The sequence below is a fragment of the Schistocerca serialis genome, chromosome 8 (assembly GCF_023864345.2).
Source record: "Schistocerca serialis cubense isolate TAMUIC-IGC-003099 chromosome 8, iqSchSeri2.2, whole genome shotgun sequence".
In the NCBI taxonomy this organism is placed as follows: domain Eukaryota; kingdom Metazoa; phylum Arthropoda; class Insecta; order Orthoptera; family Acrididae; genus Schistocerca; species Schistocerca serialis.
Genome location: NC_064645.1, coordinates 40,881,031 through 40,953,119, shown reverse-complemented (window position 1 = coordinate 40,953,119; position 72,089 = coordinate 40,881,031).

Below are 72,089 nucleotides of genomic sequence, written 5' to 3'. Positions count from 1 at the left end.
GCCCGCCGTCTTGGATAACGGTACTTGGGGTGACGCCCGCCGTCTTGGATAACGGTACTTTGCGGCCACGTCCTTGTTGCCCCACTACTTGCAGTTACTCATTCTGAAACACTAAATTTTGAAAGGAACGTTAAATGTAATTACTGGTTAAGTAAAAGTTTGTTATGCAAAAAAAAAGAGAAGAAAAAATCTGTGAGTAACCTCAGTGTAACTTAATGCAAGATTTAGAAAACGGCAAGCAATTTATTTTTGATTATTGAAAGATTGAACTGAATTACCTTTAAGCCAATGAGCAATCGGTTTCACTTTTCAAATAACAACAATCAAATAAATATCAAGCCAGCAGAAGTCACTCACTAAGGTTAATACAGAATAAATGAAATTGCTCTCTCTTAATTTATATTGTATCTGTAGTTACTAGTTTTGCCAGCAAAATTTACTTTACTGTAAGTAGCCTCTGTTAAGCAATACGAGAATGAAGAGTTACTGAGGCAGAAAATGTAGACTGAAACTGGTCAGTACGAAATACACGAAACTAGCAGCAAATATTTAACCAGTTTTCATATTCTTATGACACTTGATGATTGCATTGAATGGAAAGGGACCCCGCATGGTAATAATGTCTGAAGACAATACAACACAGATGCCCTAGAAATTTTAACTTTCGCAAGTTATTATTCAAGTTATTCATACTCTGTGAATGAAATGTTGCTGGGTGAAGCTTTTACATTACAATGTTTGTCAGTTAACAGTCTTACGATATTGTAGCTGTGCGGACGACAAGAATGTAGCCGACGACAATGCTGAGCTGCCGTTGTTGTTGCTGCTGCTGCTGCTTGATGAGAGGAACCCCGAGTCGTCTCCAGAGCCACGGATAAATATGGGACAGGCAACAGTTGAAACTGCAGCTTCCTCCGCCTGTCCACTCCTGCCGGGCTCTCAATAATCATAGGTTAACGAGTCCGGGATATCTATACTGGCGCGAGTATAGGTGCACACCGGGTCCGCCGGAGCGCCCAACAAACACCTTTCACGACACAAGCTGCTCTGCCTCCCATCTGCACGCAACGCGACAAAGATTCTCCATACGCAAAGGTAAACATCGGCACAAGTATTATCATTTCGTCGTTGCTATTGATACATTTCAATAAAGTTCCCTTGGCTATTACCCAGCAATTTACAATATTTCTATTATAATTACAATCAATTATATACAGTCAAATTTGTATTTAATACGTAATCGAAGTACTAATGTATTTAGTTTCTGTAGTACAGCGTATACCTTCAGAATCAAGAGTATAGTGCAAGTTATCGACGAAAATTAAACGGCGAAAATTTTGAATGTTGCAGGAGGTACTTTGCGTGCATTTTCAGTGTTATACCCTGTATGAGATGTGTGTATAATGATTATTAGCCAGTACACGCATGGTCATATGGTGCCGTAGACATGCAAGAAGATGGAGTAACACCGAAATCCATTGCAAATAAATTAAGACAGCTGAAGGTGGTATTCCGATACCTAAGGAACCACATTTAGGCGTCAACTGCTAGATGTCTCACGCGTACATCTGAAGGAGTATTTCATATATATATATATATATATATATATATATATATATATATATATATATATATATATGTATATATGAGGGAATCCCATCATTCCCAGAGTGACAGGTAGGTATGGCAACTCGCCAGACAATGATGTGACCGCCCAACATTCACCAAGCTTTTCTATGTACAGAAAGGACCTCCACTTGCTTTGCCTGTAAGTTAGGAGGATAATTCCCCGTGGATGATACTGAGGCGAAGAAGATTTACTACTCATCAGGACACAGTGGTTGCGAATGCTGAGAGATATCGTTAAACCAACCATTAACCCGGAAAGGAATCCTTTTACATTGAAAATTTTTTTGGGTAATACGTCTTTTTTTTAGTGTGTGGCAAAGGCATTGCCCAACCGTAAGGGAAGCTGCTAAGAAGTAATTCAGCTGACTGCTTGTAGAATCCTATCTGGCTAATCAAATGTAAAGAAACGACCACGGTGAATAAAGTGCTCGGAATACAGCTGCATCCAGTAACTGACCTCTGCTGATATTGCGTCCGAGCCGACTTCGTAACCGTAATATTCTTCACTGATGACAGCTTCTTCCGAATTGCAGTTATTATATTTTTTAATGATGTCAGAGTCTGTGTTACTCGATACATATATCTCGCTTAACTAGTGGAATGGTGGTACGAAGGTAAGTTCACCCAAGATTTTCAACAATTCTGAAGAAATTTCGTCTACTACAGCTGCCTTCTTTTGATTTATGTCTTTCAGTGCTCTTCAGCAGCTGCTGTTGTTATAACGTCAAAAAAAGGAGACTGAAAACTATTCACGTGACGATCAATACTACCACTGAAATGGGTAGTTTCACGTTCGAGAAGTTGTCAGATACTGTCCTACGCCTTCTATTGTTCATCAGCGGGACAACCTCATGGCCGTCTGCACGTTCCCCTGACGCTGCGGCATCCCGTCACACCGGTAAGCTCTGCGGACTGCAGAAAAGGTATTTGGTTGGTGCATAAGTTCAAACATATCACAGACTTTTGTCATCAATAATACATTCTCCTTCTTTGTTTACAACAGTCTGCCAACGCTGGTGTACGTTTTCTATTCCGCGACTGTGGAAATCACATGATTTTTAGGAGAAGAAATCGTCTAGCCATGTTCATAGGGCATTTTCATTGCAAAGGGAAGTTAATTCAAGGTTGTATCTGTGTATGGCGACGCAAGATCAGCTGAACAAGGTGGTTGGGGAAGGACTTCCCAACACAACTCCCGTATACTGTCTTCTGTCAGTCCAGCAAAATGCGGGTGGTCGTTATCGTGGAGTAGCATCACTCCACGCGGTCTTCCTGCTTGTCGTTCTTGGATTGCGTGTGGAAGACGTCACGGTTGTTGAAAATGAACGTCAGCAGTCATGGTTACACTTCGTGGAAGCAATTCGTAGCGCACCAGATGCCTAACATTGTCTTTTGTGGATGATTGCAGGTCGTTGCTGCTTTGTTTGGGCTCAAACATTCCTTTCGTTTCCCTGTGTTAGCATAAAAACTCCATTTCTCGTCACCAGTAGCGGTACAGGGTAGTAATCATCGGTGTTGTTCACGGGCCAAGCAGTGGTGTACGCTGATTTTGTGGTTTTGGCTTAGAGCATGCCGCACCCGTACAACTGATGTTTGAGCCTTTCCCATTGCACGTAAATTCGTACTGTAGTGACATAATTACAGTTCATCACATTTACCAGCTCTCAAGTACACTCGTATGGATCATTGTGGGTTCACGAGTGTGAACGACTTTCATCAAACACCGAAATTATTAACGTCAACACGATCCTCCTTAACACGAGAAAACCATTTGCTTAGAGTGCTCTGTCCAGTAGTATTATCCCCACACACGGTGCACATGTTTCTGGGAGCCTCCGCTGCTGTCGCCCCTCGAATGAACTCAGACCGCGAAAAATGTCGGAAATGTTCCAATTTCTCCTGTTTGTACTCCATTTTGTAGCGTCGACAGCTCCACTCACTATCTTCAAACAACAAAATTTCAACACGTATACTCAAAAAGCAACAGTGAACTACAAATAAAAATTGAGAATCGATAAATAAACCCATAGCAACCCGAATACAAGCTTGCAAAACAAAAACGCTATGAACTTCTGCACCAGCCTAATAGATACATGTTTTCAAGTGAACCTAGGGTTTTCAGAGCTAAATTTTTTGTTTTAGAGCGTTTGTATCTGGACGCCAGTTGTGGAATAAGTGTTGTGGTTGGCAGGAGAGCCAACACCGTGTTACTAGAGGAGGCCGAAAGGCACGCGTTTTAGCTCACGCAGGCTGGCGTGAGGTCTGGAACAGGACAAGGAAATTAGAATTTAGAAAAACGGACGTACTTAACTTTAATCCATTAATGATGAACGTCGCTCTTGACGGTACATGATTCACAATATCAATAGTAACTGATAATGGCGCCTTGCTAGGTCGTAGCAAACGATGTAGCTGAAGGCTATGCTAAAGTATCGTCTCGGCAAATGAGAACGTAAGTACGCAGTGAACTATCGCTAGCAAAGTCGGCTGTACAACTGGGGACGAGTGCTAGGAAGTCTCTCTAGAACTGCCGTGTGGCGGCGCTCGGTCTGCAATCACTGATAGCGGCGACACGCGGGTCCGACGTATGCTAACGGACCGCGGCTGATTTAAAGGCTACCACCTAGCAAGTGTGGTGTCTGGCGGTGACACCACATTCCTCCCCCGCTAATCGGCGTACGGTTGTGGCATAAGGCTTCCGCCCGCCGTGGGGAGGACCCCATGTTGACGTATGTGACGAGGTGGGGAGCCTAACAACAGGAGAGGCTGTGCCACCCGCACCCTGCCCCTCGGACCGCGGGGAGCTAGGAAACGTCTGAAAACCTGCTCCAGGGTGCACGCTAAGATGCGGTGTATGCGCCTGCAGAGAGACAGGAGGGGCCGAAGGGTCGACCTCCATCGGGCAGGGGCACCCGACGGGCGAAAACGACACATGGTCCGGAGCGGGCTAGAGTTCCATGTCGGAGGACAACTGGCCCCGGGATGCGATCGGCGGCGCGTGACCCAGGGAGGCGCCCAGCGGCTGCAGCGAAGTGTCCACTGCGGGCGTCGCCGGCGGGAGAACAGGCGCAGCTGATTAAGATGCCGACGCGCCTCATCAGAGGCCCCCAAAACCAGATATATATCGCGGAAGAGGCATCGAAGAATGCGCCCTTCCAGCCAACGCCGTGAACCTCGATAGTGGCGATAGTAGACAACGTCGCCTGGAGCAAAAGCAGGTGTCTGCCGCTGCACAGGAACCTGATGCGGCGGAAGTAGCAAAGACATCAAAGTACGATGATGACGACCGTGGAGCAACGCAGCCGGCGAGCGACCATCTCGGGGCTGAGAACGATACGAGGAGAAAAAGAGCAATAACGCGTCCTCCCGAAAATGCGAATATTTTAACTTCAACATCTGTGATTTGAAAGTCCTGAACAATCTCTCAGCGGCACCGTTTGACTGTGGCGAAAACGGCGCGGAAGTCAGACGTTGAATACCATTGGCCTTGCAGAATGACTGAAATTCTGCAGACATGAATTGTGGGCCATTGTCGGAAACAATAGTCTGTGGAAGACCTTCAATGCAAAAGATAGCAGATAACGCTTGGATGGTGGCAGATGGCGTCGTGGAAGACATCCCGACAACAATAGGAAACTGACTGAATGAATCTACCACAGCCAACCCTCGAGCATTCCAGAATGCACCAGCAGAATCGATGTGTAAGCGTTTCCAAGGGGAAGTGGCGTTTGGCTATGCAAAGAATTTCCGCGGTGATGCTGATTGTTCTTCGGCACACACCATGCAAGAAGAGCATATATTCGTAATCGCGGCATCGATTCCAAACCAAGTACAGTGCTGACGAGCAAGTTGTTTCGTTCTCATTATACCCCAACGTCCTTGGTGGAGAAGCTGTAAGACAGAGGACTGTAACGAACGTGGGACCACGACCCTGGACTGATCATTATCAGAACGCAACAGCAAAACACCACGTCGAACAAAAAGTCTATCCTTGTGAGCAAAAACTCGGCGAACCAACGGGTCCCCGACCCGTGACTTTGACAAGAGCCATTGCGTAGCAACAAAACGCAGAACGGTAGCAAGGACAGGGCCCGCAGCTGTGGCTGTAGCTACACGACGAAAATCAATCGGAAACGATTCGACCACGGCATCGGTTTCTGCATCAATGAACATGCAAGCAAGGAGGAATCGAATGCCCTATTCTCAGCAACAGGCAAACGGGACAACGCATCGGCGTTTCCGTGCTTAGCAGTGGACCGATACAAGATATCGTAGCGGTACTGCGAGAGGAAAATAGACCAGCGAATGAATTTCTGCGCTGTACGTGGAGGTACAAGTTTGGTCGGATGAAAAAGCGATGTCAACGGTTTGTGGTCTGTGACTATGGTAAAGTGACGACCGTACAAGGAATCATGAAACTTTGTAACACCAAATACGAGAGCCAATGCCTCTTTCTTGATCTGTGAATAATTTCTTTGCGCAGACGAGAGCAATTTGGACGCAAAGGCAATAGGGTGATCGTGCGGGCCATTTTTGTGCGCAAGCACAGCACCGATCCCGAAATCCGATGCATCCACCATATACAAAAGGGGCTTCTGGGGATCGAATGGCGTGAGGCAAGTATTGGAAAGCAACGCCGATTTAAACTGGCAAAACGCGCGTTCGCATTCCGTCGTCCAGACGAACGGAACACCCTTACGGCGTAAGCGATGAAGCGGAGCTGAAATTGAAGAGGTGTGTGGAACATATCGGTGATAATAGTAGATTTTTCCCAGCACACTCTGTAGCTGCTTCAAATTCTGCGGCGAAAGCAAGTCCTGTATGGCACGAAGGTGCGTGGGACTGGGATGTATGCCTTGGGCATTGAGTACATGTCCCAGGTATGCAAATCACGAGCAAAAAACACACATTTGTCCTTCCGCAAGCGAAGACCATTTTGTCGCAAGACCCGAAATAATGTTCCGAGATTGGCCAAATGTTCTTCTTCCGTCTTTCCGGAGATCACAATATCGTCCAGATAGTTTGCTGCAGTGGGGACCGACGCACAAACAGTTTGTAGATATTGCTGAAACAATGCAGGGGCGGATGCACACCCGAATGGCAGTCGTGTGAATTGATACAACCCAAGATGCGTGTTAACCACCAAAACGCGCTGGGATTCTTCGTCCACTCGTATTTGCAAGGACGCATCTGCGAGGTCCAACTTCGAAAAACATTTACCCAGGCACAGTTTGTCAAAAAGATCTTCCAGGCGGGGTAAAGGAAGAGTTGCAATCACTAGTTGTGGATTCACTGTTCCCTTGAAGTCCACACAAAGTCTCAATTTTCCGGAATGTTTTGGAAAATTACTAAGGGTGATGCCCAGAGAGAAGCCTGCACACGTTCAATCACACCTTGTGGCTCCAAATCATTTAATGTTCTTGCGACCTCATCACGCAATGCGTGAGGAACATTGCGCGCTCTGAAAAATTTCGGTTGCGCGTTTACTGTCAGGTCCAAATGTGCTTTATAGTTCTTAACGCAACAAAGGCCCGGTGCAAAAATGTCTGCAAATTCTTCACATAGACTAGAAACACTGGCTGAAGGCACAGTCTGGTTCATTGATAGGACCTGATTTACTATAGACAAGTTAAACAACTGAAATAAATCGAAACCAACCAAGTTCGTTGCAGAAGAAGAACGAAGGACGTAAAATGACACAAGTTTTGTTTGTATGTTGCAAGAAGGCTGCACTGTCCTAACACAGGGATCTTTTGACCTGAATAGCTAGTTAACGTGTGTGGCACGCAACGGAGGTGTGCCCAGCAGTTTGTAAGTGTCTTGATTGGTCAGTGAAACTGCAGCCCTGGTATCGAGCTGGATTGGTATCACTTTGCCGTTAATGTCCAAGTCCACAAAAAGTTTATTGTCCTGCTGATGACAAGAGCGACTGTCTCGTGCAACGTAAACTGAGACTGGTACAAAATCACTTGCAACTCGATGGGAGTTCTGGCGATGTCGATGCACACTATTTGTGGGACGAACACAGTCACTGTTAGAGAGAGTGGCACTGGGCGGAGTGGAATGAACTACATGAATTTCCATGGGCGAAGTTTCGCGAGCCTGAGTATCCTCGGTTCGATTCCGATTCCGGCACGAAGCAAAGGGCCTGGAATGGTTTTGAGCTTCTGATCTGAGCTGTTTCTGGCAAACACTCTGAACATGTCCTTTTTAATTACAATAAAAGCAAACAGCTTGTCATGACGGACAATTCTCACACGAATGTCTAGTAGCTCACCGCGGGCATGATTTTAGCACTGCATTTGCTTGCCGGTGCGGCACACGGGTCTGAGAGCCTGACGGCAGCGGCGCGGCCAGGCGCGAGGGCTGTTTACTGCTCCGTGCAGCTCGCCCTGTGGGCTGTTTAACCTGACACACGGCTGGTGAAGTTTCAAATGATTCCTGAGCAAAGTCAAGTGTGTCCTGCCCAACCAATATGTCCATCACTTGTTGAAGGGAGGGATTGACTAGTTTCAAAATCTGTTCCATTATACGAACATCAGAAACGTTCTGTGCAGTTGCATCACGTACCATAGTATCTGAATAAGGGAGTCCACATTGAAACTCAAAGCACAATCCCTAGTAAGGCCTTGCAAGGTTACAACCCACTCCCAATTAGTGTGACCTGCCGTACGTTTTGTACGAAAGAAGGTATACTGTTTTGCAACTACATTGACTGATTCTTTGAAATATGCATTTAAAGCAGACAAAATTTCTTCATAGGACAGAGTTGCTACGTCACGTCGGGGAAATAATTTGACTATCACATGGTACGTTTGTACGCCGACTGATGATAAGAGATAAGGCTGCCGCTCGTTACCTTGAATTCTGTAGGCGGCGAGATGGAATCCAAATTGGCGTGACCACTCCGTCCAGCTTTCCAGTGCAGCATCAAAAGGTCGAAAAGTTGGTGCAACAGCGTGTTGTGGCTGTGTCAGCGGTGGAGCTGCGGCTGCCACGTTGTTTTGCATTGCACATTGACCCTGGACGAGCTGTCCAAGGGCATCCAGTAAGGCCTGCGTCTGCTGATTCTGTAAGCGATAAGATTCGGACAGTACATCTGGAGATTGTGGCGAAGCCATTACACAAGTAAATCAGGGCAATGTTGTGGTTGGCAGGAGAGCCAATACCGTGTTACTAGAGGAGGCCGAAAGGCACGCGTTTTAGCTCACGCAGGCTGGCGTGTGGTCTGGAACAGGACAAGGAAATTGGAATTTAGAAAAACGGACGTACTTAACTTTAATCCATTAATGATGAACGTCGCTCTTGACGGTACATGATTCACAATATCAATAGTAACTGATAATGGCGCCTTGCTAGGTCGTAGCAAACGATGTAGCTGAAGGCTATGCTAAACTATCGTCTCGGCAAATGAGAACGTAAGTACGCAGTGAACTATCGCTAGCAAAGTCGGCTGTACAACTGGGGCGAGTGCTAGGAAGTCTCTCTAGACCTGCCGTGTGGCAGCGCTAGGTCTGCAATCACTGATAGTGGCGACACGCGGGTCCGATGTATACTAACGGACCGCGGCCGATTTAAAGCTACCACCTAGCAAGTGTGGTGTCTGGCGGTGACACCACAATAAGTATGACAAATCGTGAAATATTGCTCACAAAATTTTGACATAATATTTACAGATGGCTTTCACATAACACAAATCAATATTTTGTACATTCTACCCCATTTTCTGGGGCATCTATGTTCCACTACATCCGCATTATGTACAAACCAGCAGAATTTGTGAGATGTATAGTAGTGTTGCAAAACAATGTCTATGATGTATAAGAAAATACAATTAGTTACTTCAGACATTTTTTGAGTATTCCCTGTGGTCCGTAGCATTCTACTTCAAGTTCCTAAAGGATCTCGCTATACACTAACACTAGGCAGATATGAGACATGGACGTCACAATTCTAAACTCTGCGTATGACTTCAGTATGACAAATGTATCCCAACGAAAGATTTAAGTTTTTCTCAGCTACCCTGATTTTTTTAAGAAGTTAAATCGTTTTTCGCAAAACTAGGTCTCACGCTGGTCTATTTGACTCCTCATTTGGTCATATCCTATTCTTTGTCTGACTATTAAATTTCGAACAAAAACCCACTGCGCAATTTATAGGGAATCATATTTTCGTTTCACTGAAAAATTTGACCAGTTAAATACACAAACAGAATTCAGTTCTTGGCAGAAGCATTAAAGTTTAGTCTGTATAGAAACAAAAACTGTTGTACAATTCAGGAACATATTTTCATTTTCCAAAAACATCGCAATTCTTACACATAAAACCTCTTCTATAAAAATCAACATTGACTTATCAGGATGGAAACGTGAGAAGGCGGTATTGAGTACTGAAACGAAGTGTGACAGGACCGTTGCTCTTTACAACGTAAGTGAGCCATGGCTGGCTGGAGTGGAGCCTTGTTTTTTTAATCATTGGTTGTAGTCCAGTGGTGTCTTATTTCTTCTTCGGTTACCGCCATAACGCTGCTGTCTTCTCTCCGTGAGCGGCAGCAGCAGCGTGTATCGATACTAGTACTGCTGTACTATCTTTGGTGTGGCGGATATGTTTTCCGGGTGTGCTGTGTGTGGCAGTCGGTCGGTTGGGGCAGAGCAACGAGGAGGTCTCCGTGGCGCATAGTCAGGCCGGAGCCGCTGGCGGCGTGCACGCGCGGTTGGAGTTGTGAAGCGCTTCTTGCGAGAGTTACGAAGTTCGTCAACCACCGAAACTGGACACTATCATGCCATCACATCTCTTCGTTTGATCCTGGTTGTCGCTTTCTGAGAGATTCCCACGAGCAACAACGTGTGTGCATTGAAGTCGGCTAGAATTGCAGCAGTCTTCCTGTGTGGTGTTTAACTTAATTTAATTCATTCCTTCATTAATGAAGTGTACCAGAGGTATCTTCTGCTTTGTGGCCGTTGATGTTCCGGTGACCTGTCCTGGTTGTTGACGTTCTTTTTGGCAGTGTATTTTCCACATCGTGTTGATACTGTCCAGCACAGCGTGTAGTTCGACAGTTGAGGTGTTGTTGGTAGTTTTATGCGTTTATTCTGACTTGGCTGGATCGGCCACCAGTATCCAGAACGTTGGGCTATTGACATCTTGTTGTCGTTTTGCTGTTCGGGTGAAGTACAACTGATCTTGTTGGTTGGTTCGTCGGCTGGCTTTCGGTTGGGTTGCCTTCTTATTAAGAGGTTGTCGGTCTGGCTGCCTGTCTCACCTAAACGTGCGTTGTAGTTACCTCCCAAGGTCGATCCTTGGAACCTTCTGAGGGCAGGTCCTAGTGTTTTACATAGTGAATTACTTTTTAGTCTTAAGTACTCTGTGTGACGTTCAGCGGAGTTTTTGCTTATTGAAATTGCAAGGCTTTTCTTCTTAGGCCTTAAGCCGTAAAAAAAATTTATTGACTGGTATGTGGCCTTCAGCCGAGTTTCAGCCTTTCAAAATTAAAATTGAAAATTTCTTGAGCCTAGGCCTTAAGCCGTAAATTGGTTTCAAGTTGGTATGTGGCCTTCAGCCGGGTTTTCAGCCTTTTCAAAAGTTGAAAATTTTGTCTAGGCTTTAAGCCGTAAGAAATATTTTCTAGTTTTTATGTGGCCTTCAGCCGAGTTTTCCAGCTGAAAGTAAAAATTGGAAATTTCTTTGTCTGGGATTTAAGCCGTGAGATTTTTTGGGTTTCATATGTCGCCTTCATCCGAGAGTTATGTGGAGCATTTTAGGATAAAGCCTTTAGTCTATTTTAGATGAAGTTCAGAAGCTCTTCCCTGTAGGCCTTAAGTCGTAAAATTGTTTTCTCCATGGTGTGTGGCCTTCAGTCGAGTTTTAATCTCTCTTCTTCTTCTTTACGAGTTGGCAATAAGGCGCCAACCCATCGAGGGCAGTGTTCCGGATTTAGTGGCCCGTTTAGGTGCTGCCGTTTTTCAGCCGGTTGACGTCACGCTGGCGGTGGTGGGTGAGACAGGAGCGGTCATTGAATTTTTGTTGAAGGCTGATAGGGGCCTTGAGGACACTATTTGTGTTTTGGAAGGCACTCAACCTATTGTCAGTCAAATGGATAGAGTGTGGGCGCAGTTAAAGCATTTAACTAATCGGATAGCGGATTTGGGCATGTTAGCTTTGGAAGATCATCATAAAAAATTAACCATCGAATTGGGATCTTTGGTTAGCGTATTGAAGTTTAAGCTTACGTGTTTAGAATGGGATGGGAAGAGGATTGAAGAGCGGGACTTCCTGTGTTAGGGAGAGGGCGAGAGCAAGCCCGGGGGCGGCACTGTTACATCCTCTGTGAAGTTAGACTCAATGTTTGCCAAGTTGCCTAATCCTCTGGTGTATTTCTTTCGTGATATTACTGAATTAGTCGTGGAGCGGCTTGAACAGGTCGAAAAATTATTATGGTTGTTGATTCGTCTTGAACAATATGCTGCTCCCTTTCGTGGTTCCACACCAAGTAATTTTGTCACTGTTGTACCCGTTAGCTGGAGGTGAGTTGCAGAACCTCCTCTCTCGAGCCATGGCAAAAGGGCTCTCCTTACAGCAATTGAGAGAGCTCGTCATTAGCCAGAGATTGACCACCGGAGTTCGAAAACAGCTTGAGTGTCGTTACATTTGGGAAATACAGTGGTATAAAGAGCAGTTACATCAGTATGTGGACAGAGTTCAGACGGCGTCCTTGGTTTTGCTAATCGATTTGCCTGAACAAGAGCTGGTGTCTATTGTTCTTAAGGCAATACGCGTCGCGGATAAGTAGCACTTTGTCTTCCGTAATCAGCCTTCAACTTGGGAAGAGCTCCGTGCCGCGGTTGTAGGGATGTCGGCGTTGCCGCTTGGATACGATGTATGTCACGAAGTTAAGGGGCAGGCCACCGGCACTGGCAAGGGAAATTCCGAAGTGTCTGCATCAGCTGAAGCAGTAAAAAGGGAACCCCGTGGTTGTTTCAGCTGTGGCAGCACGGCTCACTTGGTGCGTGGCGAACCGATTTGTGCTCTTTCCGATTCTGGTAGCTCCTTCTCATTATTGTGCTACGAGTGGTTTTTGGAGTTTGATCATCTTACGAAACTTCGGTCGGTGCTTTCTCCGGTGCAGAGATGTCGGGTGGCCAATGGCCAGGTGTTGCCTCTGCATGATTGGGTCCGAGGAAGTATATCGGTGGGGGATTTTTCCTGGCCCTTGGTCGAGGAGCTGCCGGTCGATCTAATTTTCGGATGTGATTTCACTAATGACTGGGTTAGTCTTGGATTATTCTGGCCACACCTTTTTCTTTAAGTTCGCTCCTGTCGAGAAGTTTCGTTTCTGTAAGTGCGCTAAACGTATTGTGCATCGAAGTGCAGATGCATTGGCCGTTGAGGCTGTGACTAATGAGTTTGATCCTACCCATCTCTCGCCGCATCAGGCTTCTCAATTACGGGATTTGGTACAGAGTTTTCCTGAGCTTCTTAGTGATAACTTGGGTGTCACTAATGTTCTTAATTACCATATCCGTCTATCCGACGACAGTCCTGTCAGGCAGTCCCCATATCGCCTCTCACCTCCAAAGGTGAAGATACTGAAGGCGAAAATATCACAAATGCTCCAACAAGGAGTTATTAGGCCTTCTACATCTATTTATGCTTCCCCCATATTCCATGTTCCCAAGGATCAGGGGCGCGATTTCAGACCTGTGGTTCACTACCGGGTGCTTGAACACTAAGGTTGTCTCCGAATGTGCCTCTGCCTCTGATCTGCATAACTCTTACCTGGTTTGCCGGTGCTAATTGGTTTACTGTTCCTGATTTGAACCAAGCCTATTATCAGATTCCATTAGCTGAAAAATGTAAACATGTTATCGCATTTTGTACTGATTGGCATCTGTTTAACAGAGTTCCCATTGGTTTGGCAACTCGTTTGCTGGATAATATCCTCGGGGACTTGAAATTAGTGTGTGTCTGTGTAATTATTTGGACGATTTAGTCATCTATAGTCCTTCGTTTCAGGACCATTTGAGTCATATCCAGCAAGTTCTTTCGAGGTTGCAGGGAGCCGGGCTGACAGTTAAACCCAGTAAGATGACGTTAGCCAGGCAGCAGGTGTCCTTCTTAGGTCACGCAGTGTCAGTTCGCTTTTGGTCGATGCGAATACTCTGCCCTAAGACCTTACGGGCGTTGCCTCCGCCTACTGATAAACGCTGAATTGCTAGATTCATGGGCATGGCGAACTATTTTACGTGTTTTGTCCCTAATTTTCCTTAGTTGGCGGCGCCCTTGAACGAACTGCGCCGGAAGGGAGTCCATTTTGAATGAGGACCTGTCCAGGAGGCCGCGTTTGAGTATATTAAGGCAGCTGTAGCCAATCCTCCGGTCCTCGGAGTACCAGATTTTAATAAAAGGTTTATTGTCCAAACTGACACATCTAATGCTGGTATTTGAGCTGTCCTCCTCCAGGAGTTCGAAGGTCAGAGGCAGCCATTAGCTTACGCGTCTCATCGGTTAACTGGTGCCGAACTTAGGTACTCCGTCTACGAGTGCGAGGCGTTGGCCGTTTTGTTTGCATTCGAGAAGTACCACTTCTACCTTGAGCATCGGCTATTTCAGTTAGAAACCGACAATCAGGCTTTGAGCTGGGTGTTGGCTAGACCGCGTAAAATTGGCCGTAGTGCCAGATGGGCGGTACGCATTTCAATTTGGAGTTAAACACGTGAAGAGACACTGAAAATATCCTTGTGGATGTCCTCAGCCGATGTTCGCCGAATCTACACCTAGTGAGGGAACCCGGGAGACAGATGGAGGCAGTATTGGGTGAAATTCCTCTTTTGTTTGATGATGTCGCTCAAGAGCAGGACCAGGACCCTATTTGGGGGCCGATTAAGCAACGCCTTTTGGCTGGGGAACTGTCGCATGAGTATATTACTAATAGTGGCATTCTGCGTAAAAGGTTGGGGCATGCGAAGCAGTTCAAGATCTGTTTGCCAGTAGCTCTGGTGCGCCCGTTTTTTCGTTACTTTCATGACTCGTTGGTGGGTAGCCACTTAGGAACTTACAAGGAGCATTTGACTTGGCCCTCCATAGAACGAGATGTCAGAGAGATGGTATCGCAACATCGCTTGTGTAATGTAGCCAAACCCAAGAATGCTCTTCAAAGGATTTGCTGAGCTCTAAGCACGAGTTCTGTCCTATGCACAAACTCTGTATCTATTATCTAGGACCCTTAGTTCGTACTAAGAATGGTCACCGATACGTGTTAGTTATTACTGATACGTTCTTCAGATTCACTTGGCTCCTTCCGAGTCCTAACGTCACTGCTACCACCACTATTTCTCACTTAACTAATGTTTTCAGTGTTTTTGACTCCCCTAATAAAATTGTTAGTGATAATGCGCCGCCGTCCTTTCGGCTCCTTTCAAGGCATTCTATTTTCAGAACGGTGTCAAGCATATCACGACTACACCGTATTATCCGCAGGGATGCTTTGCGGAGAGGGTTAACCGAAATCTTAAATCCGCTTTGATTATTTATCATCAGAAAACGCCTAGTAAGTGAGACTCCAGTCTTCTTTGGGTTAGTTTTGTTTTAATACCGCCAATCATGAAGCCTTGCGAACTACTCCCACCTCTTTGATCCTTTCCTATCCTGTTAATTCCCCTCTTTCGAACTTGTGGGGGATTCAAGATCTAGCTACGGTGGATATTACTCCTCAAGTTATCAAGGAAAACTGGAACCGTGCCGTAATATACTCAGAATCCATAATAATCAAGCTGAGCGCTACAATCGCAATCGGCGAACCTTTAGAGGGAGGCCAGGAGATCAGGTCTATGTCCGTAATTTCCCCATTAGGCAGGTGCGTGTCGGAAATATGAGTAAATTTACTCCTCGTTTTCTGGGGCCTTGCACCATTGTGCGCATTTTAGGCCCGGTGAATCTGCTGGTTAAGGATAACCACTCCGTCTGATGGTTGACCCGCCCCCCCCCCCCCCCCCCCCCCTCAGGCATCGTGTTTGAGGGTGGGAGGTTGAGCCGTGGCTGGCTCGTGTTATGCTTTGCATTAAACCTTGGTTGCTATTCTGTGATTAGTCTAGCGCGGTTGTCGCGATTATTCTGTTATCCTCTCTATCCGTGAGTCGCAGCAGCAGCGTGTATCGATATTCGTACCCTTGTACTATCTTTGGCGTCGTGCTTATAGTTTTCCGGCTGCGCCGTGTGCGGGTAATGCTACCGTCCTTTTGCCTCAGGAAGTCTACAAGGGAAAGCTATGTGGTCTACTTAGTTGTGGTGCATACCGGAAGATTAACAAAGATCCTACTAACAAGGTGGCAATAACGACTGCTGCCTTGCTGAACGCTTCATCACTACCGAAGGAAGTCAAAGAAGTGCGAGGTGCAGTACCACTGAGATTTTATGGTCTTCCTAAAGTTCACAAAATGGGTAAGGATGAGCGTCTAGAGGTCTATGACACCTATAACGAGCACTATTGGTTCACCAACGTATTTTCCTGCCAAATACTTAGCTTCCTAATTAAAAGAATTGGTAGGAAAATGTAGTCACCACATTCGTAATTCTATGGATTTTATTCAGAGACGTCAGGCTAAATAATACTGATGTGCTTGTTAGTTTTGACGTGTTATCATTATACACCAAGGTACCTTTAAAGGACTCTTTATCTCTTATCAGCCAACATTTTGATAAGAACATTATGGCCTTATTTCAACATGTGCTTTAACATTTTATTTTCAGATTGATGGTGAATTTTATGAGAAGATTGATGGTTAATAAAATTTTCTCGGGTTTCCAGCCGCGTCAGGTGCTTAAAATCCCACGGGCTTTCGACCGAGCTCTCCCCGGTCATTGTCACTGCTGTGTCGCCGTGGCTGCGTCGTTATATAGCCTCACTGCATGCTGTGACGTCACTGGTGCTCTCTTCCTCGCCATATATGGTCATGTTTTCACCCCGCGTCAGTCGCGCCCTTTTTCACTTCGCGATAGCCGGGTCGCAGGCTGTGCTGAGCTGCAAACCTCCGTCCTTGTTGATGGTGTTTTCAGCGGTTTTTATTTCAATAGCTTCCTTTATGACGCTATCGCAAAATCCCTTCGTCTTCATAACGACAGATGTTTCGTCGAATAGAATTCGGTGTCCATTTTCTAAAGCGTGTTCTGCCACGGCTGATTTTTGTGGATAGTGTAGGCGTAAGCACCTCTCGTGTTCCGTCCGGCGTTTCTCCACCGTGCGTTCTGTTTGGCCGACGTAGTAACAGCCACACTGACATGGTATCTTGTACACTCGAGGCGTTCTAAGCCCTAGATCCCTAGGTCGTCCTTAACAGGCCTCGAGAGCGGACGAATTTTTGCTGGGGGCCTGAACACCGATGAAATGTTATATCTCTCCAGGAGACGGCTAATCTTTCGCGACACTTTCTTTGTTGTTATGGTCTTCAGTCCTGAGGCTGGTTTGATGCAGCTCTCCATGCTACTCTATCCTGTGCAAGCCGCTTCATCTCCCTGTACGTACTGTACCACAGGAAAGCAAAAACACAGGTTTCTTGCTTTCTTCTTCGTTGGTGTTCTCTTCTCTGTCGGTGTGTTTCTTGCATGTCACGCCAGATATAGCCTGTGGCTGTAGCCGTTTTGCCGGAAGACTTTTCGGAGGTGGCTTAGTTCTAGTGGCAGACTTTCTACGTCTTGGACGACTTTAGCACGATGGACGAGGGTATTCAGAACGCCATGTTTTTGTGCCGGATGGTGGAGGCTGAGAGCGTGCAGATACCGATCTGTGTGTGTCGATTTCTTGTAGACACTGTGGCTGAGGTGCCCGTTGGTTTTCCGTCGAACGAGGACGTCAAGCAAGGGAAATGCACCATCTGTCTCGACTTCCATCATACACTTGATGTGGCCGTGAATGCTGTTCAGGTGTTCTAAAAATTCTCCCAGATTTTCACGACCATGGGGCCAGATGATAAAAGTGTCATCGACGTAACGATAAAAGCACCTTTGCTTTGCTGGAGCCGTGTCCAAGGCGATGTCTTCATATTTTGCCATAAAAAGGTTGGCTATGGAGGGAGCCACGCCGTCCAACTGGTCGAAATACTGGCCGCCATGTAATAAGTACGACGATGTCAACGTGTGCTTAAACAGTCCCACAATTGTGCTATCAGATAACTGGGAAAGGAGATCTATACAGTCTTTGACCGGAACACGTGTAAACAGTGAGACCACATCAAAACCAACCATTATATATTGGTGTGTGACCAACATGGTGGCGAGTGAGTGATGTGCGTTAACTTGGCTCGCAAGTTTACGTGAAATCTGGAGGTGTTTTAAGCAGTTAGGCCAGTCTACATATACTAAAGCCCTATATCTACTGCCGAGTGTCGTATTTTACATCACATACTGAGCACCAATTACACGGAATCGCACTTATAATGGAAAATCGCCGAACAACGCGCAGTGCAGCCAATGGCCAGGCCGGAGACAGCGCAGGCATGGAGTCTATACCGGGAGTTGCAGGCGCTCCGCCCGGCATCGCTGACACCGCCGCACTCGTGAAGGCTGAGGTGAGGTGAGTGCCGCGCTGTAGGCTAAGGATACGCTCGGGCTCGTTGTTCAAACCATCACTGATGCCGTCACTGCAGCAGTGACGGACAAAATACAGAAAACTCTGGAGGCGAATGCGAGTGAGATCCGTGCACTGGACACATCGTTAAAAGCAAGTGAGGAGAAAGTACGACTGCTCCAACAGAAATTGATCGAGAAGACGGACGAGCTCGAACAATATCAGAGACGCAATAATCTCAGACTGTTCGGCATTCCAGAGAGCAGCAGAGAGAACACAGATGAACTTGTGATAAACCTTGTCCAAGAGAAGCTAGGCGTGCAGGTGACTCTGAGTGACATTGACAGAAGTCATAGAGTGGGTCGTAGGTCGCCAGGTTCTACAAAACCAAGACCTATAATAGTGAAATTTATGTCCTATAGGAAAAGATCTGAAATCTTCAGAGCAAAGAAGAATCTCGCGAAGTCGGGTTTGACAATATGCGAGGGTCTGACCTCTGAAAGACTAAACATTTTGAAGAGCGCGATTTCGAAATTTGGGCTACAGAACGTATGGACAAATGACGGCAGGATAATGGTTAAGACCGAAAACGGAAAGAAAACAATTTGCAGTGTTAATGAACTCGAAAGCCTGTGCTTTAGAAGCTAAATCATGTCTAATCTTGCTGCCACTAACCTGTATGATTATATTGTTTACACTGTCAACCATGTTTGTTGTTGTTGTGGTCTTCAGTCCTGAGACTGGTTTGATGCAGCTCTCCATGCTACTCTATCCTGTGCAAGCTTTTTCATCTCCCAGTACCTACTGCAACCTACATCCTTCTGAATCTGCTTAGTGTATTCATCTCTTGGTCTCCCTCTACGATTTTTACCCTCCATGCTGCCCTCCAATACTAAACTGGTGATCCCTTGATGCCTCAGAACATGTCCTACCAACCGATCCCTTCTTCTGGTCAAGTTGTGCCACAAACTTCTCTTCTCCCCAATCCTATTCAATACTTCCTCATTAGTTACGTGATCTACCCATCTAATCTTCAGCATTCTTCTGTAGCACCACATTTCGAAAGCTTCTATTCTCTTCTTGTCCAAACTATTTATCGTCCATGTTTCACTTCCATACATGGCTACACTCCATACGAATACTTTCAGAAATGACTTCCTGACACTTAAATCAATACTGGATGTTAACAAATTTCTCTTCTTCAGAAACGCTTTCCTTGCCATTGCCAGCCTACATTTTATATCCTCTCTACTTCGACCATCATCAGTTATTTTGCTCCCCAAATAGCAAAACTCCTTTACTACTTTAAGTGCCTCATTTCCTAATCTAATTCCCTCAGCATCACCCGACATAATTAGACTACATTCCATTATCCTTGTTATGCTTTACTACTTTAAGTGCCTCATTTCCTAATCTAATTCCCTCAGCATCACCCGACATAATTAGACTACATTCCATTATCCTTGTTATGCTTTTGTTGATGTTCATCTTATATCCTCCTTTCAAGACACTGTCCATTCCATTCAACTGCTCTTCCAAGTCCTTTGCTGTCTCTGACAGAATTACAATGTCATCGGCGAACCTCAAAGTTTTTATTTCTTCTCCATGAATTTTAATACCTACTCCGAATTTTTCTTTTGTTTCCTTTACTGCTTGCTCAATATACAGATTGAACAACATCGGGGAGAGGCTACAACCCTGTCTTACTCCCTTCCCAACCACTGCTTCCCTTTCATGTCCCTCGACTCTTATAACTGCCATCTGGTTTCTGTACAAATTGTAAATAGCCTTTCGCCCCCTGTATTTTACCCCTGCCACCTTTAGAATTTGAAAGAGAGTATTCCAGTCAACATTGTCAAAAGCTTTCTCTAAGTCTACAAATGCTAGAAACGTAGGTTTGCCTTTCCTTAATCTTTCTTCTAAGATAAGTCGTAAGGTCAGTATTGCCTCACGTGTTCCAGTGTTTCTACGGAATCCAAACTGATCTTCCCCGAGGTTGGCTTCTACTAGTTTTTCCATTCGTCTGTAAAGAATTCGTGTTAGTATTTTGCAGCTGTGACTTATTAAACTGATAGTTCGGTAATTTTCACATCTGTCAACACCTGCTTTCTTTGGGATTGGAATTATTATATTCTTCTTGAAGTCTGAGGGTATTTCGCCTGTTTCATACATCTTGCTCACCAGATGGTAGAGTTTTGTCAGGACTGGCTCTCCCAAGGCCGTCAGTAGTTCCAATGGAATGTTGTCTACTCCGGGGGCCTTGTTTCGACTCAGGTCTTTCAGTGCTCTGTCAAACTCTTCACGCAGTATCGTATCTCCCATTTCATCTTCATCTACATCCTCTTCCATTTCCATAATATTGTCCTCAAGTACATCGCCCTTGTATAGACCCTCTATATACTCCTTCCACCTTTCTGCTTTCCCTTCTTTGCTTAGAACTGGGTTTCCATCTGAGCTCTTGATATTCATACAAGTCGTTCTCTTATCTCCAAAGGTCTCTTTAATTTTCCTCTAGGCGGTATCTATCTGTCAACCATATCTTAACTAATGTATTAGGAAATTGTTCGTTTCTCTACATAACTATTTTTTTTATCTCTAATTATTTTTTTCTCGTGTAATTTTGTTATTAATTGTATTATCAACTTTTCGTTTCTCCACATAACTATTTTCATCTTTAATCGTTTTTCTCATGTAATTTTGTTAATTATTACATAAGGTAGTCTCACTTCCATCCTTAATTAGCAACCCAGCATCATACTTTAGTTGTTATCCTCATAAGCGCAATTAATATCACACTCTACGTTACGTGCAGATTACTCCCGTTGTTTTTAGCGAAATTCCTTCCCCTGTCGGCCCACAGCTACTTCCAGAACCGTTGCAGACCTCGCTGCCCTTGGCCGCAGCTCCCGTTGCCTCCCCGAGGACCCACCCCCTCCCCCTCCCGGCCGCTTTCACTGCACAGAACTGGGAGGACACTCCCTCACCCCCCCCCCCCTCCTTCACACGCCTTCCGCATTCCTCATGCCAGACCCTCTTGTCACCACTAACGACGACCCACAAACATCGGTCGGCAACCTCCTCGGGCAATCAACACCCGAACGCACCAAGCTGCATATTGCACATGCAAATGTCCAGTCTGTGTCAGCTCACATCGACGAGTTCAAATATATATTTCAAACTGCTGATATACACGATTTTGTCAGAGACTTGGCTCAAACCAAGTATTCCTACAACTTCCGTAAACCTAGATGGCTATATCTTTCTCAGGCACGACAGGTGCAACAGACGAGGGGGCAGAGTAGGGGTGTACATACACTCTGATTTGTCACCTAGAGTACTACACACATCCGTCAACAATGTAGATAAACAAGAGGAATATATCTTCATAGAGATCAAATCACTTAACAGAAAGTGCTTAATATGTGTCCATTACAAACCTCCTAAAGTAGGTGGGTTCGTCTGCTTCTAAACTGCCCTCTCTAGTCTCGAATCGACATATGAACATGTAGTTATAGCAGGTGACACTAACATTAATTTTCTGTGCAATAGTCCTTCCACTGGGAAATTGAAGAGGATGCTTTCTTCCTCAAATATGATGCTACTTCAGCTGGCACCTACTCAATACACGACTACGTCACACTTTCGTAGATATATTCGCAACCAAATCTCCAAACAGAATAAACCGCACCTGTCAAATATATGCGCCTGGCATGTCTGCCCATGACATAATTTTCATGACGTATTCACTAGAATGTCCTATAAGGAAACAAAAACTATCTACATACCGAGACCTCAAACGCATAAATTTGCCTGAACTGGAAACTGAGGCACAAGAAATACACTCCTGGAAATTGAAATAAGATCACCGTGAATTCATTGTCCTAGGAAGGGGAAACTTTAATGATACTTTCCTGGGGTCAGATACATCACATGATCACACTGACAGAACCACAGGCACATAGACACAGGCAACAGAGCATGCACAATGTCGGCACTAGTACAGTGTATATCCACCTTTCGCAGCAATGCAGGCTGCTATTCTCCCATGGAGACGATCGTAGAGATGCTGGATGTAGTCCTGTGGAACGGCTTGCCATGCCATTTCCACCTGGCGCCTCAGTTGGACCAGCGTTCGTGCTGGACGTGCAGACCGCGTGAGACGACGCTTCATCCAGTCCCAAACATGCTCAATGGGGGACAGATCCGGAGATCTTGCTGGCCAGGGTAGTTGACTTACACCTTCTACAGCACGTTGGGTGGCACGGGATACATGCGGACGTGCATTGTCCTGTTGGAACAGCAAGTTCCCTTGCCGGTCTAGGAATGGTAGAACGATGGGTTCGATGACGGTTTGGATGTACCGTGCACTATTCAGTGTCCCCTCGACGATCACCAGTGGTGTACGGCCAGTGTAGGAGATCGCTCCCCACACCATGATGCCGGGTGTTGGCCCTGTGTGCCTCGGTCGTATGCAGTCCTGATTGTGGCGCTCACCTGCACGGCGCCAAACATGCATACGACCTTCATTGGCACCAAGGCAGAAGCGACTCTCATCGCTGAAGACGACGCGTCTCCATTCGTCCCTCCATTCACGCCTGTCGCGACACAACTGGAGGCGGGCTGCACGATGTTGGGGAGTGAGCGGAAGACGGCCTAACGGTGTGCAGGACCGTAGCCCAGCTTCATGGAGACGGTTGCGAATGGTCCTCGCCGATACCCCAGGAGCAACAGTGTCCCTAATTTGCTGGGAAGTGGCGGTGCGGTCCCCTACGGCACTGCGTAGGATCCTACGGTCTTGGCGTGCATCCGTGCGTCGCTGCGGTCCAGTCCCAGGTCGACGGGCACGTGCACCTTCCGCCGACCACTGGCGACAACATCGATGTACTGTGGAGACCTCACGCCCCACGTGTTGAGCAATTCGGCGGTACGTCCACCCGGCCTCCCGCATGCCCACTATACGCCCTCGCTCAAAGTCCGTCAACTGCACATACAGTTCACGTCCACGCTGTCGCGGCATGCTACCAGTGTTCAAGACTGCGATGGAGCTCCGTATGCCACGGCAAACTGGCTGACACTGACGGCGGCGGTGCACAAATGCTGCGCAGCTAGCGCCATTCGACGGCCAACACCGCGGTTCCTGGTGTGTCCGCTGTGTGCCGTGCGTGTGATCATTGCTTGTACAGCCCTCTCGCAGTGTCCGGAGCATGTATGGTGGGTCTGACACACCGGTGTCAATGTGTTCTTTTTTCCATTTCCAGGAGTGTAGTTTGGGGGATGACCTCTACTCCCCTCATGGACATGAACGACAAACTTTAGGATTTCACTAGCAAAATTACTGAACTTTATGACAAATATGCTCCAATAAAGACCAGAAAAGTAAAAAGGCAACCTGCACCTTGGCTGACTGATGAACTTAAACAGCTCATGAATCTCAGAGACGCTGCACATCAAGCATGCAAGATACACCATACACCTGAAAATCATACTGTATACAAGCAGAAACGAAACGAAGTCAGTCAAGCGGTGAGAAACGCTAAGCTCAGACATGCCCATACATTAGCTGACAATAGATGTAGACCAGGTATTCTGTGGAAAAATCTCCATAGTCTCGGTTTAGGCCAAATAAAAGTTGCAGAAAATCCCATGGCCCCAACTGCAGAACTAAACCGATTCTTCACATTACCTACAACCAAAATTGAACCACAAAAAAGCAGAGAATCATTGATTACTTCATGGGGATGAACGACTGTAGCAAAGAAAAATTCTATCTACAGCACGTCACTTGAAGTACTGTCAAGAAAGCCATAATGCTGATTAGATCAGCATCTACTGGACATGATGGCATCACTATCCAGATGGTAAAACTTATTATTGACCAACTACTGCCCTGTATAATAGACATTTTCAACGATTCATTAATCACAAGTATTTTCCCTGAGGCCTGGAAACTGGGACAAATTAAGCCACTGCCTAAAAAGGACATCGCCACAGCACCCTCTGACTATCGCCCCATCTGCCTTCTTCCTGCACTGTCAAAGGCCTTAGAATATATAGTTCATGACCAGCTCACAAATTATTTAACTACTAACAACCTACTAGTCGAATACCAATCAGGTTTCCATAAACATCGAAGCACAACATCTGCACTGATAAAGGTGACAGATGACCTGAAACTTGCCATGGGCAGACAAGAAGCGACTATCATTTGCTTATTAGATTTTCGCAAAGCATTTGATACTGTCGATTTCGACATCTTACTAGCCAAACTTAGCAGTCTAAATTTCTCACCAAGTGCAGTGCAATGGTTTCGCTCATACATGACGTCTCGTCAGCAACGCATCCTGTCTGGAAATATAAAATCACAATGGCGGCAGGTAGTGTCAGGCGTTCCCCAAGGCTCAGTATTAGGTCCTATACTCTTCTCTCTGTATGTCAATGATGTGTCATCGGTTCTGACCTATTGCAAATATCATATGTATGCTGATGACCTTCGCCGGCCGAAGTGGCCATGCGGTTAAAGGCGCTGCAGTCTGGAACAGCAAGACCGCTACGGTCGCAGGTTCGAATCCTGCCTCGGGCATGGATGTTTGTGATGTCCTTAGGTAGTTAGGTTTAACTAGTTCTAAGTTCTAGGGGACTAATGACATCAGCAGTTGAGTCCCATAGTGCTCAGAGCCATTTGAACCATTTTGATGACCTTCAGTTGTGTCGAAGTGCGAAACCAAGCAAGAAAGCTATCGAAAATTTCAATACTGACCTCGATGCACTGTCAAAATGGGCACAGGACATAGGTCTAAAACTAAACCCATCTAAAACTCAAGCAGTACTTGTTGGTCACTCTAAGCTCATTAGCCCAAAACATCGGGAATCCGTACCACCCCTTATTCTAAATGGAACCAATATTAACTTCTCTCCCTCAGCAAAGAGTTTGGGAGTAATAATAGATGAATATCTAAATTGGACAGATCACGTAACTGCAGTGTGCAAAAAAGCATCGGCATCCCTTCATGTCCTAGAAAAATATAAAAAACTCTTCCCTTTCGATCTGAAAAAGAAATTAGTACAAACGCTTATACTCCCAATCATTGACTACAGCGATATTATCCTACAAGGTCTCTCTCAGGAAAATTCGCGACGTCTAGAACTGGTCATGAATGCCTGCGTCCGATATATCTGTGACGTTCGACTTTTTGACCACATTTCACCAGCATATGCAAAATTGTCCTCGCTGCATGCAGACAAACGCAGAGATTTCCATACACTCTCTCTGATCTACTGCCTTATAAATGTACACTGTCACTCATATCTCTCCTCGTCCCTAACGCTCATGTTGGAATAACATGACAGAAACACACGTTCCCATTATAATAAAATCCTCTCCGTTCCACTGCATCGCTGTCACCTTCTCCAAGTCCTTTACAGAAGCGGGAACCCGACTCTGGAATAACCTCCCTCGTTATGTTAGAGAAATTAAAAACATGTCCAGCTTCAAAAAACAGTTAATGACTTATCTACTTAAGCAACAGTAATGCCTTTCTCTGTACATGAATGCACTTCACCTCATTACTTCCCTCTTTCCCCCTCCTTAAATCTCGCTTCCCCAAAACTCACTATACTAGTAAACATCTACTTTACACACCAAGATATTAATGTACATCTGCACAAACCTTCATTACTATTGCCAATTTTTTTCATTATTATTTGACTTTTTTTTACTGTTATTGTTATTGTTTTTATCATAATCTGTATGTATAGCACCTGTTGTAAAAATACTGCCAGCATTTACTATATTAGGTCTTAGTCATGTTTATCATTATTATTTGATTTTTTTACTGTTATTATTATTGCTTTTATCATAATCTGTATGTATAGCACCTGTTGTAAAAATACTGTCTCATTTACTTTATTAGGTCTTAGTCACTACTCTTTATTCATATAGCCACTAGAGTAATCTAATTTTCTCATTTAAACTATTGTCATGATGTAATTGTGATGTGTGAAATGCTGCGTGTGTGGAACACTGGTCCGATGTAAGAGAGGGCCCAATGGCCCTAATCTGATCAGGTGAAATAAATAAATAAATAAAATAAATAAATATATCTCCTTGACTAAGACGCAGTTGTTTAATTCTGTTGAGAAAGTCGTCGGTGTTGTTCATGTGATGCACACAACGACCCACATGCGGTGCAAGGAAGCTGGTCAGGTGTTTTGCAGTCTATAAGTGGGTGACCCAATGGTGTTCACAATGGGGCGAAGAGGAGAATCCGGTTTGTGGATTTTTGGTAATCCATAAAGAGTAGGTGTTCTCGCCGCCTGAGGGAAGAGATTCTTAATAACGCTCTCTTCTAGTGTTGACTGTTTTAGAAGCTCTGATGTCTTCCTCATTATTCTTGACGTCGGGTCCCATGGCAGTTTCCGCTATGTATCTTCTTCAAGCATCAACTGAATTTTGGCGTCGTAGTCAGCTTTATTGAGAATGACGGATGCATTGCCCTTGTTAGCTGGCATAACCACGTTGAGGGCGTCGTTGCGGAATGCGTGAAGATCATTGCGTTTAGCCCTAGTCAAGTTAGACCTCGGTGGTTTAGATTTTGAAATGATGCGACACGTTTCGCGACGAATTTCGTCAGCATTCTCACTAGGCATCTTACGGATTGCTTGTTCAACCCCACTCATAATATAACAGATGGGGATGCTCTGAGGCGCTGGTGCGAAGTTAAGACTTTTCTTAAGCGCCGAAATGACACCCGCGTCGATCTCTTTCTCCGTCATGTTGATGATAGTTTGTTCCGCTGATTTCCGTTCTGCACCGTGTTGTTGATGAGATAGCCGCGTGAACCTCCCTTTCTGTTTCTCTGTGGTCTTCTTTTGCGATGACACCTGTTGTGCTGTGGTGTCCGCGTCGAACCACTCCAAATCTACTTGTGAGAGTCCCTCTATCAACTGCAGATGTATAGCCAGCGGCTCGCGACCGTTTAAATCCACGTGCCTTCTAGTGAAGTGTATCCTTTCCCGCAACAGGGCAGAGCTGGCTCAACGGTAGATTCTACTGGCTGCCGAGGTGTTGATGTGATAGCTCACCATGGTAGATCGTGGAATCACGTTCTAATCTCGACAGCGTAGCAGGAAGGCTAGAGAGCTTACCAGGTTAACACGCAGGTTCCATAGGCGTTTAATGCGGCGACACGTTTCCTCCCCGTAGAGGTACGTCATGTATGAATGCATGGTTTCGTGGCGATATGAATTAATAAGATTTTCTCGGCTTCCAGCCGCGTCAGGTCGTTAAAATCCTACGAGCTTTCGACCGAGCTCTTCCCGGCCACATCAAGATGGAAGTCGAGATAGATGGTGCATTGCCCTTGCCTGACGTCCTCATTCGACGGAAAACCAACGGGCACCTTAGCCGCAGTGTCTACAGGAAACCGACTCACACAGATCGGTATCTGCACGCTCTCAGCCTCCACCATCCCGCACAAAAACATGGCGTTCTGAATACCCTCGTCCATCGTGCTAAAGTCGTCTCAGGCGCTGAAAGTCAGCCACTAGCACTGAACCACCTCCGAAAAGTCTTCCGGCAAAACGGCTACAGCCACGGACAGGTGTCACAGGCTATATCTGGCGTGACACGCAAGAAACACACCAACAGAGTAGAGAACACTACCGAAGAAGAAACAAGAAACTTGTGTTTTAGCCTTTCTGTGGTACAGTGTCGGGAAAGATTAGCCTGCTTCTGAAGAGATATAATATTTCATCGGTGTTCAGGCCCCCAGCAAAAATTCGTTAGCTCATGAGGCCTGTGAAGGACGACCTAGGGCTTAGAACGCCTGGAGTGTACAAGATACCACGTCAGCGTGGCTGTTACTACGTCGGCCAAACAGTACGCACTGTGGAGCAGCGCCGGACGGAACACGAGAGGTGCTTACGCCTACACTACGTAGAAAATTCACCCGTGGCAGATCACGCCTTAGAAAATGGACACCGAATTCTATTCGACGAAACATCTGTCGTCATGAAGACGAAGGGATTTAGCGACAGCGTCATAAAAGAAGCTATTGAAATAAAAACCGCTGAAAACACCATCAACAAGGACGGGACCCGGCTATCGCGATGTTAAAACGAGCGCGACGGACGCGGAATGAAAACATGACCATATATGTCGAGGAACAGACCTCCAGTGACGTCACAGCCAGCAGTGCGGCTGTATAACGACGCAGCCACGGCGACACAGCAGTCAGTCTTACCATTTGACAATGACCGGAAAGAGCACGGACGGAAGCTCGTGGGATTTTAACCACCTGACGCCGCTGGAAGCCCGAGAAAATTTTATTAATTCATATCGCCGCGAAACTATGCATTCAAACAAGATCGATAGTGATGTCATGGGACGCCCCCTCTCCCCTCTGGTGGCTAATTTATTCACGGAAGACTTCGAGGACAAGGCACTGGACTGAGCAAGTTTTAAACCAACGGTCTTCTGGAGGTACGTGGACGACACATTTGCAGTATGGCCGCACGGGATGAATGAATTACATCGATTTATTGAACATTGGAATTCCATCCATTCTAGTATCAAATTTACTATGGAAATATAAAAAGACTTCTACCTTCCATGTTTGGATGTTGTCGTTCACCGTAAAGTTGATGGCACATTAGGATATGCCGTATATCGGAAACCAATGCATACAAATCTATATGTTCATGCCAGTAGCTGCCATCACCCTTCACAGACCATAGGTGCTCTTAAGACCTTAGTGCATAGGGCGCGCTGTATATCCGATAAAGACAATTTGCAAGAACAGCTCACGTACCTCAAGAGCATTTTTAAATCGAATGGAATTTCTCCGCAACAAATTCGTAGAGCATTCATTGCAAACCTAGAATGCAGGTATGTAATGGGGAAGAAGATAGTAATTCCTTCCGATATAGTGCGTTTTTGCCCTATGTGGGTGTATGCTTGAGAAACTATGTGTTATGGCAATCTTCCGCCCCCCCCCCCCCCCCGCCCCCTCACGAAGACTGCAGCTTTACTCGGCTCTGTGGACGATTTACAGCTTCGTAAATCGGGTGTGTATCAGATTTCTTGCGGAAATTGTGAGAAATCGTACATAGATCAAACAAGACGCACCGTTCATGAGAGATGTGTGGAGCATTGAAGATACACACGCTTATCACAGCCAGACAAGTCAGCTGTGGCCGAACACTGTATTGGTACAGGTCATTCCATGAATTACAGTGATGTGAAGATTTTAACATCCACCTCTTCCTTTTGGGAATCTTTCTTCAAGGAAGATATAGAGATTAAATTAGCTAATAATTTAATAAATAGAGATAATGGTTTTAATTTGGACAAAGCATGGAATCCGGCACTTGGGGTAATTAAACTGCAGAGAAGTCGTCACGGTGTCACCGCCGCCGATCATACGTCGATAAGCGAATCGAATGTCCCTACGCCTTCGCCACAGGCGGTGCATGTGTAAGCGTATTTCTTTGCCGCCGACCGGCATCTGTGACCCGCATGCGCAGTACCGCCGCGGTGGAGCATATAAGGCCGCGCTTGGCATCTTGTCAGTCTTGAGACTCACTCTGAGGATGGCCGGACGATACGCGGCCGAAACATCAGTGGAGGAAATTTTATTTGCGCGGCTGCATGCCCGAAATTTAATGGACTATTCATTACGTCGCGAGAAGTTGAAAATGGACAGTGGTTATGAAGTTTTTTTAAGTGAGAAACTGAGGAAAAATAAGGAGGAAAAGTTTATAAAAACGCACATACTCGGTACAAAAATGAGTTTGTAATGTCTTCACTTATGTTGTTCTGTATCCCACAGTATATCTTGTTTCACCAGCTATCGATGCCCTTGATAATTACGTCGTTTCATCGTATAACGCCGTGAATAATGAAGTTTTGCATGTTAACGATGCGGCAAAGCACTCTTCTCTTTGCGTGCTGTCATTTGCCAAAATCTTGTTTGCATATCTCAAACCTTTGAGATTTGAGGAATCTTAAGAATATGTCGTTCTGGCTTTTTCGCTGGCGCGGACGGTTGCAGATGAGTGCGCTACATCAGATTAATTTTCCGGTCATTGGTGTCAGATAGAGACTTCCACCCAAGTCTAAAGGAAAATTCAGTATCTCAGCTGAATTTTATACGCAGCAACACATTATATAATATGTACCAAACACAAAATCTTAGCAACCCCTATTTTCTATTTTAAACTTTTTCATATTTCATGCAGTGTCTTACTTAAATCGAAATACCGTAATAACTGTCACCGGTAACGAAATGATGGGCACGTCACATGAAGCTGGCATATAAAGCTACAGGGTGGCGCACGAAATGTGTTACCATTTTGTTTTTTAATAAAAACTTTATTGTCAATACACTCTGAAAGGAACATATACTACAATGAACAGCCGTCCTTGGAGATTTGTTCTAACTCAGCACATGCTCCATATGTACACTATTTCATTTCCTAACTTCCTTCAAACGAACACTGAAGTTGGTGATTACACTACGGCACATGTCTTCCGTAATTTCGCTGCAAGCTTAAAGAATAAGTCTTCTGAGCTCCGAAATGCTCGTGTAAAAACTCCAACACAGTGTTTGCAGTATGTGGCCTTGCTCCATCTTGCATGAACCACTGCGTGTTGAAGGGCAAGGCAGTAGCAAGAAGCTGTGGAATGAAGCTATTACGAAGCATGTTCAAATAACGCTCGCTGTTCACAGTTTCTTCAAAGAAAAAGGGTCCAATAAGTCCGTGACTGGAAATTGCTGCCCATGCTGTAATCCTCGGAGCATAATGTTGTCGTTCATGAAGCACTTGTGGGTTTTCAGTGGCCCAAATGCGTACATTTCGTTCGTTAACCACATCGTCTAAATGAAAATGCGCCTCGTCTGAAAACCAAACGTTGCTGAGTGTTTCTTCCCTATCCTCTGCCCACTGAGCAAACAGTAGTCTCTGCTGCTTATGTTCTTCAGTGAGCTTCTGTGCACAGGTATCTTGTAAGGGCACATATGGAGGTCACTTTTAAGAATGCGTGAACGGAGTGTCTGGATATTCCCAGTTGCACTGCTGAATTTCTAGACGATTTCCCGGGACATCTCTGTACAGCAACTCGTACCACTTCAACATTCTCCGGCGAACAAACAGGCTTAGGCCGAGGTCGCTTCGCTTCCAATACTGTTCCTTCCTGTACAAATTTATCGTACAACCTGTGGATGGTCTTCTTGCATGGGACCCATCGTGTGTTAGATTGTTGTCGAAAACGCCTCTGAGTCATAATATGGCTTTTAGTTTCATAAAAAAGTTACACAATTGCCGATCGTCGCTGTGTCGTCAGTCTTCCTTTGTCAGCCATTGCTGCTTACTAGTCTCCTGGCGGTAGTATCATGAATTACAGGTCATTTCATAACTCATTTGTTTTTCCAAGCTCTGCGGATACTGCTGTAGAGATCCCAGCGGGATATCTAATGTGCGTCGTAAATTGTGAAAGAAACAATTGGTAACACATTTCGTGCGCCACCCTTTATAGTTTCTGTAAAATCGTTTGAGGAAGAACGCAGGACGTGCGGCTCTACCATCGCAGTGTGTCGCCAGCCGGCTTGAAGAGGCCAGACAAGGTCGGCCTCGCCTAAAGAAACAAATGAACTCGCCCGGTGCTACGGACGAGAAGTGTTCTCTGCGCATCGGCCACTGTATCCCGCACGGACTCCACCATCCGCCACACCACGTTATGTGACTTGCAGGGTATAGCGTAGATGTGGACCAGTGCTTTTTCACAGCTGCCACTATACTCTGTATGTAAGTAAAGATTCCTCAGCGGTTTTGTCGTTCAGAAATCGCATGTGAGTGTTTCTGAGAAGACTGTGTGACGCCTTGTGTACGAAGGGGAAACGTCTACCAGCATGTACAAAAATTCGAGACTGCAGTTTGTCGTTAAGCTGCTCTCGCTGTCACGTGAATACGGTGCCTATCGGTTCGCGAGGGTCACATTCAGCGCTATGTACGATGTTAATGGCCCTACGTGACTAGCGCCTGAGAGGCTCGACGTGTTGTTTGGTTGGCTGTGCAGGAGCGCACAGCCACATCAGATTCCCCGTGTCAGGGAACGCAGCGCGCTCACTGGTGACCAGACGAGCGCCCTCACGGACTGTGCGATGACGTGCAGACCAGCGCGAACTATTGTCGAAGCCCACCTCGACGCGGCAGCAGACCGAGGCGGCCGACAGCGGTACTCCCAACGACGAGACTGGACTTACCAGAGCGGCTCCGTGTCGTCTCTTCAGACGAGTCCCAGTCCTGTGTACAACACCACAGTGGACGTATCCACGCGTGTAGGCTCTGAGGAGGACGAACGTTGCCAGACTGCTTTCGTCAACGTCTCATGAGCTCAGCATCTGACTTGTTGGTATGGGGTACCATTGGGTAAATAAGATGATCAAGTCTTGTCCACACTGATAGTAATTTGGACTGCACGTATCACATTTCTGACGCCTTAAGGACGGTGGCTATGACCCTTCTTCCAGATTTTCGTGACATTATCTTTCAACGCATTACAGCAAGACCACATGTTGCCCACGCTGTGCTGACCTGTGCCGCACACCGGAGTATATTTACCGTAATTCTGGCCAAAATTGCAGAAATGGACGTTTGCTCAACTATTGTAGCAAGTGCATAACAGGTTCTCGGTTCACTTGCCTCATCTAATTTTGAGAAAATTCCTAGCTTTCGATGATACCCTCCAACATCGTCGTCAGGGACTAAAACTGACTGTCGTGAACTGGCAAGGTTCCCTCTTTCATACTCATAGGAAGGCATCTGATTTGCTGGATTACGTCACGATGGAGCGTACAGAGGTGGTGCCCCCCTACGTCGATAGATTTTGCTCCCAATCTAGCGCTGCTTGCAGCACCATCCATCACATCAGGCTGTGAACTACGAGAAGTAAGAAAAAACACCAAACTGCAATTGAAAAGAACTTTGCGAGAGGCCTGGGACAATCGCCTGCTGTGATCGGTAACATCAGACGAGTGAACGTAACAGAACCAACCTAAATTACACATACTAACATATACACCTCAATACACACATATATTACACAGTACATAGCTATAATTAGTTTGAAAGCGCATTTAAAAAAAAATTGTTGCATAAGTAGTTGGTTTGCCATAATTTCTCGCAATCATATACGTGACGAGCAAATCGATGCCCTAATACAAGCATTCCTGTTATCACGTCGCCAGTAAAATCGGTACAGCTAATTAAGGGTATCACACGAATCTACTTTGAAGTTTTCAAGTCCAAAAGGATACGAAATTGTGGAAAGTGGCATGGAACAAACTGAAAGACAGGCAGAAAAACTAACAAGTGCACGCCGAGTCTTCCCAGGCCCTTCTCTAAGGCTGGCAGTGGAGTAGTTTAGGGGTATTCACAACTACAGGTAACCTAGTAGTGAAAGGGAGTGCTTTAAGCGTTTGAAACTATCAAAAATCATTTTGGCCAGGATTTTGGTACATGTAATCTACTGTTGGTTGGTTGAATTGTTGGAGGGGACCAAACAGCAAGGTCATCGGCCCCTGAGATTAGGGAGGGATAAGGAAGGAAGGTGGCCATGCCCTTTCAGAGGAACTATCCCGGCATTTTTCTGAAGCGATTTGGGGAAATCACCGAAAACCTAAATCAGGATGGCGGACGCAGGTTTGAACCGTCGTTCTCCCGAACTTGAGGCCAGTGTGGTAACCACTGCACCACCTTGCTCGGTACACAATTCTCTTTGCGTCGAGACAGAGGAATCCAGACTGTTGCTTTAAGCACACTAAACACGCTGGCTACGACCTGTGCAGAGACAGCCACACCAGGCGGTGAAACTCGTGTAGGGGCTACCCGTAACACGTCTTCGGTTCGCTGTCAGGCCACTTGCAGTCCTGCAAGTTTATTACTGCATCATGTCGCTTTCTTATTGGACCATCTTTAGTGATCTCTGTTTGTTTTCGTTTAGTAGTGAACGGAACTTACAGAAGCTGGTTTCAAAACATTGTGCTTCTCATTCCTTCTTGTGTGTTTTGCACTCTTTGAGTTGCATTGTTAGTATGTTGCTCATATTCTGATTGAGTTCTGTTGACATCAGTAATACTGGGTGGGGTAAATGATTCCATATTTGGTTTTGGTTCATATAAAACAGGATCTGGTTTCGTCACACGATGTTACGATATTTTTGGTATTTGTTACCACTTAACAATCGTGTAAATCGCGTACTTAACACACAGATCAGTAAGAACACTGATTTTATTATACTTTATATCTGTTTACATACGTTTCCTGTACTTTCTCGCATTTAATGAAGAACTCCATCTTAGCGGGTGTCGACAGTGTTGCTGTTGCATTTTATTACATCTGTTGCGGAATGTGTATCTAATTCTGCGTTGAGTGCTGTTGCTTCTCGTCACTGAATACTATGCGTTTCACAATGGCTCGAAGTGTGTCGATGTAGGTGTAGATGTGTATGTTTCGTAGTCTCAGTAACTAGCAAATGTTTTCATACGTTATTAACAGGCAGTGCAAATAGTGTATTTTAGCAGAAGTCAATGAAAATTTTGGTGGAGTACGAAAAACGGATGGGAACAAAAATAACAAAGATAACAAACAGTATACTAACAATGTATTTCAGTCGAGGTTCTTAAGCTGTAACAAAAATACGTGAGTCTGCAGAACACCGTGCGACAAAAACAAGTGCGGAATCATTTACCTCACCCCATGTTACGGATGACAGCAAAAATTAAGCAGAATACGAGCAACGTATTTATAATGCAATTCAAAGAGTGCAATACACACAGATAGGTCTTCCAATAGTTCAAATGGCTCTGAGCACTTTGGGACTTAACATTTCAGGTCATCAGTCCCCTAGAAGTTAGAACTACTTAAACCCAGCCAACCTAAGGACATCACACACATCCATGACCGAGGCAGGATTCCAATCTGCGACCGTAGGGGTCGAGCGGTAGAGAGGTCTTAACCGGGAACATAATTTCAACTTGATTACAGCCAAACGGTAGAAATTGCAGTATTGGGTTTTAAAATAAATGCACTTTGGCACCAGACCCACTCATATAAATGAAAAATATTATCACATAGTACTCGCATTTTGCAGAGCAAGAACACAGATTATCTCGTCATATTTTCCCGAATGTGAAGTTCACCGCCAGGCCATTTGGAGCGCTAGTGCCGGTCTCTGCGACCGTACGTTAACAATGTCGTTACTCTTCTGATATTTTGGTATTCTCTGTGGCGGGTCACCACCCCTCATTCACTACGATACAGAGCGGTATCAGCGTGGAGTGCCTGGCGGCACCCCTGTCTGTCACACGAGCTTAGTTCGACTCTATGTGCAGCCGCTTGTCACTGTCAGATGTAGCCTCACTGTCTATTAAATTTAGAAGCCTGAATGAACAGAAAATTAACTCGAGTACTCTACCTGTCCAATGCCTGGTTTCTCGTCTAGTTATTTATTTCTTCTAGTCTTCCGTTAGTCCATCTCTTCCTCCCGCTTCTCTCTGTCCACCTCCTTCCTCCCCCTTTCTCTAGCCAGCTTCTCTCTCTCTCTCTCTCTCTCTTTATCCACTCTCCTCTCCCGTCCCTCCTTTATCCATCGCCTCCACACCTCCCCTCTCTCTTGCGATCTCCCCCTCTGCCCTCTCTGTCCATCTGCTATCTGCTTCTACCCCTCTCTCTGTGCATCTGCTCCAAATCCTCTCCCTGGCCATCTCCTCCTCTTTCCGTTTCCTGTCAACCTCGTCCTCTCCCCTGTCTCTGTCCATTTCCTCTCTTCTGCTGTCCATGTCATCCTCCTCCTCCTCCTCCTCCTCCTCCCCTCGTCACTCTCCACGCTATCACGCTCACCCCAGCAGGAAACTGGTGGTTTTTAGCTCTTCAGCATTTCATTCTAGACAGCGACTAATATGTGTGCCATATATGACTGAAGTCGTTCCAGGGTTTAGGATGAGCATTTTACTGCTAGTTTGCTCGTATACGTGAACGTCACCTATATTTCAAACAAACTTCAATCGTATTTGTACGCATACTTCACCTGTATGCCTAGCGAATTTTCACCCTGCTGTTGTATTTTCATACAGCTAGATGTTTATGACGTCGTATGTCCTGAAATATGTGTTGTACAATGAGATAATTTTCCAGGTAGATCCAGCGGTATACGTGGCTACTATCTGCGAAATGCGTTGTGAACACAGTTGGCAGTAAAGAAGTAATAAATTAAAACGTCACACATCATGTGGCAGTGAGATGCGTGAGAACTGTTTATGACGTCATATCTTTTGAACTATTTGTTTATATATTTTTCTAGGTAAGTTGAGCGGCATATATGGATGATGTCTGCAACCAGCTCTAGTTGTAAACCATTTTGCAAAGAAGTGATAAATTAAAACGTCATACATGATCTGACGTTTTTCACTCATCTCAGTGTTTGACATGTCTCCCGAACCATGAGTTGAAGAATGATATATTTTTGTAGGTACATTCAGCGACATATGTAGATATTTTCTGTGATGTGCGTTGTGAATAGAGTTCGCAGCAAACAAGTCATCAATTAAAACCTCCTGAATGGTGCGGCAGTCTTTTTTCTTGCATCTCAGTATTTGACGCCATAGCTCCTGTACTTTGTGTCTTATAATGATATATTTTTGTAGGTACATTCAGAGACAAATGTGGAAATTATCTGCCAAAAGTGTTGCTAATAGAATTAGTAGCAACTAAGTAATTGATTTAAACGTCTTGCATGATGTAGTAGCCGGCCGGAGTGGCCGAGCGGTTCTAGGCGCTTCAGTCTGGAACCGCGCGACCGCTACGGTCGCAGGTTCGAATCCTGCCTCGGGCATGGGTGTGTGTGATGTCCTTAGGTTAGTTAGGTTTAAGTAGTTCTAAGTTCTAGGGGACTGATGACCTCAGAAGTTAAGTCCCATAGTGCTCAGAGCCAATTGAATTGATGTAGTAGTTTTCCACGCAGTCAGTGTTTATGCAGTCTTGTCACCTAAACTAAATTTCGTTCCACGATGTAATTTTTCTGCTACATTCAGTGGTATAGGTGAATACTGTCTGCATGAAAAATATGTCACTAATACGTTAGCAACAAAGATGTAATTAATTAAAACGTCACGTGCCACGTGGCAGCGTTGCAGCGTGAACAGCAATACTGCTGTAGTAAGCGACAGTTTTTCTTCTTTTCATCATTTTTTGAGGTTATCAGAGAGAAAAAGTTTCTTAAAGATTTGAAATTACGTGTTAAGTTTAATGCAAGTCTATAAGTGCTCTGAGTTACAAATGCTGGATGCCCGAACGGTGGGTGTTCTCGCTCGTCGGCTGCGTTGCTTTTGCACTCCCACCCCCACCCCTTTCACAGGTGGGTCGTCCTTACCACCACAGTGATCCTTTCCAGACAGTAAATGATACGTGCACCAAGTTTGGTTGAAATTATTCAGGTGGTTTAGGAAGAGATGTATGTATGTATATTTGTATGTATGTATGTATGTTCGTTCCACATTTTTATAATTTGTGTGGAGTACACAGTGTGAAGGTTTAGTTATTTGCTGTCCTTCCAGTGGTGCAGTTTTAACACTCGCAGTACCAAGCCATTTTCAGTAACGTTTATTACCAAAGAGGGGGGTGGGGGGAGGGGTACTTTGTGCCCACCGTAAAACAATTTAAAAAATACAGTTCATTAATTGTTCTTAAATTGCGTTAATAGCATACTTTTCAAAGAACTATTGAACATAATCAGGATCCAGAACCTGAATATTTCTTTTAAACTGTTTTCAAAAATGCATTTTATATCTTTCACTTACTTCATTTTTAAGTTTAGTGAGTCTAATTATCTTGAGAAAAATTAGTAGTAAAAGTCGTTATAGTACTATTGAAGTGCACTTTTCTATAATTGAAAAAGTTACAAACATCTGAGGTAATATACAAATAACTAAGGTACATAACATAGTGATGTGAGAGTAATTATTCACGACTTTCTTGGGCTTGGAACATACAACAGTTTTTTGCTGTGTTTGGCACATATGTATCTCTTACAATTGTTGCAGACTATTGTTGTTTTGTTCACTTTGTTGTACTTTTTTGCTTTTGAAAGGCTTTCACTAATACACAAAAAACATGTACCTTTACCTCCATGAGCTTCCTTTGCACCGAAGCCCTGCTTGAATTTTCCTCTGAGAATACCCTCTATACTTGAAACTACAGGCTTTGGCAGTCCTGAAATATTTGTAGCCCTCTCTTCAGTGTATTGCTTCAAGAACTGGGACTACAGCTCACGAAACCAAAGTCGTCACTTATTAGGTTCTTCTTATCCCAGTCCGGCAAGTTCAACAAAAATAGTGTAAAACTATTCACCACTGCTATGTCCACAAGAGTACAGAAAGCAGAGAGCGCCCACCTTCTTGTAGCCCTCTTAGTTGAATATTTCCTCACCATATGATCTATCGTGTCAACGCCACGTTTAGTCTCATTATAGTATAAATTTATGATGAGATTATAGAAACAGCAGATTTCCTTTGGGTTTTTCACGGGGGATACAATTGTGACTGGAATATTTCCAGCACTAATATGTAATTCTCATCTTGAGATGTATCTCAGTTCTTGAGGTATGTGTTCCCTATTAGCTTGTAATGTTCCCACGAGAGTCAGCTTGTGATTCCTCCATAGATCTTCGGCCAAATCAATTGAAGTGTAATATCTATGTGTGGTGACATTTTTCACTGAATTGTGTATGTAACGCCATCAGGCGTTTGACCACAGCTGCAGCGGAATTTGAGTGCTGTGTACCATTATTTCTTTTCCCAGCATGAGACTCCGTGCAGATAACGTATCTGGTTCTAGCGTCTGTGAGCATGCGTGTGAGTACACCGTATTTACCAGGTTATTCCTTCACGAAGACCTTAACGGGACACCTGACACGGAACAATGGCAACTTTTCATCAATAACAGTGTGCATCCCAACAGAATAACATTTTGGCAGCAATTCATTCATTTTATCAAAAACTTCTCGTATTGCAGCAAACTTATCACGTTTCTTGCGATCGCTTCGCGACTCATTGTCATCAATCTTATTATTTTAGTAAGCAGCTCGAATCTGGTTCGGCTCATGGTAGCAGTATAAACAAACCGTCCTTAAGTATAGGACCATAAATCTGTAACAGATGACTTACTGTCGTTTTCCTTCCCCATAATAATAAATAGTCCTATATAGGCCATGAATTCAGGTCTGTCTGTCTGTCTTGGGTATTTTCTGCCTCAATGCCTCTTCATTGGTATGCTTTATTATGATGTTGACAATTTCTGGAGACAAAAACTCTTCAAATAGTTCTGTTATTGTTCCTAGTTTACCTTCGTCTCTTATGCCTTCTCTTTCTGTCACTCTTAGTGCTACTCGTCTTCTAATTTGAGGAGGTTTGGTGGTATATGGTTCAAATGGCTCGGAGTACTATGGGACTCAACTGCTGTGGTCATCAGTCCCCTAGAACTTAGAACTACTTAAACCTAACTAACCTAAGGACATCACACACATCCATGCCCGAGGCAGGATTCGTACCTGCGACCGTAGCGCGCGACCGCTACGGTTGCAGATTCGAATCCTGCCTCGGGCATGGATGTGTGTGATGTCCTTAGGTTACTTAGGTTTAAGTAGTTCTAAGTTCTAGGGGACTGATGACCTCAGATGTTAAGTCCCATAGTGCTCAGAGCCATTTTGCGACCGTAGCAGTCGCACGGTTCCGGACTGCGCGCCTAGAACCGCGAGACCATCGCGGCCGGCTTTGGTGGTATAAATTTTTCCAGTGCTAATAATATCCTTGTCACTAACCTCGCAAACTGCGTCGTCATCAGTTTCACGCATCCAGAGTTCATCTCCAGCTTTTGTAGGTGCTCTATCACTGTCCACATCCTCGCGCACAACACAATCCTCTTCAGGTTCATTCACTACATCTTCAGTTTCATCAGATTCAATTTGAGAAGCTGTAAATTCTTCCAAAATCTGTGATATTTCTCCATCAGTAAGTGACTGTCGATACATTTTGAAGCACAGTTGTATTAAGACTGAACTAAGCGCCACTGAACAGGAAACAATAAAGAACCAAAGGAAAATGAATTATTATTGAGTCGATATCAGTCCATAGAAATATAATGTCCATGTGTTCTAAGGCCGTGTAATGCTATTATTTGTGGAGTAAGACAAACATTGTGGGAAGTCGCATCTACTAAGAAGGGGGTAAGACTTTATAAACACCTCCCTTTTCCGATTATGATTAAACGAAAAATGTAACATAATCACAGAATCTGGAAGAAGACTTCATCAAAGACAATAAACATTTTTTACAAAATATAAAACAATAAAGTACCAGAGTAGATTTCAATATTTTCAAAAGGTGGGCACAAAGTACCCCTCCTCCGTCCTTGGTATTGAGAGAGTTATGGTCAGGACTGTAAGTGCAGAGGACTTCCATTACTATATTTCACTGATATACTACTAACTCGCAAAAAAGAAACGATACCGCTCGCATTACTAATGATTTTTTTTTTAACGAACAGTTTCTGAGTGTGTCGTTTTAGAAATGTGATAGCGCCACTACGCTATCTTAAAAATTGCATCTAAACTGATAAAGTGGACCAACAATTCCTTGCAAACGTGTTCTTACGCTCTATAGAGAAATTTCAAGTAGCGCTTCTGACACGAAAGAAACAAACAACAATGATGCTCCAACACCGGATACGCTCCGTTACTGTAAACTCTCAGAGGCAGAAGAGAGGACCTTACTGAGCGGCCCTCTGCCACTTCTGTCATACCTACCGCAGTTCAAGGTCAGCGGTGGCAGAGATCTCCTCCATCTCCATCTCATTGTGGCACCAGTACAAACCCTCCACAGATTGTTTATAGACAGAGCATGCAACTGAACTGAAGTTTGAAATTTTCCGTTACCTTCAACTTAATGGACTCTCTACCAAATGACGTAACTGTACTAGTATCGACCGATAGGAGGCAAGGGAAAAAACAGTAGAGTTGGGATACTGGGAGGTTGTACGATCAAATACCATAAAATATTCCAGTACTATTATCCACCAATAGGAAGCAAGGAAAAACTGTCCACAAAAAGGGTATCGATTTAATTAATTAGTCAATCAGTCAGATAGAGTGAAGGAATATTTCCAAGACGTCCACAGCTGGGGTTTACTGGGTAAAGGCTGCTTTGTTTGTGGTTTTAACCAACCATGGAGAACGGTGCGTACAGTCCTAGCAATGGCACACTACATGACGTGACTGCCTGAGAGAGAGAGAGAGAGAGAGAGAGAGAGAGAGAGATAGAGAGAGAGAGAGAGCATGTGCTTCAACAGGAATTTCTCAGGTATCAAATATCGAAGGTTTGCCACCATCTGAAGCTTTTGTGTAGGGATTAGTGCAACTTCCGCTCTGCCAGTAGCCAGTCATGGACCTGAGTGGGAGTAGTGTGGCCTCCGCATGAAGGAATAGGCGAAATGGCCAGCCTGGCGAAGTGGTTGGGGGTGTGGTCGCACAGTGTTATGAGGTGGGTGAAAAGGATTTTTAACAGTTTAATTACGCTTGGTGAGTTATGTTGATGGCATTCCTTGCACAATTGGGATTAAAAAGCGCCACAATTGTTTAAATATTCCAACTGCATTGTCAACATCGAAATGTTCCAGGCTCTCGTAAACGACGGCGAACAATATTTACAGAAATTCAAAATAATTCTAATATTTCAAATATTTCCTCCTATGAGTGATTAAAACTTGGTTTAAGAATCATGAAAGAAGGTTGTATACATGGAAGAAGCCTGGAGATACTAGAAGGTATCAGATAGATTATATAATGGTAAGATAGAGATTTAGGAACCAGGTTATAAACCGTAAGACAAAAAAAATGGTTCAAATGACTCTGAGCACTATGGTACTTAACATCTGAGGTCATCAGTCCCCTAAAACTGAGAACTAATTAAACCTAACAACCTAAGGACATCAAACACATCCATGCCCGAGCCAGGATTCGAACCTGCGACCGTAGCGGTCGCGCGTTTCCAGACTATAGCGCCTAGAACCGCTCGGCACTCTAACCGGCAAATTGTAAGACATTTTCAGGGGCAGATGTGGTCTCTGACCACAATCTATTGGTTATGTAGATTAAAACTGTGAAACTGTAAAAAGCTGGGAATTTAAGGAGATGGGACCTGGATAAACTGACTAAACCAGGGGTTGTACAGAGTTTCAGGGAGAGCATAAGGGGACAACGGACAGGTATGGGGGAAAGAAATACAGTAGAAGAAGAATGGGTAGCTTAGAGAGATGAAATAATGAAGGTAGCAGAGGATCAAGTAGGTAAGAAGACGAGGGATAATAGAAATCCTTGGGTAACAGAAGAGATATTGAATTTAACTGATGAAAGGAGAAAATATAAAAATGCAGTAAATGAAGCGGGAAAAAGGAATACAAACGTCTCAAAAATGAGATCGACAGGAAGTGCAAAATGGCTAAGCAGGGATGGCTATAGGACAAATGTAAGGATGTAGAGGCTTATCTCACTAGGGGTAAGATAGATGCTGCCTACAGGAAAATTAAAGAGACCTTTGGCGAAAAGAGACCTTTGTATGAATATCAAGATGGAAACCCAGTTCCAAGGAAAGAAGGGAAAACAGAAAGGTGGAAGGAGCATATAGAGGGCTTGGGTGGCAGGGGGAAAATACAGGGAGAGAAAGGCTGTTTACAATTTGTACAGAAACCAAATGGTGGTTATAATAGTCGAGGGACATGAAAGGGAAGCAGTGGTTGGGAAGGGAGTGAGGCAGGCTTGCAGCCTCTCCCCTATGTTATTCAATCTGTATATTGAGCAAGCAGTGAAGGAAACAAAAGAAAAATTCGGAGTAGGTATTAAAATCCATGGAGAAGAAATAAAAACTTTGCTGTCTCTGAGAGAATTACAATGTCATCGGCGAACGTCAAACGACTTGGAAGAGCAGTTGAACGAATGGATAGGGTCTCGAAAGGAGGATATAAGATGAACATCAACAAAAGCAAAACGAGGATAATGGAATGTAGTCGAATTAAGTTGTGTGATGCTGAGGGAATTAGATTAGGAAATGGGACGCTTAATGTAGTAAAGGAGTTTGGCTATTTGGGGAGCAAAATAACCGATGATGATCGAAGTAGAGAGGATATAAAATTTAGGCTGACAATGGCAAGGAAAACGTTTCTGAAGAAGAGAAATTTGTTAACATCGAGTATAGATTTAAAAGTCTTTGTGTGGAGTGCACCCATGTACGGAAGTGAAACGTGGACGATAAATAGTTTGGACAAGAACAGAATGGAAGCTTTCGAAATGTGGTGCTACAGAAGAATGCTGAAGATTAGATGGGTAGATCACACAACTAATGAGGAGGTATTGAACAGAATTGGGGAGAAGAGGGGTTTGTGGCACAACTTGACCAGAAGAAGGGACCGGTTTGTAGGGCATGTTCTGAGGCATCAAGGGATCACCAATTTGGTACTGGAGGGCAGTGTGGAGGGTAAAAATCGTAGAAGCAGACCAAGAGATGAATACACTAAGCAGATTCAGAATGTTGTAGGTTTCAGTAAGTACTGGGAGATGAAGAAGCTTGCACAGGATAGAGTAGCATGGAGAGCTGCGTCAAACCAGTCTCAGGACTGAAGACCAAAACATCAACAACAACATGACTGATTACAATTATTACTATTAACCCGCCATCCCGTACCTTGTATAGACCCTCTACTTACTCCTTCGACCTCCCACCTTTCCCTTCTTTGCTGAAGACTGGATCTCCATCTGAGCTCCTTATATTCGTACAGCTGCTTCTCTTTTTCCCCGAAGACCTCTTTAATTTTCCTGTATCCTAATTCACGGAACAACTTAGGTCGAGTGGTAAAAAGTGAAACAAATGCCTGAAATGACATCGGCTTTTATTGAAATGGAAAACGACAGAAAAACTGGGCAAATGACGGGCAACTTTTCAAACTGTCAGCGTGACGGGTGCGAGGTAGGCCGAAGTTTCAAAATGTCATCGTCCCATGTCTGGCTAATAAACACTCGCCAGAAGGTACGAGTTTTATCCAGGATGGCGCTCCACCCCACATTGATACACGTGTGAAAGATGTCTCGCGCACATTATTTAGTGAGGATCGCGTGCTGAGCATCCACTCCCGGGTCCCCAGACCTCAGTACGTGTGATTATTGGTTGTGGCTTACCTGAAGTCTCAAGTCACCCACGATCGTCAGACAACATTAGCGATGCTAAAAGACAACACTCGACGGCAGTTTCTCACCATGCCTACTGGGAAGTTGTACAGAGGTTTTCACAACTTTGTCGTCTGACTACAAGCGCTGTTGATGAATGACGGCCGACATACTGAGAATTTGTTATAAGGAACATCGTCAAAAATCAATTGCAATGCTAAATATTGCTTCTGTATCATATATAGAGCCATCTGTTGGTCTACATCTACATGGATACCCTGCAAATTACATTTAAGTGCCTGGCAGAGGGTTCATCGAAACACCTTAACAATTCTCTATTATTCCAATCTCCTATAGCGTGCGGAAAGAATGAACACCTACATCTTTCCCTACGAGCTCTGATTTCCTTTATTTTATCTCCGTGATATTTTCTCCCTGTGTAGGTCTGTGCCAACAAAATATTTTCGCATCCGGAGGAGAAAGTTGGTGATTGGAATTTCGTGAGAAAATTCTGTCGCAACGAGAAATGCCTTTCTTTTAATGAAGTCTAACCCAAATCTTGTATCATTTCTGTGAGACTCTCTCACATATTTCACGATAATACAAAATGTGCTGCCTTACTTTGAACTTCTCCGATGTACTCCGTCAGTCCTATCTGGTAAGGATCCCATACCGCGCAGCAGTGTTCTGAAAGAGAACGGACAAGTTTACTGTAGGCAGTCTCCTTAGTAGGTCGGTTACATTTTCTAAGCGTCCTGAAAATAAAACGCAGCCTTTGGTGAACCTTTCCCACAACTTTTTCTATGTGTTCTTTCCAATTTAACTTGTTCGTAATTGTAATACCTAGGTATTTAGTTGAATTTACGGCTTTTCGATTAGACCAATTTATCGTGTAACCGAAGTTTAAAGAGTTCCTTTTTGTACTCATGTGGATGAGCTCACACTTTTCGTTATTTAGGGTCAACTGCCACTTTTCGCACCATTCAGATATTTTTTGTAAATCGTTTTGCAGTTTGTTTTGATCTTCTGATGACTTTATCAGTCGATAAACGACAGCGTCATCTGCAATCAACCGAAGACGGCTGCTCAGATTGTCTCCCAAATCGTTTATATAGATAAGGAACAGAAAAGGGCCTACAACACTACCTTGGGAACGCCTGAAATCACTTCCGTTTTACTCAATGACGTTCCGTGAATTACTAAGAACTGTGACCTCCATGACAGGAAATCGCAAATCCAGTCACATAACTGAGACGATATTCCATAAGCACGCAATTTCACTACGAGCCGCTTGTGCGGTACAGTGTCAAAAGCCTTCCGGAAATCCAGGAATACGGAACCGATCTGAAATCCCTTGTCAATAACACTCAGCACTTCATGTGAATAAAGAGCTAGTTGGGTTTAGGAAAGATCGTTCCTGTGAAACACATGTTGACTGTGTGTCAATAGACCTTTTCCTTCGAGGTAATTCATAATGTTCGAACACAATATATGTTTTAAAATCCTGCTGGATATCGACGTTAACGATATGGGCCCGTAATTTAGTGGATTACTTCTACTACCTTTCTTGAATATTGGTGTGACCTGTGCAACTTTCCAGTCTAAGGGTACGGATCTTTCGTCGAGCGAACGGTTGTATATGATTGTTAAGTATGCAGCTAATGCTTGAGCATACTCGGAAAGGAACCTAATTTTTATACAGTCTGGACCAGAAGACTTGCTTTTATTAAGTGATTTGAGTTGTTTCACTACTCCAAGGATATTTACTTCTACGTTACTCTCGTTGGCAACTGTTCTCGAATTGAATTCTGGAATATTTACTTCGTCTTCTTTTGTGAAGGCATTTCGGAAGGCTGTGTTTAGAAACTCTACTTTGGTGGCACTGTCTTCGATAGTATCTCCATTGTTATCGCGCAGAGGAGGCATTGATTGTAAATTGCCGCTAACATACTTGATATACGACCAGAATCTCTTGGGTTTGTCTGACAGGTTTCGAGACAAAGTTTCGTTGTGGAAACTGTTATAGGCATCTCGCATTGAACTCCGCGCTAAATTTCGAGCTTCTGTAAAGGATCGCCAATCTTGGGGATTTTGCGTCTGTTTAAATTTGGCATGTTTGTTTCGTTGTTTCTTCAACAGTGTTCTAACCCGTTTTGTGTACCAAGGAGAATCAGCTCGATTGTTTGTTAGTTTATTTCGTATAAATCTCTCAATTGCTGCCGATACTATTTCTTTGAATGCAAGCCAGTTCTGGTCTACACTTATATTATTAATTTGGAATGAGTGGTGACTGTCTCTCAGGAAGGCGTCAAGTGAAGTTTTATGTGCTTTTTTGAACAGGTATATTTTTCGCTTATTTTTCGAGGATTTGGGGATCAGAATATACAGTCTCGCTACGACAACCCTGTGTTCACTAATCCCTATATCGGTTTTGATGCTCGTTACTATCTCAGGATTGTTTGTCATTTGCACTTTGTTTAGTTTCAGTAAAAACCTGAATTTGGGAAATTTTTGGTAAGTACCTATGGGACCAAACTGGTGAGATCATCGATCCCTAACTTACACTAAGGACAACACATACACCCGTGCCCGAGGGAGGACTCGAACCTCCAACGGGGGGGAGCCGCGCGAACAGTGGCAAGGCGCCTGAGACAACGCGGCTACCCCGTGCGGCTCTCTCTACCTGCATTATTCCGTGAAGTATTGACTTTTGAAATAATATGGACTTTTGCATCACCTTGCACAATGTGAAGAGCAAGGCTCCCAAGACACTTCCCTGGGGCACACTCTAAGTTACTCTGATACCTAATGATGACTCTCTATCCAAGATTACAAGCTACATTCTCCTTATCAAATGTCCTCAACTGTCACAAATTTCCATTGATAGCCGATAATGTCTTAGTTTTGATGATAGTATAGCCTTGGTACTGAGTCAAATACTTCTCGAAAATCGAAAAATACTGCAACTATCTGTCTTCATTCATTACTTTTAGTAGTCACCTGAGAAAATTGCGAGTTGGGTTTCACATGATCAATGTTTTTCGGAATCCATACTGGTTGCCGAGGAGGTCGTTCCGTTAGGGATACCGCGTTATTTCTTAATTTAGAATATATTCGAAGATCTATAACAAATCGATATCAAGGATACCGGACGGTAGTTTTGAGGATCACTTGTACTGCCCTTCTTGTAGGTGGGTGCGATCTGTGATTTCTTCCAACTACTGGGCAGGGCTTTTTGTTCGTGCAATGTACGATGGATTATAGTTAACAGAAGTGCTAACACAGCCGCACATACCATGCAGCGTGTTAAGGGATTCGGTCGAGCCATGGAGCTTCATTCAATTTGAGAGGACCCACCCGTGGCTGGCGATATGTCGTATGGAGATGTGGTGTGGATGTTTTACCAAATAGACGGAACAGTTTCTGTCAACCTGCACACTACATGCAAGATACTTCCAATCAGCATTTGGTATTAGGAATCTCGTATATATACTCCACATTCGACGTTCAAAATTATGTTTGAGAACATTTTCCATATTATCCCCACTCTTTGTAATTAAACAAAGAAAATGTTTACAGTGCCTCAAAAAGTAATATTCGCAGTAAACTAAAAAACTTATTTATTTAATTTTACATATTTTAAAAGAAGAAATGTTGAGGTTGCTCGCGGAGAGGATGAGAGACGGTCGTGGCTATATGCGCGCTGCTTTGACAGACAGGTGGCGCGGAGCTAGATAGGAGCTGGCGTGTGTAGCTGGCTGCCTAACTAGCAGGCGATAACCCTGCTACTGCCAGAATGTGAGCGCCACGTAGAAAGCGGGTGTCGTAAGGACAGCAAGTCTAGTTTACAGGCACGATAATGCGAGTGCTTTTTCGAAGGGAAGGTGGTCTTCCCTGGCCCTTGCGACGTGTGACGGTGCCTTATGCCGCAAATTCTGAGATCGCAAAGTATTAGGATGGTGCATAAGATCGCAGCGTGTTTCCTCTGAATATTAATATTGTTATAGGTTTTGGATTTTACAAAGAGTATTCTACGTCATTGCCCCCTTACCTGCATTTGTCGTAAATCCCTCGCCCAGTGCAAAGTTCCAAGCGGCTGGAAAAAAGCGCAAATGACTCCAGTATATAGAGAGGTAAAGAAACGGACCCGTAAAATTATAGACCAACATTCCAAACTTCTGTTTGCTGCAGACTTCCTGAACACATTCCCAGTTCGATTATAATAGACTTACTTGAGGCTAAGCAGCTTATGTCGACGAATCAACATGGTTTTAGGAAGCATCGTAAGTGCGAAACTCAGCTTGCCCTTTCCTCACGTGGCATACTGAGAACTATGTATGAATGGCAACAGGCAGATTCCGTATTTCTAGATTTCCGGAAAGCATTTGACAACGTACGCCATTGTAGACTGTTAAAGAAACTACGAGCATATCGAATAATTTCACAGATATGTGAATGGCTCGAAAACTTCTTGAATAATAGAACCAAGTATGTTGTCCTCGACGGCGAGTGTTCATCAGAGACCACGAAGTGTGATAGGACGGCTGTTCTTCATACAGGGTGAGGCCATCTGAATATTCAATACATTAGCTCCGAGGAACAAATGGCAGTTATTTTACCAAAAGCAGCTAGGAGTGAACATTTCAATAGACTATATCAAAAGTTGGCGATAGTGAATTTTACGGGTAATTAAGGAAATTATTAAATTGATGGGGGTGTTGAAGTAATGACAATTTAATAATTATACTTTGCTAACTTTCAGCATTCTGGAAGGCATTGTAGCGGTGCGAGAATTTCGTGGTAAATTCTAGAGACCCTCGTATTTGCACCGTCTTGAACACGCGTTATTTTAGAGATGAGTGTAGTAAAGTAGAACTGTGTCTACTGCACCACAAGTATGTGTGTGCAGGACGGACGTGTATGGGACGGATGATCGGCGCGGGCAGGTAGTCGTCGATCCCGCCTAAGGAGTTACACGTCCTGCTCAAGGAATAAACACGCTGTACTCCGTGCGACGTCAGGCATTACTGTGTGAACATTTGAATGTTGTTGAAAGAAGAGAAGGGACTATTACTTATTCATTCTTTCTCTTACTTTCGTAAGGTCCAGACGGTTGTCTTGTTAAACTTTTCTGTCACAACAAGATTGAATGAGAGCTCCTGTTATGAGCCTGGTTACATCTCCATACATATTCCACAAGCAACTGCAGAGTGCGTGTCCGATGGAACCCTGTACCACTACTAGTCATTCCCTTTCCGGTTCCACTCGCAGAAAGAGCGAGTTCCCGAAGCATCACTGTAGAACTTGTGTGTCATTTCAACATACCGTTAACACATCCATTAGCCAGCCTCTGAATCGCTTCAGTACCTTCCTTTCATCGAAACTGATGCACATCACACACACACACACTAGCAGTACTCGAGAATAGATCGCATTAGCATCCTGCATGCGGTCTCCATTACAGATGAACCACACGTTCCAAAAAGTTTCCCATGAACCCAATATCTACCTTCATTACCACAATCCTGACATGCTCGTTCCATTTCACATCCCTTTGCAACATTCTGCCCAGATATTTAAAAGATCTTACATTTTCTACATTTAGAGCAAGCTGTCATTCATCAAACTAACTAGAAATGTTGTCTAAATCGTCTTGTATCATCCTACCATCACTCAACTTCCACATCTTTCTGTACACCACAGCATCATCAGCAAACAACCGCAGATCGCTCCTCACCCCGTCCGCCAAATCATTACGTGTACAGAAAACACTTCCCTAGGGGTATTCCTGGCAATACCATTGTTCCCGATGAACACTCGTCACTTTAGAGGAGTCTGTTAAGAATGGTTACATTATTTCATTGTGAGTCGGAGTAGATATGTGCTTTCTTACAGTCCTTGATCCTCTGCAAACAGAAACAAAATTATGTGGCCAGAAGTATTGGAACTGCACAGCAGGTCCGCTGCATCAAGAAAGTACAAAGTGCAGCACTAAATAATAAAGATCTATTCACAACACATGACAGACAAGAGGGTTACTATGGAATGCTGGGTTTCCTATGGATCTCCATGAATACTACTACAGGTTGTTGAATGGAGATGTGGATCGTGCACTGCCTAAACCGGGCAATTGTGGGAGTTCTCACACAGAATTACATTTTTTATTTACAGTTTAAGTAACGACAATCTTTGGTTTGTCATCTCTCGGTACTTCTGTTTCTATAAGCATTTTGATGCAATAAATTGTAACGGGCACCAGTATATTCGATTTACCTGTTGCACCAATGGGAAAAATCCAATAAATCTATCTCACTGCGGAACAATAAATGGTAAATGGTTATCAATCTCATACTCTAACATTCATGTTTTGGAACATATGAGACAGTATGCCATGCACTAGTGATCATCCACTTTCTGGGAGAGCACTGTGAAAGCAGCATTAAGAATGGGAGGTTAAACCCTAGTATACCTTTCTGTTTACATCATTAGGCCTTCACAGTCATGCTGTGGAAGGCATGGAATAAACTGCAAGTGCCTCTTTTTCTGTTTTCAAAAGCCACAAGATTTTACATACCACTTAAAGTTTTGAAAATGGTGCACTAACATGATAAAGAGTCACTCCCTACATGAATGTGATAATTAGCGTTCCCTAAATATGAGCGTCAATTTATTTACCACAACAGGGCTTCTGTATTGTGTATGAGTGTTACTTAGGAATACCAAATGTTTCTACACAATCATAACAAGATTAGGAAATTTTTAGATTTGTTTTTCAGGTTTACTTTCCCCTTCAGATTTTAGGGAGAATCAAGTTTTCAACAGCTTCCCTGTCATCAGCAGGAACTGCCTGTTGAACCCCACACTGTTATCCTCTGCACATAAAAAAACTGCCACAGTGTTAGTTAAGAGAGAGAGCTCTGCCAGTGAGTATGGAACAAGCTCCCGAACACTCAAGCTATCTGTGCATCCTCACGTGGGAATAGAAGAAACTTATTCCATAATGCTGTCACAAAAGAAATTTTGATTACTGGAAAATTCTGTTTTAATGTAGTGTATAACCACACAAATACAATCATTTCAGTGTTGTGTATTTGATAACAGCATTTACCACCATTATCTTTCTTCTGAATTCCGAATTTTATGGACAAAAACACTGCAAGAGTTTGTTTTATGTCTTGAGGTTGCTTCCTGACTACCACATCAAATTAATAAACACTGCCAGAGATGAAACAAGTTAAAAGTGAGATATCCTTAGGGGCATGAATTAAAACACCTATACATGCCAAACGTGTTTTATTTCTTTCTGCATGAAGGCATAGCTGCTTACACTATAATTGAACAAATTGTTAACATCCACTTTCCGCAACAGGCAAGAAAGATATAAAAATAGATGATGTATATAAATCAATAATTTGCTTTTATAAGAGATCAGTAACAAAATAATGGTAAATGGCCATAAAAGTGTAAATCAGTACCAACATATTATATTGACTAACAAAACACTGCAAGCAACAATAGGTGATAACTTTAAAGAATATTACTAACTGTCCTGAAATACATTATTAATGTTCAGAACATACTAACAGTGAAACAACATATTAAACTTAAACAACATATTAAACACAAACAACCTGTGATTTTTTTTTTTTTTTACAATTATAGTTTTGAAAACTAAATTACAAACAAGTGCTGGGCAATGCTATACGTAAATTTGAGATAAAAATTGCTAAAGTGGCAAGGATTCAGATGAGGTATTAAAGAAATGATACACTGATGTACTTAACATCCAAATGAATACAGAATTCAACCAAAAGAACAATTCAATCATATCATTTAATTTTATTTCATTGTTGCAGGAACATATGTGCACACCAAAAATTGATTGCTTAATACAAATTTCTGCTTTATTCAGTCTTGCTTCAGATGGTAATGCAGTCATCATCCCACTGATTAACAATTGACTCGTCTAATACAGTACATAAATAATTACACATTTACTGTCCAGTGAATAGACTATTATCATTTTTGATGATGTCGTCGGTGTCGTTATCATCATCATTAATACTGTTCACTGTGCTGTGCGTTATTCATATAATGTTATAATTTAACTGGGTCACAGAGCACTTTGTGACTCATTCCATGCTGTAGAATTACCTATTCTGAAACCCCTGATGAATGTTCTCACACCAAAGTCCACTGCACATATGCACAGCCTGTATCGCCACTACTTTAGAAGCAGTCTTGGATAAGGTAGTGGTAAGCTGTCGAGTCACAGTTCACAGTGCCACAAACATATGTCGGCTACCCATGTCTTGTGCTCTACAAGAAAGGCTTTCATGCACATCCAGATTCATATTCACTGGTTTCAAAGTCCTTAAATTTTAGCTCTTTGTGGAATGTTGTTTTCCCCTATAAACCTGATGTCAAATCCAAAATTTGAAAACTGTTGTTTATGAGTGGAGTCGGGATGGGACTGCATAGGATCAATTTTCTCTTGGAAAGAAAACTGAAGTGTCTTCACTAGTGTCATGTTACCCACTGCACCTGCAAAGGGAGGTACAGAGAACAGGGTGTGGTAGACAGCATGATATCAGTACAGATTGATCCAGGAGTCTAAGAAATATGGAATGTCCAGTATAGCTAGGAACAGAGCGTAATCCTGGTGGCTGCACACCTATCAGAAGAAATTCTTGCACCCCAGAGATGCTCATCCACTCAAGACCATTTTCATCATTGCGCCAGTCCCATCATAGCACCAGTCCCATTGTCATATCAGCCCCATCGCAGCACTAGTTATGCTGTTACATCTAGGAACATCTTAGAACTGACTTTTCTGATGATCACAGGATGTCATCAGCTCAGGTTCTTGATGGCTCTGGAAGCTGTGAAGTGATGTTGAGGGCTACAACATTTAACCATTTGGTTCCCACGGCTAACCACTGGTTGGTCATCTGAGAGTAGTTCAGTGGTCTCCAGCCCTGCAGAAAGATCTCGTAATAATGACACAGTAAAGTATTTCCCACAAGCACGACCACATCTTTTGGTGACGTCCTTGTGGAAGTGTGTCAGTAGAGCTCCTGTCCAGTGTATTCCAGTCCCCGACTGTCACATTCTATCCTAAAAAGGAGAGGCTCAGTGGTATCTTCCAATGGTTCACTGCAGTTCCTATACTAATAGTCCCTGCTGAAAATTCTTTAATACACTCCAGTGTTACTGTCAGGTACACTGCCTCTCATACTCTTGCCATACATACTAGTTTTGTTAGCACTAGTAGTACAGCAGATTGCAAGCACTCGAGACAGGTTCTTTGTGGCACAGATCATTGCTCAAACTGGATGTTGTGACTATTGTTGACAGATAAACATGCTAGTGCTCTGCTTGCTGGTCCATTCCATTGACTAATTTGTTCATAAATACACCTATAGGTTTGTAAGAACATTATATGTGCATCATAATTAACAACAACAACAACAACAACAAATTTTAAAGGAGGAAACAATAGGAACCTACTAATATACTATAACAAATTATACACAAGCTGTCAATTATGTTTCAAGTGCTGTAACAAATATGATGGCATTTATGGTTTGAGGTAAATTAACAATACTTGCAACACTAATATGTGTAAAGACTCCACTGAATTTCAATAAATATTACTACTTTTAACACAGAGGTATATACATCTGACAGTAAAAAAGAAAGAAACAAAAAAATTGTCATTTTTATGACTCCAACAAAATAAAATGTAAATAAATGCCTACTACCAAACTTCAGCTATATCATTAGGAACTAAACAACACAAACTGGAAATAGCTTAACAAGGAGAGCCATATTTACAAAAAAAGGTCACAACAAAGTTTACTATCAAACTGACAGAATATTAGATGATGATGATAATGCCCAAGGGATGTTGGCAGTAAAGTGAACAAGACATTATTAGAGGTTACACAACAAAGGAAAGTTACATTTTTACATTATCAAGTACTGAACAGATACACAGACGTGATTCAGTTACTGTAAATTTCAAAGAATGTTTGAAATAATCACACACTATAAGTAAATTTCTGAACATACAATGACATTATCCTTATGAAAGTAACACTCATTGTGCTAAACTAAGCTGCTGAATACAAAAAAATAATTTTTCGAAACCAGTAAAGCATAATAAAATTTATTTGCAACTGATGACCGAAATTTATCCTAAAAAAAAAAAAGAGAGAGACAAATAATGCCTTTCACTGTAACAATGTGATTAAAATCTGTAAGTTCATTTAGTTCTGATAGTATCGTTATCATGCAAATACAGAGCTCCTTTGTTTTACAAAAAAATTGTATTGTTTTGACTTGTTCCATATGATGCATACAACCAAGCAAAACTGAAGCTAACAGAGCTAACATTTACAGCATTAAGTACCAGGTACCAGCAAGGCATCTTTACACTTAAAAATGCCTGCAGAAATCAATGTACAGTAAGAAAGGGAAGAATGTCTTTAAGCATTAATCTGATTGTTATTAAGTTAACATTTAATTTTGAATATTTAAAGATAATTGTGCATAAACTATTTTAATTATTATCACAAATTATAACTGTGTGCTGGGAATTCTGTTGACCCCAACTTAAGTTTCCTAGTGAACAATAAACATTTACATACATAATGTAAGAACAAGTTACTATATAACATGAATAAAAGTACTTACGTAGCTAGAAACATTCTAAATTACTATCAAACAGTTAGAACTTTTACAAGCAGCACAGTGGCAGATTTCTATAGTGATGTTTACTACATACAGAATGTAAATCATCAAAGGTCATTATAAGTTTAAGGTAAAAGATCAATTTTCAACTTTTGGTAAGTACATGAAATAAATTTCAGTGAAGCATTTCGCTTGGCAGCTATAGGTCATCAGATTTTTATACAGTGCAAATTCATATGATCGCAAGTTTAGTTGTAGCTGAGCAGTCTAACTGAATCTGCACACAGTGCAAACTTCACATCATCCCCTGTAAGTCATTCATTTTACATTGTTGTTTGCACAACATACTAATCTGTAGCATATCTGTCCCAAATAATCCCATCACAAACCTCATAGTTTGGGCAATTACATAATATCAGATTGAATAAAAATATTTTTGGCTTATACAGAACATAAGCAGTTATCTCACAAACAGAAGTATTCACACGATCTGGGTAAATGTCAGTTTTGTCCGACTCATGTTCCAAGATAAACAAAACAACGACCAGTATTTTCTACAAAGGAATAAAACTGCACCATAAATTTTTTGAATCTATTAAAATCCTGATATTAAAAAAATGAAGCATACCTCTCAAACAGTTCATACTAAAAAGTCAAAGTTCATTTATGTAACATTGAGCAGGCATTGAAAAACTTATTATTATTATTTAATTAGAAATAATGTGAAATCCTATACCCAATGTCTGTGATGGATAATTTCCATACTTAATCCATTTTTGTCACCTTAACATTGTGGTGAGCTGATGACTCTGCTTTTTCAAATGGGCTAAAGAGACAACATAAAGAATACAAGGGGATGCTAAAAGTATTGTCAAGGTACTTAAGACAGCTGAAAGGCAGTGCCCAAACTACAAACACTCACTCACCCAGTGTGTAGTTATGTGACACAAACTGCAATTTTTTTACATTAATTGTAAATTTGTTTAGCAATATGTATAAAAAAATGTACACAACACTTCAGAATTAACAGCATATCATCATCATCTGCAACTGTACAAGATGTTATTACTATATGCATGTGTAATATCTTTTGCAGCGGTCTCTCCGCGAAATTTTCAGAAATTTTATAAATTATATAACTCAGCACATATCTCGAAATATCTCTTCTTACCTTACCGATTATCAATGCAAAGTAGTTTCAAGCCCAATTATTCCTTGGAGCGTCCATTTACTCCATGGAATAGCTTCTCTGCTATCTATGTTTTCTCTTATGAAAAGAAAGAGGACTTCTTGCCGATTAGTCATGAAAGGAGGATGTATATGTATGTATTGTTGGGCTAGTCGCAATCTTGTTGAGATTGTGTATGAGAGGGAATTTAATACATGAATTAAACTAAAGTAAGTGTGTTCGCGTATTATTTAACTGTTTATTATTGACAGTGTCTGCTTACTATGCTGTGTTGCACGGGAACAGTGGGGAAAATCTGATTTACACTGGACGAACCTGCCGTTTTGTATGCTCAAGATGTCCAGTTACTTCAAATAAATAGGCTAACACGGTCTTACCAGCAGATCTCCGGTCTTCCCCATGTGATCACCGAAAGTTAATAATTATTACGAAGTTTCCAGGAGATCGACTGACAATTTTCGTCGCACCGAGACTTCGAAATTGCTTCACTTCCTTATGGAATTTAAGTTAAGCTCAATTTAATCAGGATAGAACAGTATTGAACTGTGTGAATGTGATAAGCCTGCTTTGTCAATGAAAATTCCCTTAATATACGCATCTTTTTACTATCCTGATCAGTGAAGCTAAAGCAGGCCAGTGTGAGAGAGGTTTTAAAATTTTAGATCCCACAAAAAAAATATTAAAAATGTATTAGTTAATTAAAAAAACTGTTTCCTCTTTCAATGACCATGACATATCTAATATTTCATAAATAATCTATGGTTGAATAAAATAACTTACTAATATTTTCTGCACAATTTCAACTTTAAGCCCATAGATACACACTAAATTCTGCAACATAACATAGTGCATAAAACCAAAACCATTGGGCTGGGTCTCTAAAAATTGAGGAATACACAGTACTGATTGTGACTATTGCATCAGATTTTATCTTGGCCTGACTGGCAGCAACTTCAAGATGCCACAAATACAAGGATGCTTTTAGACTAAAAAAATTTAAGTAAATCTGCAACTGCCACTCACATGGCTCAATATAGATACACCATTTCAAACACTAAACATAATCTACAAACAAATATACAACTAACTTATGGAGGAAAATGGGTCTCTTAAAATAACTAGAAATATACATTCACACCTTCAATTCATCTCAGCAAATTCTAAATGAGCAACTACAGCTGGCTAACAAACAATCCTGAAGATGTTCATTGCACTTTTCACACAAATTAAACATGATTGGTCTGGGTTAGGACTCTGAACAAGGCTATCCTTATTCCGCTAGCTGCCCAATTTAACATCCATTAAAGAAAATGGTCAGGGACCAAAATCAAAACACATCCCATTGCCTCTCGAGAGTAGCCTGATAAATCTTCTTGTTAATTTCTCCTATGACATGCTAAAATTAGAGTTCCTCATTTTTAAGAAGTGCACTTTTCTGGACAAAGCATTTTTCTGTTATTTAGATTTGCATCACCCACACATTCTTTACTTAATGTACAGTAGATGACATCTTTCCTTGTTGAGAAATGAGTGATATCTTTGCTCAGTGGATAGACTTTTCACTGTAAACAAAATCATTACATGTGAAGTACTTGTCAAAGGCTGCAACTGATGAGAAATACTGTGAAGTGTGTGCACAACATAGTGGTTTGTTTAGAATAAGTGCATTGTCTATGCTTCTTAACACTTCACATGTCATCCTGAAAATGCTTAAGGACCAAAGAAAGCCTAAATGATATCCACAAAAAAATCTAGGGTATATAAGTATTTAATTTTATATTTTATCAAATGCTTGTATATTAGTACATTGTTGCTATTACTTAAAAATAGTAAGTAAATAACATAAAAATCTGTAGATGGACTTAATAGCTTGGGACAGGTAATGGCATTTAAATAAATACTTTTAGAAGTACTCATGGTTGGTTGCATTCTTAACCAACATTTGTTCACAGCTGTTGAGTTCAGCAAGATCCAGAATGGATAAAAGAACACTAAAATTATATGCTAAGCTGACAACAGCCAGTGGTCCAACATTACATTTTATAAAAACATTTCAACCCTCAGAGAAATTTTGAAGTGAGTTTATTTATAAAACATGATAAACTGAACTGTACATTTAACTACGTGGGCCCGAATAGTATGGAAACAAATGTGTGCCCAGTAACTCAGATCCTGAGGAGAATGCATCACATATCCTGTGACTATCTACATACTGCAAATAATAATGGTGTACAGTAATTTTTGCATATTATAAAAAGGTTTTACATCTATTTATCATGTTTTATGTTATTTAGTTACAGGAAAATTGAAAATAGCTCTGTGGGCAGTTACTGACAGGTTATGTATACAGAGTTGCATTCTGAACTGATTATAAAAAATGCAATATTAAATACTTTTTATTGTATGCAGGCTTGCAAGAGACTGCAAGTGCTTTATGTGGATCAACTCAGTTTCATATAAGCATCATTTCATTATACTGGAAGAAAAAACATCGGGACAGCGGAAGTTTTATAAAACTAAACAAAACAAACCAGGACCAGAAATAAGAAAAATCAGTAAAAAGTAGTAAACAGTAATATTTTGGAAAGTTTCATCATCATAATACTAATGTTAACAGTTTAATTCCATTACCCACAGACATTCTTGAATTCATTCTCAAATTACTGTAAGTTTTGTCACTGATAAGCTTATTAAGCAAACGACTTCATCGGCATGAATTTTCATGAATATGCTGAAGCTTATTAGCAAGAAAAACAGATATAAAAAACTGAAGGTGACACTGTCAAAAGGGTGCAACAGTAAAGAACTGACTTATTTGTAACTACAAATTCTTTAATTTTTTGTAATTTCATTAAATACTATATGCTAAGTTTCAAATATCTGTATCTATGCTTACAAACATATCAATTCTTTACCATTGCATCCTTTTGACAACTTCACTTTCAGTTTTTTATATCCATTTTTCCCATGGATAATAAGCTTCAGGGTTACTCAAAATTCACGCAGGTTCAAGATAGGTGCCAACATAGTTGAGGGAAAAAGCTAGTGGATATTAAGAGAAGAATTGCAATGACCAAGCCTTCAGAAAAAATGAGTAAGTTATTTAGACAGACACCTTAGTATACAAAGAAGAAAGACAGTGACTTGGATCATTTTAAATTATAGTTGCCAAGAATGGACTTTGTAGAAACAGGAAAAAATATACAGAAGCATTAGGAATGTGAAGTTGCAGAAAAGCTGACACAACAGCCTGGACGGGAAGAAGATATTTTTCCCATTTGGTTGCAGTTGCTGCAGCTTATCTCACTGTTAACCCTTAGTAATACAGATTTTCTGGACACACAACTTGGTGTTTTTTCAGGCTTTTCCCTTTAAATGTGTTTTTAGTGACACTTTTACATTTAATTACGCCTCTAATAGTTTTACTTCTCTGTATCATGCTAGTTTTCTTTCAGTCCAAGATGTTCATAAACACTGCCCGACTAAGAAAGTGAAATTCACCGAAAGAAAAGAAATGCTGTGGATTCAGAGGGTATGTGATGTTACATTAGTGATTACAAAATCGAGTTAAATTTACAAAGAACTTGGCAGTATGAGCTAACTTATCAATTAGACATGCACCCAATTGCACTGCCTACATACTCTCGTTTGGTTGGAAGGGTGTCGTAAAGCTACTGCATTCCTTCCTCGGGCAAGCTGGCCTCAAACTGTTGTAATGGTCCACAATATTCTGGATACTGACACTGTGGCAGAGTTTATGTCCAAGCTGGTGCCACATATGCTCTGCAGGGAACATATCTAGGGATTTTGCTGACCTTGGGAGCACCTAACACTGTGCATACAATTGATACATACACATTCCACTGTGTGGATGAGCACTGTTGTGTTGGAAATAGCATCACGATACTGTTGTATGAGACATAACATGAGGATGATCGATATCTGAAGGATTGTTGTTCCGTCACAGTTCCCTCAATCACTATCAACTGCAACCTACAGTCATAACCATTGGCTGGCCATACTGTGTCTTTCCAAAACACTGGAAGAATGGAACGTCACCCCGAGCTGCCACCACACGTGCTGACAGTGGTCATCGGGGATGGTGCAGAACCATGATTCAACACTGAACACAATGTGACACCTCTTATCAGTAGTCTATCCGATGGTGCTCACACCTCTTATATACCCTCCACCATCAACACTAGTGGCCTTTCTACCTTCGCTGAGAATTGCTGCTCTAATTGTTTACATGCCCACTAATAGATTGTACTTGTACAAAGTTACACTGTTATGGGTGCTTTATTTCCTTTTTTCAGACACTGCATACGAGGTGTGTTTAAAAAGTAACAGGAATTTAATTTTGTGGGCTGTATGCATTTTTTTTCTTTTCTTGTTAGTACACGTGTTTCTGATGTACTGTACATATATATACATCTATTTTAATTATTTAGTTCATTGTTGACAGTGGAAAAGGATGTGCATGTTTTTGAGAGCTCAGAGTATTTTTACTTTCGAAAAAGATGGATCAAAGTGTTTGCATTAAATTTTGCTTGAAAATGGAGCTAAGTGCAGTATCTCATTCGAAACATCAAGTGTGACTTTTGGCGACTCTACTACAAGTACAAGAGTTTACAAGTGGTACAAATGTTTCAAAGATGGTTGAGAAGACGTTGAAAATGACTACCGCAATTACTGACGACAATGTGGTAGGAGTGAAGTAAATTGTTCTGGAAAATTACACAATCACCATCAGAGAGTATGCTGATGAAGTTAGCATAACCTCTGGCTCTTCTCAAACAATTTTTAGGATGTTTGGGAATGAAATCTGTAGCACCAAGTTGGTTCCAAAATTGCTAAATTTACACCAAATATGATGTCTGGTATAGACATCACTCAGCAATTGCAGAACGATGCAGTGAACAACGATTCAGAACTTCTAAAAGAGGTTATAACAGGTGACAAAACATGTGTGTAAGGGTATAATGTTGAAACTGAGGTCCAACTGTCAGAATGGAAACTGCATGAAAAACCAAGACCTAAAAAACAGTCGACAAGTCGATCACATGTGAAAGGAAAGTACATGTTACTGAGTTTTTTGATTACAATTTGATAGTGCATCAGAGTTTCTGCTTAATGGCCGTATGGCCAATAAAGAATACTACTTGCGAGTTAAGCGCTGTTTGTGTGGAGAAATCTGAAGAAAATGACCAGAACTGTGGCAAAACCACTGGTGGAAGCTGCATAATGGTAATACTAACCATCTATCCCTTAATACATCATGATTTTTTGGCAAAAAACAAAACTTATGTTGTCTCAGCCACCATGTTCCCAAGGCTGAAGAGAACTGTGAAAGGACGTCGTTTTGCCACAGCTGATAACGTAAAAAAATAATCGCTGAAGAAGCTGAATGCCATAACAAAAAGTGAGTTCCAGAAGAGATTCCAACATCGGAAAAAGTGCTGGCACAGGCGTATTATTTATGAAGGGGGTTGCTTTCAATGGAACAGAGGTAGTGGAGATAAACAAACAAAACTCTTTAAGAATACAAAAAATTCCCATTATTTTTTGGTCACGCCTTGTATGTTTGGGACGGGGGCTTTGTTCGTGTTTTGCATAATTGCTTGCAAGTAACTACATGACATGACCACAGTCAGCTACTGAACATCCTTCACTGAGTGTCTCCTCAACTAGTAGTGAAAACTTATTTACTTACACACTTTAAGGTTTACGTGATAGGTCCAGAGGACCATATGCAGCTACAAGGTTCCTCTCCCACCGGATTCTATTTCCTAGCTTTTGTCGCCAGTTATCCTCTATGCAGATCTGCAGCAAGACTCTTGGATTCCTCCTTTACACCTTTTCTCTTGTCTACCTCCTGGGCACCTTTATAGGGAGTAATAGCCACAGATTTTGCACGTTCATTCATTATACCAGCTGTTCAGTTCCAATCAATTTGGGCTGTTGCAGATCTTATCAACCTCACAATTACACCAGATCATCTGGTCCCCCCAGGGGTCGCACCTTGTACTGTGACACAGATTAAGGCTTTCCACCTGAAAATGAGAAGAGATTTAATATGGTGAAAAATGAATAAGGTAGTTACATTATATCCTTTATTTCTCATCAACTGAGTTTGCACATGTTTGCCCATCTGCTAAAAATAATGCATAAATATGAATTACGTGCACTGGGAGCTCAGATGTGCCTGCCTTACGACATAGTCACGGGACACCCATTTGCACAAGGAAATGGCTTTCAGTCAAATGATTTTTCAAAGTCGGCCACTGTGGAAGACATGATCTACAAAAAACACATTCTTAGTGACACGCAGAAAAACCTGCGTATTCATTCCAGTGGCAGGAAAATGTATCTCCTGGAACAGATAGATGTACATTTATAAACGAAAAAGAACAAAATGTATATCAACTGAAAAAAGATGGTTTACCAGTCACAGCTGATTCTACTGATTTTTTTAGACCTTTTGTGAAGTTACAGAATTTTTAATACTGCACTTTACCACAATAGCATTGTCTGTGTTTTCACATTGACTAAAGATCTTATTCTTTCCCAAACCCATAATGTTTCTCAACCCTCAACTGCTTCAATCATGTATATGAACATGAGGAATTAGAGCACAGCAGAAAGACCTTGTGAAGTACATTACTTGACACACATTTCCTCAGACAGGTCCTACAATAATTTAAGTTAAATAGTGACAACGGTTGGAGAATGTGGCTGAAATTCATGACATTCTTGTTCAATTCCAATGAAACATGTAGGGCATGACAGTGCTGTTTCCTCTAAATACATGAGCAACGAGAATGAAAACACATGTTAAGTGAAGGATAGAAAATACTGCGAAGCTACTCGCACCACGAGCATTAACCCACATCCTACTCCTCCTCTCACAAGATACACTTCAGGAGGCCTAGCATTCATTTACACAACATGGGCTTTCACAGCCACTGTTCACTTTAGTCAAAACTTCTGGACTGGCTTGTGGGAGGACGGCACGGTCGATAAATAAAATTATTTCTGACGTTTCATCTCCGACTGAGGGAGACATCCTTGGAAGTTTCCATTTTATCTCCAAAGATGTTTCCTGCAGATGGACCATCAGAGAGAAAACATCAGAAAAGATTTCTGTACATTGACCACGGCCTCTCATTTTTAACCTAAGAAGTATTCTTTGCCGTCCAATGCTCCACACCTACGTGGATCATAAATTCGTAAATTCAAGTTGAGCTTTAGGCGGTCTGTTTTTAGCATGAATTATTGTTATTAAGGTTATGGAGAAGATCTGCCACATTGAAACTTGGGTTCCAGCTGCTCTGTGTAGCAGGTCCTGGAGCAGGGGTTGCATGCCCTTGGTCCAACTTACAACCTTCACCGTAACTCTGAAAAAGAAACTTGTCTGGCAGCCAAGCCACACAATTCAATATTAAAGGAGCCGTCACTCTTAAATCACTTTGCAGCAGGCTGAGAGCAGCTTCAGAAAGGAGTCTTGTTTCGACAATTAAAACATACAACATATCATTTGAAGATTTGGTCCCTGCAATCGATACAAACATTATAAATGGACAAAATGTTGAACAAATAACTGTGTCATTTTAAACATTATCTAAGAAAATTGTCATATTTTCTTATTTTTAATCTAAATAGTTTTTTTTCTTTTTGCATATCAATATTTTTCAATGTTTGCTACTGAAATAAAAGCAAACAGATTATGAAGTATTCTAGATGTACGACAAAAACTTTGTAGCTTCTGTTCCAAAGTTAAGTAATTTTAAAAGATGCCAACAGTATGTTGTACATATGACCAAACAACACAGGTTGTCCCATTGATCGGCTCAGTGGTACAACACAGCCTTTATTAATAGAAATATAAGTGATTTTACTTTTGAGTAGGTTAATACATAATTCTATGTCAAATTACGAGGTATATCAGAAAGTAACATGTATTGGTCCACATGTTGGTGAACAGAGCAATAGCCATCATATTGATACAATAATGTCCTACACTCAGTACACATCCAGTAGTAGTCTAATGGTAGCATGTGGTCCATGTCAATTAGCTTTCTGTATTGTCTTAAAATGTACGCTGCAATAGAAAATCACATTACTTCTGAGATGCGTTCTGTGATTAGATTTTTGTTGGCAAAAAACTGCAAACAAAATGAAGTATGTTAAACACTGACAAAACACACTGCCAATCGTACCCGAGAGCTCATGCCGAATTTTGGGTGGAAGGTGTTTGATCATCCACCATACAGCACACATTTGGCACTGAGCGATTGCCATCTCTTCCCAGCAATGAAGATTTGGCTCGCTACACAACGCTTTGGTACTGACACCGAACTGCAGGCTGGTACAAACCAGATTTCTACAGACACAGTATTGAAAAACTTAAACAATGGTATGATAAGTGCCCCAGTTTGAATGGCAATTACACAGAAAAATAGTTTAAGATGGTATCTTAAAATTTATTTAATAAAATTTGGTTTTCCCATATTTTTAATTTTTAATTCAGAATGTCTGTTACTTTCGTATTTGGGTCTTTTATAACAACAGTTCATCGTTTTAGATGGTTGGAAGACATTCCAACATGCCTAGGAATAAGTTGGGCATCAGGTGGGGGAAGAGCCATAAGAAAGATATTGAAACTGTCGTGAAGTTTGTTCAAGACAGGAACAATTATTGGTGGGTTGTCTAGGCACTTTCACTTCAGGAACCTGCTCTGAATTCATTGAGACGAAAAATCAAACAGTCGAGATATTTGAAAATTTTATATTCCACCCCCCCCCCCCCCCCCTTCCAAAAAAAACTGAATTAAGTATTGAGTGAATGGGCCAGTGTAGTAATGGATTTTTCTGGTCTTAGCATGTTTCTCAAGTGTGGAGATGGGCCTTGAGGAACAAACTAAAAGATACTACGATAAAATGTAACTTGTACAAAGCTTCCAAGACCTTACACTTTGAAACCAAAATAGATAAAGTCTGTCTAATGCTACAAATTTTCCTACGATGGTGAGCAGAAGACCACCAGGCACAGGCATTCGGTACCTATTTTAGGAAAGAGTACGCAACAAGGCTGGAAATTGTATTTACTGCTTCCGAGCAGGGTTCGGCCTCAACACAAACATGTATTTCGAGGCGCTCCTCAAAACCCTAAAACACTTATTTTTTGCTTAAGTCAATATTAGAGCTGACAGTTGTGTTCAGGACCCTATCCATCAATCGAGGAACTTTGCCTGTCTGGGAGGGCCAATAGCCTAACGAAGAGAGGATTGCCAGAATAATTCAGATCCATAGACTGGCTGTGAGTATTAAGGAGGGAAGCATTACCTTAACTGCAAATTATAAGTGTCATGGTCTCTCACACACTGAGTGACAAAAGGTACGGGACAGCGACAAGAATGTATAATGAGGCTGGGATAAACGCGTACACAACATATAAAAGGGCAGTGCATTGATGGAACTGTCATTTGTACTCGGGTGATACACGTGAAAATGTTTCTGACACGGTTATGGCCGCACGACAGGAGCTGACACACTCTGAACTTTGTAGTTCGAGATTGATGCATGGGGCATTCCATTTCGGAAATCGTTAGAAAATTCAATATTCCCAGATCTACACTGTCAAGGGTGTGCCGAGAATACCAAATTTCAGGCATAATCTCTCACCACAGACAATGCGATGGCCGACAGTCTTCACTAAAGGGCCGCGAGAGGCGGCGTTTGTCAGTGCTAACAGACACGAAACGCAGCATGTATCAGCTGGGACGGCGCACGGAAATTTGGCGTTGATGGGCTATGCCAGCAGGCGACAGATGCGAGTGCCTTTGCTAACAGCACGGCACGTTGTCAACCCCTAGCGGCGGCGAAAACTCTGCACTTTCTAAGAATTTTCAGACATAGGCATTGTTAAAGACCGTAAGTCGCAGATATCAGGGTATTCACCTCGACAAAAACATATGTGAAAACACTACAACATCAAAGCCGTGACAAGTTGTAGATTGTGTAACAGACTAGCTAGCACTATAAATACCCAATAGCTTCATGTAGGTAAGAAAATGAAATAACCCGTTGAAGATAGCACAAAAGTGCGGAAACTGAAAGGTGTCTTCCATAAGGCGGAATTTTTTGTGTTCTTCATAAACCATATATATTCCTTCAACACGGTTAAAACACATCACTTTTTATGTAACTATACAAGGAGCGTAAAATAACATCAATTGTATGGAAAATGCTCAATGATGTATCAATACATCATATCAAATCACATCAATACCTGTCTTTGCTCAAGTCTAGCAATTCTCGCTGCTGCCTTACTGGTTCAGGTAAAAATATCGTCATTTATTATTCACTCTGTTTCAGTTCGTTATTCGTTGTTTCTTTTGTCAATCATAAAAAAAATTATGCCCAAATTAAAAAAGGTTTAAAAATTGTTAATTGTTGTTTTATGCTAAAAAAGCTTTATAAATGTACTGATGTGTCAGTAGGGTCGAGAACTTGAAAATATCTTTCAGCAGACTCTTGGCAGCACCAATGTACTGTACTTTCAGCAACGTGTACTGCCGAGGGAGGACGGCGAAAACGCTTTGCTTAACGTACATACATTAATTTACATTGCGTGCAAATTTTATCTTGACAACAGCATTAGAAATGACTTTAAAATATTAAAATGTTTAACTATGCACTTATATGTGCACATCTTTTCAGATGTATGGGAAACTGCTGGCTTCAGTGGAATTTGGGTGTAAAGGCTCCTTCCTTTCGATATTTTTCCCCAAAATCACTATCTTTCGCCGATAACTTCCGTGAATATGGTTTATTTAAGTTTTGGTGACACAAACGCATTTGGTACACAGTGAGTGAATGAGCAAAATATCGACATGATCTGTGCGTGTACATGATTGGTGTTAGGTACAACATAAAAAATGATGCCTATGCATACAGGTACTCACTACTATCACTTGTTGTGAACACAACTAAGCCAACAATTAGGTTTCTTAAAAACACAGATTTACTCATCAATGTTCTTCACGGGGAAACACAGAATTCGAATGAATGCCTACATAATTTAATTTGGCTTAACATGTTCAAAGAGATAAATACATTTCGCTAAACACATCGTTTTAAGAAAAAAAAATTGGCGCTCAATAAAGTTAGAAAGCCAAAAGCTGTTGAGAATGTGCAAATATATGTCAAAGTCTACAATTACAAGTTTCAACTTGATTGGAGAAACATTTTTGGTCGCCGTTTTTACGAAAAACTAAAGGCGCTAAATATTAGACTTAGAAAGATAAAAATTGGTATGAAGCATCAATTGGATATAAAATCATTAACTATGTGACCCCATTAAGCTACATCTAATAATTTATTTATTTATTTATTTATTATCATCCCAATGATCACATTTGTGATATAGGATTTGTCAGGGTACATTTTAACAACTATATAATATCTTTACAAAATTTGTATCTGTACTGAATTCATATTAATCTATCTTATGTTTAATACAATATACAACTAATAAGTGTTTTTATAACATAATTTCTTATGCACTGATGTAATTTCATTTGTCACATTAACTTAAACATATATTATTATACAGTTGCGCAGAGACATTCACTTATGCTGTAATAACATTTGTCAAGCATGTGGTTCTTTATAACAGTTTTAAATTTATCCTCGTTTTCCAGCTCTTTGATATGTTTTGGTAGTGCATTAAAAAGTTTGATGCCTTGATAACATACATGTTTCCGGCTTCGGGTCCTTGTTACAGCTTGTATGTGGAGATCTTTACATTGCCGTGTATCGTAGTTATGGAAGTCTGTATTGGTTTTCATTTTGTCCTGATTTCTTTTGATCACCAACAGACATTTCAGAATGTATAATAACGGAATTGTTAAAATTTTCAGTGCTTTAAAAAGGGGCCTACAATGTGTTTGAGGTGGGCTGTGGGTCATTATCTGAATAGCAGGTTTTTGTAATTTGAAAATCTCATTTAGACGTCAATTTGTTTTTCCCCCAAATACTTTCCCGTAGGATGCAATGGACTGAAAATAGCCAAAATATACTAATCTGGTACAGTCATTACTACAAACTCTTGAAATTATTCTAAGCACAAAACATGCTGAATTTAGTTTTAGTGCTAAGCTCACCACATGGTCCTTCCAATTAATCTTCTCATCAATGTGCATACCCAGGAATTTTGCACACTGTACTCTTTCAAGTTGTTAGCCCTCCATGGTGGGATTTAGGTCATCCTGTTCACTTATTTTTCCATATTTCACATAATTAGTTTTTTTTTGCATTCAGTGTTAGCTTGTTAGCACTAAACCATTTTTGTATATCTTGTAGGACATGTTCCACAGTACTATGCAATGACTGGGTCATATCACTAACTATTAAACTAGTATCATCAGCAAATAAAATGATTCTAGCTTTTCTCTCTGACATCTGAACATCATTAATGTAAATGAGGAACAGCAAGGGGCCTAATACACTTCCTTGGGGTACTCCTACTGTGACCTCCCTTGGATCTGATCTTAGTTTAATTTTTTGATTAATATTTAGTGCTGTAATTACAACCACCTGCATCCTCTTTTCTAGATAAGACTCAAACCACTTTTTTACCGGTCCTCTGATACCTATAGCTTCAAGCTTTTTCAAAAGTATACTGTGGTCAACAGTGTCAAAGGCTTTTGACAAATCTAGATTTATCCCAACTACACTTTTTCCCTCTTCCAATTATTTTTTTGAGTAATTTACTGCAAACTAAATTTCGAACAAAAACGTCCTTATTTGTAATAGATTATGTATCATTTACATTAATAACAGATAGTTCTGACTAAAGCACCTGATGAAACCCATCAAATGGTAAAACTATAACTAGTTTCACGACTTTGATGTAAATACCAATCAATACAAGGTCTAAGTTTTAATTCAGAGGTCATGTTCTACTGTCGGTTCTGTTCTGAGAATTCTAGTCGGCAAAGTTTAAAAGCAGTCGAGCTAAAACTTTTTCTGTGACTCAAGCCAACTTAACTCCATTCATACAAATATTACGAACTTTGTAAATTGATACACACATGTGTTACAAAACATGTGTTATAAAATGTATCCGAGAAAGCGGCCATTTAGATGCTGCTACTGGCGCATAGAGCGGACGATGGCCCGTGTTCCTTTCAGCCGTCCGCTGCGCCCGTATATAAATACGGCCCGAGAGGCGGTGACACATCGAAATCCAGGGTTAATGTGAGTGCAGAAATTACAACTGTTACAGGACCGACAGGCAAACTGCAGGGGAGGAACTGCAGCGTACGTCGGAACAACACTACAGCACCACTCCACCAACCTCCCACAACTGACAACAAAAGCTAGCGGAGTAGCTACCAAAATGACGTGTGGGACAATAAACTTTATATCCTTCTCAGGCCATCTGCTGGAAATCTCGATCAACAGGACTTCGACACGCTACTCTCAATACCAGGAAACGGGTTTGTCGCCGGAGACTTCAACGCGAAAAACACCCCTGGAACCGTCGTCTAACAAATGTGAATGGCAGAAGATTATTCGGAACCGTGATACAGAACAACACCAGCGTCGCCGCCCCTTCAGAGCCCACTGTCTATCCGACAGAGCGCTGCCTGATGTCGTAGATTTCGCTTCATTTAAGGGCCTGCAACTGCACGCAACAGTCATACCAGTCAGAGTGCTGTGTTCCAACCGTGCCCCTGTCGTGTTCGACACGGATCTTCATGGAAGGGAATTTACTGGCTAGCATACAAAGACACACTAAGCACAGTCCCAGACCCGGGAACGGCAGGAACCCACGCCACACTGATGCACATAATCCATGCACTGGAAGCAGCAGCAGCTCCACAAAGAGAACAGCGATCGAGGGATAATCACAGAGACAACTATCCCACGAAGTGCTTGACATGATTACCAGAAAGAACAGACTTAACAGGGAGGGGCAGACCACGAGATTCTCCGCCATAAACCGGGAAAATCGAGGCTGCAGTACAGCAGTACTGAAACGGAGTGGGCAAACAGTCACCACACTAAACTAGCGGGACCAGTCGGACTAGAAGACGGTGAAGCACATCCTGAGCCAGACCAACCGAACACCACCTCTCTCAGTCAGGAACAACATAGTCTGCGAACTGGACGCTAAGGCAAACGCACTGGCGGACGTGTTCGCGGTTAAATTCCAACCCGTTAACCGACCAGTTGACCAGGCACACCTGGAACTAGCAGTCCCAACGACTGCCAGCCTTCCTAACCAACCGTGAGGAAGAGGACCGAACAAAACATATACCAGAAGTAGTGACATTGCAAATACGTTGCCTCAACACAAGGAAGGCTGGTGGAACATATCTCCTCACCAACATGCTGATCCAGAAAATGCCACCGATAGCCATCCCACTGCTAACATCGTCGTAAGCACAGGAAGCTACTCAACGACCTGGAAACACGCGTAGATCGTAGCAATTCCCAAGACAGGGTGAAAACATTTCGCTAAGTGTTAATGGAGACATGACTGCATGTTTTCGCGCAGTAGCGCTGAGAGTATTTTATCGCTGACAACAGACACTACGATTACAATGAAATTAATATTTCTGTAAATGGATTATTTATGTAATTTAAGCGAACAAGGACACACAGCTTTGTTGCTCTCACTCTTTCTTTTCACCCACTGTCTGTTACAGTCATAAAATATATTGCTTGGTGTGTTATGTAAGGATTTTGTTATTATTAGGCAAAATGAGAGCAAATAACAAATTTCATTGTGTTTGTTACTACGACTAATCATACCTTTTTTCCTTGGTTTTTTTTTTTTCATGAATTTGATAAATGTGGCTTACTTTGTGTGGGGATGTCTGTTAGTGAATAATCGTGTATGAACGGCACCAATCAGTGTAGTTTGGTTTGCTTTCAGAATAGAACCTGTATCACACACATTGCCACTTTGTTGGTATAGTTACTACAAAGCCACAAACATTGCATTTAATTTATAATGCTATGTGAAGTATTTCTGAAAGAAGATGCAGAAATTTCCACTCACACTATTGTCACTTTGATGGTATAGTTACTAAGAAGCCACAATCACCACATATCATTCATAACCCTATGGGAATTATTTCGGAAAGAAGCTGCAGAAAGCTCCGGTCACACTTCTGTCATTTTGTTGGTATAGTTACCACAAGCCTCACTCGTCGCATTTTATTCATACCCCTACGTGAATTACTTCTGAAACAAGATGCAGAAATCTCCACTCACACTTTTGTCACTTTGTTGGTATAGTTACTACACGACTGGCCATTAAAATTGCTACACCAAGAAGAAATGCAGATGATAAATGGGTATTCATTGGACAAATATAATATACTAGAACTGACATGTGATTACATTTTCATGCAATTTGGGTGCATAGATCCTCAGAAATCAGTACCCAGAACAACCGCGTCTGGTCGTAATAACGACCTTGATACACCTGGGCATTGAGTCAAACAGAGCTTGGATGGCTTGTACAGGTACAGCCGCCCATGCAGATTCAACACGATACCACAGTTAATGAAGAGTAGTGACTGGCGTATTGTGACGAGCCAGTTGCTCAGCCACCATTGACCAGACGTTTTCAATTGCTGAGAGATCTGGAGAATGTGCTGGCCAGGGCAGCAGTCGAACATTTTCTGTATCCAGAATGGCCCGTACAGGGCCTGCAACATGCGGTCATGCATTATC